Genomic DNA, 72,089 nt, shown 5'->3' with positions numbered 1-72,089 from the left:
AACAGAGATAAAACATATTTTTGATTGAGCAGTTATGAAACACTCTTTTTGTAGAAAATACAAGTGGAGATTTGGAGCGCTAAGAGATTAATAGTGGAAAAAGGAATGTCTCCAAATATAAACTACACAGAATCATTCTGTGAAACTTCTTTCTGATCTGTGCATTCAGCTAACAGAGTTAAACCATACTTTTGATTGAGCAGATCTGAACACACTTTCTGTAGAAAATGCAACAGGACATTTGGAGCGCTAAGAGATTAGTAGTGGAAAAAGGAATATATTCAAATATAAACTACACAGAAGCATTCTGTGAAACTTCTTTCTGATCTGAGCATTCAGCTAACAGAGTTAAACCATACTTTTGATTGAGCAGTTTTGAAACACTCTGTCTGTAGAAAATGCAACTGGACATTCGTAGCGCTAAGTGGGTAATAGTGGAAAAAAGAATATGTTCAAATATAAACTACACAGAAGCATTGTATGAAACTTCTTTCTGTTCTGTGCATTCAACTAACAGAGTTGAACCTTACTTTTGATTGAGCCTTTCTGAAACACTCTTTCTGTAGAAACTGCAATTGGACATTCTGAGCGCTAAGAGGCCTCTATTGGGAAAAATAAAATCTTCAAATAAAAACTACACAGAAGCATTGTGTGAAACTTATTTCTGATATGTTCATTAAGCTAACAGAGTTAAACCATACTTTTGATTGCGCAGTTCTGAACACTCTTCTGTAGAAAATGCAAGTGGACATTCGGAGCGCTAAGAGGGTAATAGTGGAAAAAGGAATATATTCAAATATAAACTACACAGTAGCATTCTGTGAAAATTCTTTCTGTTCTGTGCATTCAACTAACAGAGTTGAACCTTACTTTTGATTGAGCCGTTCTGAAACACTCTTTCTGTAGAAACTGCAATTGGACATGCTAAGCGCTAAGAGGCCTACATTGGGAAAAAGAATATCTTCAAATAAAAACTACACAGATGCATTCTGTGAAACTTATTTCTGATCTGTAAATTCAGTTAACAGAGATAAAACATGTTTTTGATTGAGCAGTTATGAAACACTCTTTTTGTAGAAAATGCAAGTGGAGATTCGGAGCGCTAAGAGGGTAATAGTGGAAAAAGGAATGTCTTCAAATATAAACTACACAGAATCATTCGGTGAAACTTCTTTCTGATCTGTGCATTCAGCTAACAGAGTTAAACCATACTTTTGATTGAGCAGATCTGAACACTCTTTCTGTAGAAAATGCAACTGGACATTTGGAGCGCTAAGAGCGTAGTAGTGGAAAAAGGAATATATTCAAATATAAACTACACAGAAGCATTCTGTGAAACTTCTTTCTGATCTGAGCATTCAGCTAACAGAGTTAAACCATACTTTTGATTGAGCAGTTTTGAAACACTCTGTCTGTAGGAAATGCAACTGGACATTCGTAGCGCTAAGTGGGTAATAGTGGAAAAAAGAATATGTTCAAATATAAACTACACAGAAGCATTGTATGAAACTTCTTTCTGTTCTGCGCATTCAACTAACAGAGTTGAACCTTAGTTTTGATTGAGCCTTTCTGAAACACTCTTTCTGTAGAAACTGCAATTGGACATTCTGAGCGCTAAGAGGCCTATATTGGGAAAAATAATATCTTCAAATAAAAACTACACAGAAGCATTGTGTGAAACTTATTTCTGATATGTTCATTAAGCTAACAGAGTTAAACCATACTTTTGATTGCGCAGTTCTGAACACTCTTTCTGTAGAAAATGCAAGTGGACATTCGGAGCGCTAAGAGGGTAATAGTGTAAAAAGGAATATATTCAAATATAAACTACACAGTAGCATTCTGTGAAAATTCTTTCTGTTCTGTGCATTCAACTAACAGAGTTGAACCTTACTTTTGATTGAGCCGTTCTGAAACACTCTTCCTGTAGAAACTGTAATTGGACATGCTAAGCGCTAAGAGGCCTACATTGGGAAAAAGAATATCTTCAAATAAAAACTACACAGATGCATTCTGTGAAACTTATTTCTGATCTGTAAATTCAGTTAAGAGAGATAAAACATATTTTTGATTGAACAGTTATGAAACACTCTTTTTGTAGAAAATGCAAGTGGAGATTCGGAGCGCTAAGAGGGTAATAGTGGAAAAAGGAATGTCTTCAAATATAAACTACACAGAATCATTCGGTGAAACTTCTTTCTGATCTGTGCATTCAGCTAACAGAGTTAAACCATACTTTTGATTGAGCAGATCTGAACACTCTTTCTGTAGAAAATGCAACAGGACATTTGGAGCGCTAAGAGAGTAGTAGTGGAAAAAGGAATATATTCAAATATAAACTACACAGAAGCATTCTGTGAAACTTCTTTCTGATCTGAGCATTCAGCTAACAGAGTTAAACCATACTTTTGATTGAGCAGTTTTGAAACACTCTGTCTGTAGAAAATGCAACTGGACCTTCGTAGCGCTAAGTGGGTAATAGTGGAAAAAAGAATATGTTCAAATATAAACTACACAGAAGCATTGTATGAAACTTCTTTCTGTTCTGTGCATTCAACTAACAGAGTTGAACCTTACTTTTGATTGAGCCTTTCTGAAACACTCTTTCTGTAGAAACTGCAATTGGACATTCTGAGCGCTAAGAGGCCTATATTGGGAAAAATAATATCTTCAAATAAAAACTACACAGAAGCATTGTGTGAAACTTATTTCTGATATGTTCATTAAGCTAACAGAGTTAAACCATACTTTTGATTGCGCAGTTCTGAACACTCAATCTGTAGAAAATGCAAGTGGACATTCGGAGCGCTAAGAGGGTAATAGTGGAAAAAGGAATATATTCAAATATAAACTACACAGTAGCATTCTGTGAAAATTCTTTCTGTTCTGTGCATTCAACTAACAGAGTTGAACCTTACTTTTGATTGAGCCGTTCTGAAACACTCTTTCTGTAGAAACTGCAATTGGACATGCTAAGCGCTAAGAGGCCTACATTGGAAAAAAGAATATCTTCAAATAAAAACTACACAGATGCATTCTGTGAAACTTATTTCTGATCTGTAAATTCAGTTAACAGAGATAAAACATATTTTTGATTGAGCAGTTATGAAACACTCTTTTTGTAGAAAATGCAAGTGGAGATTCGGAGCGCTAAGAGGGTAATAGTGGAAAAAGGAATGTCTTCAAATATAAACTACACAGAATCATTCGGTGAAACTTCTTTCTGATCTGTGCATTCAGCTAACAGAGTTAAACCATACTTTTGATTGAGCAGATCTGAACACTCTTTCTGTAGAAAATGCAACTGGACATTTGGAGCGCTAAGAGCGTAGTAGTGGAAAAAGGAATATATTCAAATATAAACTACACAGAAGCATTCTGTGAAACTTCTTTCTGATCTGAGCATTCAGCTAACAGAGTTAAACCATACTTTTGATTGAGCAGTTTTGAAACACTCTGTCTGTAGAAAATGCAACTGGACATTCGTAGCGCTAAGTGGGTAATAGTGGAAAAAAGAATATGTTCAAATATAAACTACACAGAAGCATTGTATGAAACTACTTTCTGTTCTGTGCATTCAACTAACAGAGTTGAACCTTACTTTTGATTGAGCCGTTCTGAAACACTCTTTCTGTAGAAACTGCAATTGGACATTCTGAGCGCTAAGAGGCCTATATTGGGAAAAATAATATCTTCAAATAAAAACTACACAGAAGCATTGTGTGAAACTTATTTCTGATATGTTCATTAAGCTAACCGAGTTAAACCATACTTTTGATTGCGCAGTTCTGGACACTCTTTCTGTAGAAAATGCAAGTGGACATTCGGAGCGCTAAGAGGGTAATAGTGGAAAAAGGAATATATTCAAATATAAACTACACAGTAGCATTCTGTGAAAATTCTTTCTGTTCTGTGCTTTCAACTAACAGAGTTGAACCTTACTTTTGATTGAGTCGTTCTGAAACACTCTTTCTGTAGAAACTGCAATTGGACATGCTAAGCGCTAAGAGGCCTACATTGGGAAAAAGAATATCTTCAAATAAAAACTACACAGATGCATTCTGTGAAACTTATTTCTGATCTGTAAATTCAGTTAACAGAGATAAAACATATTTTTGATTGAGCAGTTATGAAACACTCTTTTTGTATAAAATGCAAGTGGAGATTCGGAGCGCTAAGAGGTTAATAGTGGAAAAAGGAATGTCTTCAAATATAAACTACACAGAATCATTCGGTGAAACTTCTTTCTGATCTGTGCATTCAGCTAACAGAGTTAAACCATACTTTTGATTGAGCAGATCTGAACACTCTTTCTGTAGAAAATGCAACTGGACATTTGGAGCGCTAGGAGCGTAGTAGTGGAAAAAGGAATATATTCAAATATAAACTACACAGAAGCATTCTGTGAAACATCTTTCTGATCTGAGCATTCAGCTAACAGAGTTAAACCATACTTTTGATTGAGCAGTTTTGAAACACTCTGTCTGTAGGAAATGCAACTGGACGTTCGTAGCGCTAAGTGGGTAATAGTGGAAAAAAGAATATGTTCAAATATAAACTACACAGAAGCATTGTATGAAACTTCTTTCTGTTCTGTGCATTCAACTAACAGAGTTGAACCTTACTATTGATTGAGCCGTTCTGAAACACTCTTTTGTAGAAACTGCAATTGGACATTCTGAGCGCTAAGAGGCCTATATTGGGAAAAAGAATGTCTACAAATAAAAACTACACAGAAGAATTGTGTGAAACTTCTTTTTGTTCTGTTTGTTCAACTAAAAGAGTTGAACCTTAGTTTTGATTGAGCCGTTCTGAAACACTCTTTCTGTAGAAAATGCAAGTGGAGATTCGGAGCGCTAAGAGGGTAATAGTGGAAAAAGGAATGTCTCCAAATATAAACTACACAGAATCATTCTGTGAAACTTCTTTCTGATCTGTGCATTCAGCTAACAGAGTTAAACCATACTTTTGATTGAGCAGATCTGAACACTCTTTCTGTAGAAAATTCAACTGGACATTTGGAGCGCTAAGAGAGTAGTAGTGGAAAAAGGAATATATTCAAATATAAACCACACAGAAGCATTCTGTGAAACTTCTTTCTGATCTGAGCATTCAGCTAACAGAGTTAAACCATACTTTTGATTGAGCAGATTTGAAACACTCTGTCTGTAGAAAATGCAACTGGACATTCGTAGCGCTAAGTGGGTAATAGTGGAAAAAAGAATATGTTCAAATATAAACTACACAGAAGCATTGTATGAAACTTCTTTCTGTTCTGTGCATTCAACTAACAGAGTTGAACCTTACTTTTGATTGAGCCTTTCTGAAACACTCTTTCTGTAGAAACTGCAATTGGACATTCTGAGCGCTAAGAGGCCACTATTGGGAAAAATAAAATCTTCAAATAAAAACTACACAGAAGCATTGTGTGAAACTTATTTCTGATATGTTCACTAAGCTAACAGAGTTAAACCATACTTTTGATTGCGCAGTTCTGAAAACTCTTTCTGTAGAAAATGCAAGTGGACATTCGGAGCGCTAAGAGGGTAATAGTGGAGAAAGGAATATATTCAAATATAAACTACACAGTAGCATTCTGTGAAAATTCTTTCTGTTCTGTGCATTCAACTAACAGAGTTGAACCTTACTTTTGATTGAGCCGTTCTGAAACACTCTTTCTGTAGAATCTGCAATTGGACATGCTAAGCGCTAAGAGGCCTACATTGGGAAAAAGAATATCTTCAAATAAAAACTACACAGATGCATTCTGTGAAACTTATTTCTGATCTGTAAATTCAGTTAACAGAGATAAAACATATTTTTGATTGAGCAGTTATGAAACACTCTTTTTGTAGAAAATGCAAGTGGAGATTCGGAGCGCTAAGAGGGTAATTGTGGAAAAAGGAATGTCTTCAAATATAAACTACACAGAATCATTCGGTGAAACTTCTTTCTGATCTGTGCATTCAGCTAACAGAGTTAAACCATACTTTTGATTGAGCAGATCTGAACACTCTTTCTGTAGAAAATGCAACTGGACATTTGGAGCGCTAAGAGCGTAGTAGTGGAAAAAGGAATATATTCAAATATAAACTACACAGAAGCATTCTGTGAAACTTCTTTCTGATCTGAGCATTCAGCTAACAGAGTTAAACCATACTTTTGATTGAGCAGTTTTGAAACACTCTGTCTGTAGAAAATGCAACTGGACATTTGTAGCGCTAAGTGGGTAATAGTGGAAAAAAGAATATGTTCAAATATAAACTACACAGAAGCATTGTATGAAACTTCTTTCTGTTCTGTGCATTCAACTAACAGAGTTGAACCTTACTTTTGATTGAGCCGTTCTGAAACACTCTTTTGTAGAAACTGCAATTGGACATTCTGAGTGCTAAGAGGCCTATATTGGGAAAAAGAATGTCTACAAATAAAAACTACACAGAAGAATTGTGTGAAACTTCTTTTTGTTCTGTTTGTTCAACTAAAAGAGTTGAACCTTAGTTTTGATTGAGCCGTTCTGAAACACTCTTTCTGTAGAAACTGCAATTGGACATGCTAAGCTCTAAGAGGCCTACATTGGGAAAAAGAATATCTTCAAATAAAAACTACACAGATGCATTCTGTGAAACTTATTTCTGAACTGTAAATTCAGTTAACAGAGATAAAACATATTTTTGATTGAGCAGTTATGAAACACTCTTTTTGTAGAAAATGCAAGTGGAGATTCGGAGCGCTAAGAAGGTAATAGTGGAAAAACGAATGTCTTCAAATAAAAACTACACAGAATCATTCGGTGAAACTTCTTTCTGATCTGTGCATTCAGCTAACAGAATTAAACCATACTTTTGATTGAGCAGATCTGAACACTCTTTCTGTAGAAAATGCAACTGGACATTTGGAGCGCTAAGAGCGTAGTAGTGGAAAAAGGAATATATTCAAATATAAACTACACAGAAGCATTCTGTGAAACTTCTTTCTGATCTGAGCATTCAGCTAACAGAGTTAAACCATACTTTTGATTGAGCAGTTTTGAAACACTCTGTCTGTAGGAAATGCAACTGGACATTCGTAGCGCTAAGTGGGTAATAGTGGAAAAAGAATATGTTCAAATATAAACTACACAGAAGCATTGTATGAAACTTCTTTCTGTTCTGTGCATTCAACTAACAGAGTTGAACCTTACTTTTGATTGAGCCGTTCTGAAACACTCTTTTGTAGAAACTGCAATTGGACATTCTGAGCGCTAAGAGGCCTATATTGGGAAAAAGAATGTCTACAAATAAAAACTACACAGAAGAATTGTGTGAAACTTCTTTTTGTTCTGTTTGTTCAACTAAAAGAGTTGAACGTTAGTTTTGATTGAGCCGTTCTGAAACACTCTTTCTGTAGAAAATGCAAGTGGAGATTCGGAGCGCTAAGAGGGTAATAGTGGAAAAAGGAATGTCTCCAAATATAAACTACACAGAATCATTCTGTGAAACTTCTTTCTGATCTGTGCATTCAGCTAACAGAGTTAAACCATACTTTTGATTGAGCAGATCTGAACACTCTTTCTGTAGAAAATGCAACTGGACATTTGGAGCACTAAGAGAGTAGTAGTGGAAAAAGGAATATATTCAAATATAAACTACACAGAAGCATTCTGTGAAACTTCTTTCTGATCTGAGCATTCACCTAACAGAGTTAAACCATACTTTTGATTGAGCGGTTTTGAAACACTCTGTCTGTAGAAAATGCAACTGGACATTCGTAGCGCTAAGTGGGTAATAGTGGAAAAAAGAATATGTTCAAATATAAACTACACAGAAGCATTGTATGAAACTTCTTTCTGTTCTGTGCATTCAACTAACAGCGTTGAACCTTACTTTTGATTGAGCATTTCTGAAACACTCTTTCTGAAGAAACTGCAATTGTACATTCTGAGCGCTAAGAGGCCTATATTGCGAAAAATAAAATCTTCAAATAAAAACTACACAGAAGCATTGTGTGAAACTTATTTCTGAAATGTTCATTAAGCTAACAGAGTTAAACCATACTTTTGATTGCGCAGTTCTGAACACTCTTTCTGTAGAAAATGCAAGTGGACATTCGGAGCGCTAAGAGGGTAATAGTGGAAAAAGGAATATATTCAAATATAAACTACACAGTAGCATTCTGTGAAAATTCTTTCTGTTCTGTGCATTCAACTAACAGAGTTGAACCTTACTTTTGATTGAGCCGTTCTGAAACACTCTTTCTGTAGAAACTGCAATTGGACATGCTAAGCGCTAAGAGGCCTACATTGGGAAAAAGAATATCTTCAAATAAAAACAACACAGATGCATTCTGTGAAACTTATTTCTGATCTGTAAATTCAGTTAACAGAGATAAAACATATTTTTGATTGAGCAGTTATGAAACACTCTTTTTGTAGAAAATACAAGTGGAGATTTGGAGCGCTAAGAGGGTAATAGTGGAAAAAGGAATGTCTCCAAATATAAACTACACAGAATCATTCTGTGAAACTTCTTTCTGATCTGTGCATTCAGCTAACAGAGTTAAACCATACTTTTGATTGAGCAGATCTGAACACTCTTTCTGTAGAAAATGCAACAGGACATTTGGAGCGCTAAGAGATTAGTAGTGGAAAAAGGAATATATTCAAATATAAACTACACAGAAGCATTCTGTGAAACTTCTTTCTGATCTGAGCATTCAGCTAACAGAGTTAAACCATACTTTTGATTGAGCAGTTTTGAAACACTCTGTCTGTAGAAAATGCAACTGGACATTCGTAGCGCTAAGTGGGTAATAGTGGAATAAAGAATATGTTCAAATATAAACTACACAGAAGCATTGTATGAAACTTCTTTCTGTTCTGTGCATTCAACTAACAGAGTTGAACCTTACTTTTGATTGAGCCTTTCTGAAACACTCTTTCTGTAGAAACTGCAATTGGACATTCTGAGCGCTAAGAGGCCTCTATTGGGAAAAATAAAATCTTCAAATAAAAACTACACAGAAGCATTGTGTGAAACTTATTTCTGATATGTTCATTAAGCTAACAGAGTTAAACCATACTTTTGATTGCGCAGTTCTGAACACTCTTCTGTAGAAAATGCAAGTGGACATTCGGAGCGCTAAGAGGGTAATAGTGGAAAAAGGAATATATTCAAATATAAACTACACAGTAGCATTCTGTGAAAATTCTTTCTGTTCTGTGCATTCAACTAACAGAGTTGAACCTTACTTTTGATTGAGCCGTTCTGAAACACTCTTTCTGTAGAAACTGCAATTGGACATGCTAAGCGCTAAGAGGCCTACATTGGGAAAAAGAATATCTTCAAATAAAAACTACACAGATGCATTCTGTGAAACTTATTTCTGAACTGTAAATTCAGTTAACAGAGATAAAACATATTTTTGATTGAGCAGTTATGAAACACTCTTTTTGTAGAAAATGCAAGTGGAGATTCGGAGCGCTAAGAAGGTAATAGTGGAAAAAGGAATGTCTTCAAATAAAAACTACACAGAATCATTCGGTGAAACTTCTTTCTGATCTGTGCATTCAGCTAACAGAGTTAAACCATACTTTTGATTGAGCAGATCTGAACACTCTTTCTGTAGAAAATGCAACTGGACATTTGGAGCGCTAAGAGCGTATTAGTGGAAAAAGGAATATATTCAAATATAAACTACACAGAAGCATTCTGTGAAACTTCTTTCTGATCTGAGCATTCAGCTAACAGAGTTAAACCATACTTTTGATTGAGCAGTTTTGAAACACTCTGTCTGTAGGAAATGCAACTGGACATTCGTAGCGCTAAGTGGGTAATAGTGGAAAAAAGAATATGTTCAAATATAAACTACACAGAAGCATTGTATGAAAATTCTTTCTGTTCTGTGCATTCAACTAACAGAGTTGAACCTTACTTTTGATTGAGCCGTTCTGAAACACTCTTTTGTAGAAACTGCAATTGGACATTCTGAGCGCTAAGAGGCCTATATTGGGAAAAAGAATGTCTACAAATAAAAACTACACAGAAGAATTGTGTGAAACTTCTTTTTGTTCTGTTTGTTCAACTAAAAGAGTTGAACCTTACTTTTGATTGAGCCGTTCTGAAACACTCTTTCTGTAGAAACTGCAATTGGACATGCTAAGCTCTAAGAGGCCTACATTGGGAAAAAGAATATCTTCAAATAAAAACTACACAGATGCATTCTGTGAAACTTATTTCTGAACTGTAAATTCAGTTAACAGAGATAAAACATATTTTTGATTGAGCAGTTATGAAACACTCTTTTTGTAGAAAATGCAAGTGGAGATTCGGAGCGCTAAGAGGGTAATAGTGGAAAAAGGAATGTCTTCAAATAAAAACAACACAGAATCATTCGGTGAAACTTCTTTCTGATCTGTGCATTCAGCTAACAGAGTTAAACCATACTTTTGATTGAGCAGATCTGAACACTCTTTCTGTAGAAAATGCAACTGGACATTTGGAGCGCTAAGAGCGTAGTAGTGGAAAAAGGAATATATTCAAATATAAACTACACAGAAGCATTCTGTGAAACTTCTTTCTGATCTGAGCATTCAGCTAACAGAGTTAAACCATACTTTTGATTGAGCAGTTTTGAAACACTCTGTCTGTAGGAAATGCAACTGGACATTCGTAGCGCTAAGTGGGTAATAGTGGAAAAAGAATGTGTTCAAATATAAACTACACAGAAGCATTGTATGAAACTTCTTTCTGTTCTGTGCATTCAACTAACAGAGTTGAACCTTACTTTTGATTGAGCCGTTCTGAAACACTCTTTTGTAGAAACTGCAATTGGACATTCTGAGCGCTAAGAGGCCTATATTGGGAAAAAGAATGTCTACAAATAAAAACTACACAGAAGAATTGTGTGAAGCTTCTTTTTGTTCTGTTTGTTCAACTAAAAGAGTTGAACCTTAGTTTTGATTGAGCCGTTCTGAAACACTCTTTCTGTAGAAAATGCAAGTGGAGATTCGGAGCGCTAAGAGGGTAATAGTGGAAAAAGGAATGTCTCCAAATATAAACTACACAGAATCATTCTGTGAAACTTCTTTCTGATCTGTACATTCAGCTACCAGAGTTAAACCATACTTTTGATTGAGCAGATCTGAACACTCTTTCTGTAGAAAATGCAACTGGACATTTGGAGCGCTAAGAGAGTAGTAGTGGAAAAAGGAATATATTCAAATATAAACTACACAGAAGCATTCTGTGAAACTTCTTTCTGATCTGAGCATTCACCTAACAGAGTTAAACCATACTTTTGATTGAGCGGTTTTGAAACACTCTGTCTGTAGAAAATCCAACTGGACATTCGTAGCGCTAAGTGGGTAATAGTGGAAAAAAGAATATGTTCAAATATAAACTACACAGAAGCATTGTATGAAACATCTTTCTGTTCTGTGCATTCAACTAACAGCGTTGAACCTTACTTTTGATTGAGCATTTCTGAAACACTCTTTCTGAAGAAACTGCAATTGTACATTCTGAGCGCTAAGAGGCCTATATTGCGAAAAATAAAATCTTCAAATAAAAACTACACAGAAGCATTGTGTGAAACTTATTTCTGAAATGTTCATTAAGCTAACAGAGTTAAACCATACTTTTGATTGCGCAGTTCTGAACACTCTTTCTGTAGAAAATGCAAGTGGACATTCGGAGCGCTAAGAGGGTAATAGTGGAAAAAGGAATATATTCAAATATAAACTACACAGTAGCATTCTGTGAAAATTCTTTCTGTTCTGTGCATTCAACTAACAGAGTTGAACCTTACTTTTGATTGAGCCGTTCTGAAACACTCTTTCTGTAGAAACTGCAATTGGACATGCTAAGCGCTAAGAGGCCTACATTGGGAAAAAGAATATCTTCAAATAAAAACAACACAGATGCATTCTGTGAAACTTATTTCTGATCTGTAAATTCAGTTAACAGAGATAAAACATATTTTTGATTGAGCAGTTATGAAACACTCTTTTTGTAGAAAATACAAGTGGAGATTTGGAGCGCTAAGAGATTAATAGTGGAAAAAGGAATGTCTCCAAATATAAACTACACAGAATCATTCTGTGAAACTTCTTTCTGATCTGTGCATTCAGCTAACAGAGTTAAACCATACTTTTGATTGAGCAGATCTGAACACACTTTCTGTAGAAAATGCAACAGGACATTTGGAGCGCTAAGAGATTAGTAGTGGAAAAAGGAATATATTCAAATATAAACTACACAGAAGCATTCTGTGAAACTTCTTTCTGATCTGAGCATTCAGCTAACAGAGTTAAACCATACTTTTGATTGAGCAGTTTTGAAACACTCTGTCTGTAGAAAATGCAACTGGACATTCGTAGCGCTAAGTGGGTAATAGTGGAAAAAAGAATATGTTCAAATATAAACTACACAGAAGCATTGTATGAAACTTCTTTCTGTTCTGTGCATTCAACTAACAGAGTTGAACCTTACTTTTGATTGAGCCTTTCTGAAACACTCTTTCTGTAGAAACTGCAATTGGACATTCTGAGCGCTAAGAGGCCTCTATTGGGAAAAATAAAATCTTCAAATAAAAACTACACAGAAGCATTGTGTGAAACTTATTTCTGATATGTTCATTAAGCTAACAGAGTTAAACCATACTTTTGATTGCGCAGTTCTGAACACTCTTCTGTAGAAAATGCAAGTGGACATTCGGAGCGCTAAGAGGGTAATAGTGGAAAAAGGAATATATTCAAATATAAACTACACAGTAGCATTCTGTGAAAATTCTTTCTGTTCTGTGCATTCAACTAACAGAGTTGAACCTTACTTTTGATTGAGCCGTTCTGAAACACTCTTTCTGTAGAAACTGCAATTGGACATGCTAAGCGCTAAGAGGCCTACATTGGGAAAAAGAATATCTTCAAATAAAAACTACACAGATGCATTCTGTGAAACTTATTTCTGATCTGTAAATTCAGTTAACAGAGATAAAACATATTTTTGATTGAGCAGTTATGAAACACTCTTTTTGTAGAAAATGCAAGTGGAGATTCGGAGCGCTAAGAGGGTAATAGTGGAAAAAGGAATGTCTTCAAATATAAACTACACAGAATCATTCGGTGAAACTTCTTTCTGATCTGTGCATTCAGCTAACAGAGTTAAACCATACTTTTGATTGAGCAGATCTGAACACTCTTTCTGTAGAAAATGCAACTGGACATTTGGAGCGCTAAGAGCGTAGTAGTGGAAAAAGGAATATATTCAAATATAAACTACACAGAAGCATTCTGTGAAACTTCTTTCTGATCTGAGCATTCAGCTAACAGAGTTAAACCATACTTTTGATTGAGCAGTTTTGAAACACTCTGTCTGTAGGAAATGCAACTGGACATTCGTAGCGCTAAGTGGGTAATAGTGGAAAAAAGAATATGTTCAAATATAAACTACACAGAAGCATTGTATGAAACTTCTTTCTGTTCTGCGCATTCAACTAACAGAGTTGAACCTTAGTTTTGATTGAGCCTTTCTGAAACACTCTTTCTGTAGAAACTGCAATTGGACATTCTGAGCGCTAAGAGGCCTATATTGGGAAAAATAATATCTTCAAATAAAAACTACACAGAAGCATTGTGTGAAACTTATTTCTGATATGTTCATTAAGCTAACAGAGTTAAACCATACTTTTGATTGCGCAGTTCTGAACACTCTTTCTGTAGAAAATGCAAGTGGACATTCGGAGCGCTAAGAGGGTAATAGTGTAAAAAGGAATATATTCAAATATAAACTACACAGTAGCATTCTGTGAAAATTCTTTCTGTTCTGTGCATTCAACTAACAGAGTTGAACCTTACTTTTGATTGAGCCGTTCTGAAACACTCTTCCTGTAGAAACTGTAATTGGACATGCTAAGCGCTAAGAGGCCTACATTGGGAAAAAGAATATCTTCAAATAAAAACTACACAGATGCATTCTGTGAAACTTATTTCTGATCTGTAAATTCAGTTAAGAGAGATAAAACATATTTTTGATTGAACAGTTATGAAACACTCTTTTTGTAGAAAATGCAAGTGGAGATTCGGAGCGCTAAGAGGGTAATAGTGGAAAAAGGAATGTCTTCAAATATAAACTACACAGAATCATTCGGTGAAACTTCTTTCTGATCTGTGCATTCAGCTAACAGAGTTAAACCATACTTTTGATTGAGCAGATCTGAACACTCTTTCTGTAGAAAATGCAACAGGACATTTGGAGCGCTAAGAGAGTAGTAGTGGAAAAAGGAATATATTCAAATATAAACTACACAGAAGCATTCTGTGAAACTTCTTTCTGATCTGAGCATTCAGCTAACAGAGTTAAACCATACTTTTGATTGAGCAGTTTTGAAACACTCTGTCTGTAGAAAATGCAACTGGACATTCGTAGCGCTAAGTGGGTAATAGTGGAAAAAAGAATATGTTCAAATATAAACTACACAGAAGCATTGTATGAAACTTCTTTCTGTTCTGTGCATTCAACTAACAGAGTTGAACCTTACTTTTGATTGAGCCTTTCTGAAACACTCTTTCTGTAGAAACTGCAATTGGACATTCTGAGCGCTAAGAGGCCTATATTGGGAAAAATAATATCTTCAAATAAAAACTACACAGAAGCATTGTGTGAAACTTATTTCTGATATGTTCATTAAGCTAACAGAGTTAAACCATACTTTTGATTGCGCAGTTCTGAACACTCAATCTGTAGAAAATGCAAGTGGACATTCGGAGCGCTAAGAGGGTAATAGTGGAAAAAGGAATATATTCAAATATAAACTACACAGTAGCATTCTGTGAAAATTCTTTCTGTTCTGTGCATTCAACTAACAGAGTTGAACCTTACTTTTGATTGAGCCGTTCTGAAACACTCTTTCTGTAGAAACTGCAATTGGACATGCTAAGCGCTAAGAGGCCTACATTGGAAAAAAGAATATCTTCAAATAAAAACTACACAGATGCATTCTCTGAAACTTATTTCTGATCTGTAAATTCAGTTAACAGAGATAAAACATATTTTTGATTGAGCAGTTATGAAACACTCTTTTTGTAGAAAATGCAAGTGGAGATTCGGAGCGCTAAGAGGGTAATAGTGGAAAAAGGAATGTCTTCAAATATAAACTACACAGAATCATTCGGTGAAACTTCTTTCTGATCTGTGCATTCAGCTAACAGAGTTAAACCATACTTTTGATTGAGCAGATCTGAACACTCTTTCTGTAGAAAATGCAACTGGACATTTGGAGCGCTAAGAGCGTAGTAGTGGAAAAAGGAATATATTCAAATATAAACTACACAGAAGCATTCTGTGAAACTTCTTTCTGATCTGAGCATTCAGCTAACAGAGTTAAACCATACTTTTGATTGAGCAGTTTTGAAACACTCTGTCTGTAGAAAATGCAACTGGACATTCGTAGCGCTAAGTGGGTAATAGTGGAAAAAAGAATATGTTCAAATATAAACTACACAGAAGCATTGTATGAAACTACTTTCTGTTCTGTGCATTCAACTAACAGAGTTGAACCTTACTTTTGATTGAGCCGTTCTGAAACACTCTTTCTGTAGAAACTGCAATTGGACATTCTGAGCGCTAAGAGGCCTATATTGGGAAAAATAATATCTTCAAATAAAAACTACACAGAAGCATTGTGTGAAACTTATTTCTGATATGTTCATTAAGCTAACCGAGTTAAACCATACTTTTGATTGCGCAGTTCTGGACACTCTTTCTGTAGAAAATGCAAGTGGACATTCGGAGCGCTAAGAGGGTAATAGTGGAAAAAGGAATATATTCAAATATAAACTACACAGTAGCATTCTGTGAAAATTCTTTCTGTTCTGTGCATTCAACTAACAGAGTTGAACCTTACTTTTGATTGAGCCGTTCTGAAACACTCTTTCTGTAGAAACTGCAATTGGACATGCTAAGCGCTAAGAGGCCTACATTGGGAAAAAGAATATCTTCAAATAAAAACTACACAGATGCATTCTGTGAAACTTATTTCTGATCTGTAAATTCAGTTAACAGAGATAAAACATATTTTTGATTGAGCAGTTATGAAACACTCTTTTTGTAGAAAATGCAAGTGGAGATTTGGAGCGCTAAGAGGGTAATAGTGGAAAAAGGAATGTCTTCAAATATAAACTACACAGAATCATTCGGTGAAACTTCTTTCTGATCTGTGCATTCAGCTAACAGAGTTAAACCATACTTTTGATTGAGCAGATCTGAACACTCTTTCTGTAGAAAATGCAACTGGACATTTGGAGCGCTAAGAGCGTAGTAGTGGAAAAAGGAATATATTCAAATATAAACTACACAGAAGCATTCTGTGAAAGTTCTTTCTGATCTGAGCATTCAGCTAACAGAGTTAAACCATACTTTTGATTGAGCAGTTTTGAAACACTCTGTCTGTAGGAAATGCAACTGGACATTTGTAGCGCTAAGTGGGTAATAGTGGAAAAAAGAATATGTTAAAATATAAACTACACAGAAGCATTGTATGAAACTTCTTTCTGTTCTGTGCATTCAACTAACAGAGTTGAACCTTACTTTTGATTGAGCCGTTCTGAAACACTCTTTTGTAGAAACTGCAATTGGACATTCTGAGCGCTAAGAGGCCTATATTGGGAAAAAGAATGTCTACAAATAAAAACTACACAGAAGAATTGTGTGAAACTTCTTTTTGTTCTGTTTGTTCAACTAAAAGAGTTGAACCTTAGTTTTGATTGAGCCGTTCTGAAACACTCTTTCTGTAGAAAATGCAAGTGGAGATTCGGAGCGCTAAGAGGGTAATAGTGGAAAAAGGAATGTCTCCAAATATAAACTACACAGAATCATTCTGTGAAACTTCTTTCTGATCTGTGCATTCAGCTAACAGAGTTAAACGATACTTTTGATTGAGCAGATCTGAACACTCTTTCTGTAGAAAATGCAACTGGACATTTGGAGCGCTAAGAGAGTAGTAGTGGAAAAAGGAATATATTCAAATATAAACTACACAGAAGCATTCTGTGAAACTTCTTTCTGATCTGAGCATTCACCTAACAGAGTTAAACCATACTTTTGATTGAGCGGTTTTGAAACACTCTGTCTGTAGAAAATGCAACTGGACATTCGTAGCGCTAAGTGGGTAATAGTGGAAAAAAGAATATGTTCAAATATAAACTACACAGAAGCATTGTATGAAACTTCTTTCTGTTCTGTGCATTCAACTAACAGAGTTGAACCTTACTTTTGATTGAGCAATTCTGAAACACTCTTTCTGTAGAAACTGCAGTTGTACATTCTGAGCGCTAAGAGGCCTGTATTGGGAAAAATAAAATCTTCAAATAAAAACTACACAGAAGCATTGTGTGAAACTTATTTCTGATATGTTCATTAAGCTAACAGAGTTAAACTATACTTTTTATTGCGCAGTTCTGAAAACTCTTTCTGTAGAAAATGCAAGTGGACATTCGGAGCGCTAAGAGGGTAATAGTGGAAAAAGGAATATATTCAAATATAAACTACACAGAAGCATTCTGTGAAAATTCTTTCTGTTCTGTGCATTCATCTAACAGAGTTGAACCTTACTTTTGATTGAGCCGTTCTGAAACACTCTTTCTGTAGAATCTGCAATTGGACATGCTAAGGGCTAAGAGGCCTACATTGGGAAAAAGAATATCTTCAAATAAAAACTACACAGATGCATTCTGTGAAACTTATTTCTGATCTGTAAATTCAGTTAACAGAGATAAAACATATTTTTGATTGAGCAGTTATGAAACACTCTTTTTGTAGAAAATGCAAGTGGAGATTCGGAGCGCTAAGAGGGTAATAGTGGAAAAAGGAATGTCTCCAAATATAAACTACACAGAATCATTCTGTGAAACTTCTTTCTGATCTATGCATTCAGCTAACAGTGTTAAACCATACTTTTGATTGAGCAGATCTGAACACTCTTTCTGTAGAAAATGCAACTGGACATTTGGAGCGCTAAGAGAGTAGTAGTGGAAAAAGGAATATATTCAAATATAAACTACACAGAAGCATTCTGTGAAACTTCTTTCTGATCTGAGCATTCAGCTAACAGAGTTAAACCATACTTTTGATTGAGCAGTTTTGAAACACTCTGTCTGTAGAAAATGCAACTGGACATTCGTAGCGCTAAGTGGGTAATAGTGGAAAAAAGAATATGTTCAAATATAAACTACACAGAAGCATTGTATGAAACTTCTTTCTGTTCTGTGCATTCAACTAACAGAGTTGAACCTTACATTTGATTGAGCCTTTCTGAAACACTCTTTCTGTAGAAACTGCAATTGGACATTCTGAGCGCTAAGAGGCCTATATTGGGAAAAATAATATCTTCAAATAAAAACTACACAGAAGCATTGTGTGAAACTTATTTCTGATATGTTCATTAAGCTAACAGAGTTAAACCATACTTTTGATTGCGCAGTTCTGGACACTCTTTCTGTAGAAAATGCAAGTGGACATTCGCAGCGCTAAGAGGGTAATAGTGGAAAAAGGAATATATTCAAATATAAACTACACAGTAGCATTCTGTGAAAATTCTTTCTGTTCTGTGCATTCAACTAACAGAGTTGAACCTTACTTTTGATTGAGCCGTTCTGAAACACTCTTTCTGTAGAAACTGCAATTGGACATGCTAAGCGCTTAGAGTCCTACATTGGGAAAAAGAATAACTTCAAATAAAAACTACACAGATGCATTCTGTGAAACTTATTTCTGATCTGTAAATTCAGTTAACAGAGATAAAACATATTTTTGATTGAGCAGTTATGAAACACTCTTTTTGTAGAAAATGCAAGTGGAGATTTGGAGCGCTAAGAGGGTAATAGTGGAAAAAGGAATGTCTTCAAATATAAACTACACAGAATCATTCGGTGAAACTTCTTTCTGATCTGTGCATTCAGCTAACAGAGTTAAACCATACTTTTGATTGAGCAGATCTGAACACTCTTTCTGTAGAAAATGCAACTGGACATTTGGAGCGCTAAGAGCGTAGTAGTGGAAAAAGGAATATATTCAAATATAAACTACACAGAAGCATTCTGTGAAAGTTCTTTCTGATCTGAGCATTCAGCTAACAGAGTTAAACCATACTTTTGATTGAGCAGTTTTGAAACACTCTGTCTGTAGGAAATGCAACTGGACATTTGTAGCGCTAAGTGGGTAATAGTGGAAAAAAGAATATGTTAAAATATAAACTACACAGAAGCATTGTATGAAACTTCTTTCTGTTCTGTGCATTCAACTAACAGAGTTGAACCTTACTTTTGATTGAGCCGTTCTGAAACACTCTTTTGTAGAAACTGCAATTGGACATTCTGAGCGCTAAGAGGCCTATATTGGGAAAAAGAATGTCTACAAATAAAAACTACACAGAAGAATTGTGTGAAACTTCTTTTTGTTCTGTTTGTTCAACTAAAAGAGTTGAACCTTAGTTTTGATTGAGCCGTTCTGAAACACTCTTTCTGTAGAAAATGCAAGTGGAGATTCGGAGCGCTAAGAGGGTAATAGTGGAAAAAGGAATGTCTCCAAATATAAACTACACAGAATCATTCTGTGAAACTTCTTTCTGATCTGTGCATTCAGCTAACAGAGTTAAACGATACTTTTGATTGAGCAGATCTGAACACTCTTTCTGTAGAAAATGCAACTGGACATTTGGAGCGCTAAGAGAGTAGTAGTGGAAAAAGGAATATATTCAAATATAAACTACACAGAAGCATTCTGTGAAACTTCTTTCTGATCTGAGCATTCACCTAACAGAGTTAAACCATACTTTTGATTGAGCGGTTTTGAAACACTCTGTCTGTAGAAAATGCAACTGGACATTCGTAGCGCTAAGTGGGTAATAGTGGAAAAAAGAATATGTTCAAATATAAACTACACAGAAGCATTGTATGAAACTTCTTTCTGTTCTGTGCATTCAACTAACAGAGTTGAACCTTACTTTTGATTGAGCAATTCTGAAACACTCTTTCTGTAGAAACTGCAGTTGTACATTCTGAGCGCTAAGAGGCCTGTATTGGGAAAAATAAAATCTTCAAATAAAAACTACACAGAAGCATTGTGTGAAACTTATTTCTGATATGTTCATTAAGCTAACAGAGTTAAACTATACTTTTTATTGCGCAGTTCTGAAAACTCTTTCTGTAGAAAATGCAAGTGGACATTCGGAGCGCTAAGAGGGTAATAGTGGAAAAAGGAATATATTCAAATATAAACTACACAGAAGCATTCTGTGAAAATTCTTTCTGTTCTGTGCATTCATCTAACAGAGTTGAACCTTACTTTTGATTGAGCCGTTCTGAAACACTCTTTCTGTAGAATCTGCAATTGGACATGCTAAGGGCTAAGAGGCCTACATTGGGAAAAAGAATATCTTCAAATAAAAACTACACAGATGCATTCTGTGAAACTTATTTCTGATCTGTAAATTCAGTTAACAGAGATAAAACATATTTTTGATTGAGCAGTTATGAAACACTCTTTTTGTAGAAAATGCAAGTGGAGATTCGGAGCGCTAAGAGGGTAATAGTGGAAAAAGGAATGTCTCCAAATATAAACTACACAGAATCATTCTGTGAAACTTCTTTCTGATCTATGCATTCAGCTAACAGTGTTAAACCATACTTTTGATTGAGCAGATCTGAACACTCTTTCTGTAGAAAATGCAACTGGACATTTGGAGCGCTAAGAGAGTAGTAGTGGAAAAAGGAATATATTCAAATATAAACTACACAGAAGCATTCTGTGAAACTTCTTTCTGATCTGAGCATTCAGCTAACAGAGTTAAACCATACTTTTGATTGAGCAGTTTTGAAACACTCTGTCTGTAGAAAATGCAACTGGACATTCGTAGCGCTAAGTGGGTAATAGTGGAAAAAAGAATATGTTCAAATATAAACTACACAGAAGCATTGTATGAAACTTCTTTCTGTTCTGTGCATTCAACTAACAGAGTTGAACCTTACATTTGATTGAGCCTTTCTGAAACACTCTTTCTGTAGAAACTGCAATTGGACATTCTGAGCGCTAAGAGGCCTATATTGGGAAAAATAATATCTTCAAATAAAAACTACACAGAAGCATTGTGTGAAACTTATTTCTGATATGTTCATTAAGCTAACAGAGTTAAACCATACTTTTGATTGCGCAGTTCTGGACACTCTTTCTGTAGAAAATGCAAGTGGACATTCGCAGCGCTAAGAGGGTAATAGTGGAAAAAGGAATATATTCAAATATAAACTACACAGTAGCATTCTGTGAAAATTCTTTCTGTTCTGTGCATTCAACTAACAGAGTTGAACCTTACTTTTGATTGAGCCGTTCTGAAACACTCTTTCTGTAGAAACTGCAATTGGACATGCTAAGCGCTTAGAGTCCTACATTGGGAAAAAGAATATCTTCAAATAAAAACTACACAGATGCATTCTGTGAAACTTATTTCTGATCTGTAAATTCAGTTAACAGAGATAAAACATATTTTTGATTGAGCAGTTATGAAACACTCTTTTTGTAGAAAATGCAAGTGGAGATTTGGAGCGCTAAGAGGGTAATAGTGGAAAAAGGAATGTCTTCAAATATAAACTACACAGAATCATTCGGTGAAACTTCTTTCTGATCTGTGCATTCAGCTAACAGAGTTAAACCATACTTTTGATTGAGCAGATCTGAACACTCTTTCTGTAGAAAATGCAACTGGACATTTGGAGCGCTAAGAGCGTAGTAGTGGAAAAAGGAATATATTCAAATATAAACTACACAGAAGCATTCTGTGAAACTTCTTTCTGATCTGAGCATTCAGCTAACAGAGTTAAACCATACTTTTGATTGAGCAGTTTTGAAACACTCTGTCTGTAGGAAATGCAACTGGACATTCGTAGCGCTAAGTGGGTAATAGTGGAAAAAAGAATATGTTCAAATATAAACTACACAGAAGCATTGTATGAAACTTCTTTCTGTTCTGTGCATTCAACTAACAGAGTTGAAACTTACATTTGATTGAGCCGTTCTGAAACACTCTTTTGTAGAAACTGCAATTGGACATTCTGAGCGCTAAGAGGCCTATATTGGGAAAAAGAATGTCTACAAATAAAAACTACACAGAAGAATTGTGTGAAACTTCTTTTTGTTCTGTTTGTTCAACTAAAAGAGTTGAACCTTAGTTTTGATTGAGCCGTTCTGAAACACTCTTTCTGTAGAAAATGCAAGTGGAGATTCGGAGCGCTAAGAGGGTAATAGTGGAAAAAGGAATGTCTCCAAATATAAACTACACAGAATCATTCTGTGAAACTTCTTTCTGATCTGTGCATTCAGCTAACAGAGTTAAAACATACTTTTGATGGTGCAGATCTGAACTCTCTTTCTGTAGAAAATGCAACTGGACATTTGGAGCGCTAAGAGAGTAGTAGTGGAAAAAGGAATATATTCAAATATAAACTACACAGAAGCATTCTGTGAAACTTCTTTCTGATCTGAGCATTCAGCTAACAGAGTTAAACCATACTTTTGATTGAGCAGTTTTGAAACACTCTGTCTGTAGAAAATGCAACTGGACATTCGTAGCGCTAAGTGGGTAATAGTGGAAAAAAGAATATGTTCAAATATAAACTACACAGAAGCATTGTATGAAACTTCTTTCTGTTCTGTGCATTCAACTAACAGAGTTGAACCTTACTTTTGATTGAGCCGTTCTGAAACACTCTTTCTGTAGAAACTGCAATTGGACATTCTGAGCGCTAAGAGGCCTATATTGGGAAAAATAATATCTTCAAATAAAAACTACACAGAAGCATTGTGTGAAACTTATTTCTGATATGTTCATTAAGCTAACAGAGTTAAACCATACTTTTGATTGCGCAGTTCTGGACACTCTTTCTGTAGAAAATGCAAGTGGACATTCGGAGCGCTAAGAGGGTAATAGTGGAAAAGGGAATATATTCAAATATAAACTACACAGTAGCATTCTGTGAAAATTCTTTCTGTTCTGTGCATTCAACTAACAGAGTTGAACCTTACTTTTGATTGAGCCGTTCTGAAACACTCTTTCTGTAGAAACTGCAATTGGACATGCTAAGCGCTAAGAGGCCTACATTGGGAAAAAGAATATCTTCAAATAAAAACTACACAGATGCATTCTGTGAAACTTATTTCTGATCTGTAAATTCAGTTAACAGAGATAAAACATATTTTTGATTGAGCAGTTATGAAACACTCTTTTTGTAGAAAATGCAAGTGGAGATTTGGAGCGCTAAGAGGGTAATAGTGGAAAAAGGAATGTCTTCAAATATAAACTACACAGAATCATTCGGTGAAACTTCTTTCTGATCTGTGCATTCAGCTAACAGAGTTAAACCATACTTTTGATTGAGCAGATCTGAACACTCTTTCTGTAGAAAATGCAACTGGACATTTGGAGCGCTAAGAGCGTAGTAGTGGAAAAAGGAATATATTCAAATATAAACTACACAGAAGCATTCTGTGAAACTTCTTTCTGATCTGAGCATTCAGCTAACAGAGTTAAACCATACTTTTGATTGAGCAGTTTTGAAACACTCTGTCTGTAGGAAATGCAACTGGACATTTGTAGCGCTAAGTGGGTAATAGTGGAAAAAAGAATATGTTCAAATATAAACTACACAGAAGCATTGTATGAAACTTCTTTCTGTTCTGTGCATTCAACTAACAGAGTTGAACCTTACTTTTGATTGAGCCGTTCTGAAACACTCTTTTGTAGAAACTGCAATTGGACATTCTGAGCGCTAAGAGGCCTATATTGGGAAAAAGAATGTCTACAAATAAAAACTACACCGAAGAATTGTGTGAAACTTCTTTTTGTTCTGTTTGTTCAACTAAAAGAGTTGAACCTTAGTTTTGATTGAGCCGTTCTGAAACACTCTTTCTGTAGAAAATGCAAGTGGAGATTCGGAGCGCTAAGAGGGTAATAGTGGAAAAAGGAATGTCTCCAAATATAAACTACACAGAATCATTCTGTGAAACTTCTTTCTGATCTGTGCATTCAGCTAACAGAGTTAAACCATACTTTTGATTGAGCAGATCTGAACACTCTTTCTGTAGAAAATGCAACAGGACATTTGGAGCGCTAAGAGAGTAGTAGTGGAAAAAGGAATATATTCAAATATAAACTACACAGAAGCATTCTGTGAAACTTCTTTCTGATCTGAGCATTCAGCTAACAGAGTTAAACCATACTTTTGATTGAGCAGTTTTGAAACACTCTGTCTGTAGAAAATGCAACTGGACATTCGTAGCGCTAAGTGGGTAATAGTGGAAAAAAGAATATGTTCAAATATAAACTACACAGAAGCATTGTATTAAACTTCTTTCTGTTCTGTGCATTCAACTAACAGAGTTGAACCTTACATTTGATTGAGCATTTCTGAAACACTCTTTCTGTAGAAACTGCAATTGGACATTCTGAGCGCTAAGAGGCCTCTATTGGGAAAAATAATATCTTCAAATAAAAACTACACAGAAGCATTGTGTGAAACTTATTTCTGATATGTTCATTAAGCTAACAGAGTTAAACCATACTTTTGATTGCGCAGTTCTGAACACTCTTTCTGTAGAAAATGCAAGTGTATATTCGGAGCACTAAGAGGGTAATAGTGGAAAAAGGAATATATTCAAATATAAACTACACAGTAGCATTCTGTGAAAATTCTTTCTGTTCTGTGCATTCAACTAACAGAGTTGAACCTTACTTTTGATTGAGTCGTTCTGAAACACTCTTTCTGTAGAAACTGCAATTGGACATGCTAAGCGCTAAGAGGCCTACATTGGGAAAAAAATATCTTCAAATAAAAACTACACAGATGCATTCTGTGAAACTTATTTCTGATCTGTAAATTCAGTTAACCGAGATAAAACATATTTTTGATTGAGCAGTTATGAAACACTCTTTTTGTAGAAAATGCAAGTGGAGATTCGGAGCGCTAAGAGGGAAATAGTGGAAAAAGGAATGTCTTCAAATAAAAACTACACAGAATCATTCGGTGAAACTTCTTTCTGATCTGTGCATTCAGCTAACAGAGTTAAACCATACTTTTGATTGAGCAGATCTGAACACTCTTTCTGTAGAAAATGCAACTGGACATTTGGAGCGCTAAGAGCGTAGTAGTGGTAAAAGTAATATATTCAAATATAAACTACACAGAAGCATTCTGTGAAACTTCTTTCTGATCTGAGCATTCAGCTAACAGAGTTAAACCATACTTTTGATTGAGCAGTTTTGAAACACTCTGTCTGTAGGAAATGCAACTGGACATTCGTAGCGCTAAGTGGGTAATAGTGGAAAAAAGAATATGTTCAAATATAAACTACACAGAAGCATTGTATGAAACTTCTTTCTGTTCTGTGCATTCAACTAACAGAGTTGAACCTTACTTTTGATTGAGCCGTTCTGAAACACTCTTTTGTAGAAACTGCAATTGGACATTCTGAGCGCTAAGAGGCCTATATTGGGAAAAAGAATGTCTACAAATAAAAACTACACAGAAGAATTGTGTGAAACTTCTTTTTGTTCTGTTTGTTCAACTAAAAGAGTTGAACCTTAGTTTTGATTGAGCCGTTCTGAAACACTCTTTCTGTAGAAAATGCAAGTGGAGATTCGGAGCGCTAAGAGGGTAATAGTGGAAAAAGGAATGTCTCCAAATATAAACTACACAGAATCATTCTGTGAAACTTCTTTCTGATCTGTGCATTCAGCTAACAGAGTTAAACCATACTTTTGATTGAGCAGATCTGAACACTCTTTCTGTAGAAAATGCAACTGGACATTTGGAGCGCTAAGAGAGTAGTAGTGGAAAAAGGAATATATTCAAATATAAACTACACAGAAGCATTCTGTGAAACTTCTTTCTGATCTGAGCATTCACCTAACAGAGTTAAACCATACTTTTGATTGAGCGGTTTTGAAACACTCTGTCTGTAGAAAATGCAACTGGACATTCGTAGCGCTAAGTGGGTAATAGTGGAAAAAAGAATATGTTCAAATATAAACTACACAGAAGCATTGTATGAAACTTCTTTCTGTTCTGTGCATTCAACTAACAGAGTTGAACCTTACTTTTGATTGAGCAATTCTGAAACACTCTTTCTGTAGAAACTGCAGTTGTACATTCTGAGCGCTAAGAGGCCTGTATTGGGAAAAATAAAATCTTCAAATAAAAACTACACAGAAGCATTGTGTGAAACTTATTTCTGATATGTTCATTAAGCTAACAGAGTTAAACCATACTTTTTATTGCGCAGTTCTGAAAACTCTTTCTGTAGAAAATGCAAGTGGACATTCGGAGCGCTAAGAGGGTAATAGTGGAAAAAGGAATATATTCAAATATAAACTACACAGTAGCATTCTGTGAAAATTCTTTCTGTTCTGTGCATTCAACTAACAGAGTTGAACCTTACTTTTGATTGAGACGTTCTGAAACACTCTTTCTGTAGAAACTGCAATTGGACATGCTAAGCGCTAAGAGGCCTACATTGGGAAAAAGAATATCTTCAAATAAAAACTACACAGATGCATTCTGTGAAACTTATTTCTGATCTGTAAATTCAGTTAACAGAGATAAAACATATTTTTGATTGAGCAGTTATGAAACACTCTTTTTGTAGAAAATGCAAGTGGAGATTCGGAGCGCTAAGAGGGTAATAGTGGAAAAAGGATTGTCTCCAAATATAAACTACACAGAATCATTCTGTGAAACTTCTTTCTGATCTATGCATTCAGCTAACAGAGTTAAACCATACTTTTGATTGAGCAGATCTGAACACTCTTTCTGTAGAAAATGCAACTGGACATTTGGAGCGCTAAGAGAGTAGTAGTGGAAAAAGGAATATATTCAAATATAAACTACACAGAAGCATTCTGTGAAACTTCTTTCTGATCTGAGCATTCAGCTAACAGAGTTAAACCATACTTTTGATTGAGCAGTTTTGAAACACTCTGTCTGTAGAAAATGCAACTGGACATTCGTAGCGCTAAGTGGGTAATAGTGGAAAAAAGAATATGTTCAAATATAAACTACACAGAAGCATTGTATGAAACTTCTTTCTGTTCTGTGCATTCAACTAACAGAGTTGAACCTTACATTTGATTGAGCCTTTCTGAAACACTCTTTCTGTAGAAACTGCAATTGGACATTCTGAGCGATAAGAGGCCTATATTGGGAAAAATAATATCTTCAAATAAAAACTACACAGAAGAATTGTGTGAAACTTATTTCTGATATGTTCATTAAGCTAACAGAGTTAAACCATACTTTTGATTGCGCAGTTCTGGACACTCTTTCTGTAGAAAATGCAAGTGGACATTCGGAGCGCTAAGAGGGTAATAGTGGAAAAAGGAATATATTCAAATATAAACTACACAGTAGCATTCTGTGAAAATTCTTTCTGTTCTGTGCATTCAACTAACAGAGTTGAACCTTACTTTTGATTGAGCCGTTCTGAAACACTCTTTCTGTAGAAACTGCAATTGGACATGCTAAGCGCTAAGAGGCCTACATTGGGAAAAAGAATATCTTCAAATGAAAACTACACAGATGCATTCTGTGAAATTATTTCTGATCTGTAAATTCAGTTAACAGAGATAAAACATATTTTTGATTGAGCAGTTATGAAACACTCTTTTTGTAGAAAATGCAAGTGGAGATTCGGAGCGCTAAGAGGGTAATAGTGGAAAAAGGAATGTCTCCAAATATAAACTACACAGAATCATTCTGTGAAACTTCTTTCTGATCTATGCATTCAGCTAACAGTGTTAAACCATACTTTTGATTGAGCAGATCTGAACACTCTTTCTGTAGAAAATGCAACTGGACATTTGGAGCGCTAAGAGAGTAGTAGTGGAAAAAGGAATATATTCAAATATAAACTACACAGAAGCATTCTGTGAAACTTCTTTCTGATCTGAGCATTCAGCTAACAGAGTTAAACCATACTTTTGATTGAGCAGTTTTGAAACACTCTGTCTGTAGAAAATGCAACTGGACATTCGTAGCGCTAAGTGGGTAATAGTGGAAAAAAGAATATGTTCAAATATAAACTACACAGAAGCATTGTATGAAACTTCTTTCTGTTCTGTGCATTCAACTAACAGAGTTGAACCTTACATTTGATTGAGCCTTTCTGAAACACTCTTTCTGTAGAAACTGCAATTGGACATTCTGAGCGCTAAGAGGCCTATATTGGGAAAAATAATATCTTCAAATAAAAACTACACAGAAGCATTGTGTGAAACTTATTTCTGATATGTTCATTAAGCTAACAGAGTTAAACCATACTTTTGATTGCGCAGTTCTGGACACTCTTTCTGTAGAAAATGCAAGTGGACATTCGCAGCGCTAAGAGGGTAATAGTGGAAAAAGGAATATATTCAAATATAAACTACACAGTAGCATTCTGTGAAAATTCTTTCTGTTCTGTGCATTCAACTAACAGAGTTGAACCTTACTTTTGATTGAGCCGTTCTGAAACACTCTTTCTGTAGAAACTGCAATTGGACATGCTAAGCGCTTAGAGTCCTACATTGGGAAAAAGAATATCTTCAAATAAAAACTACACAGATGCATTCTGTGAAACTTATTTCTGATCTGTAAATTCAGTTAACAGAGATAAAACATATTTTTGATTGAGCAGTTATGAAACACTCTTTTTGTAGAAAATGCAAGTGGAGATTTGGAGCGCTAAGAGGGTAATAGTGGAAAAAGGAATGTCTTCAAATATAAACTACACAGAATCATTCGGTGAAACTTCTTTCTGATCTGTGCATTCAGCTAACAGAGTTAAACCATACTTTTGATTGAGCAGATCTGAACACTCTTTCTGTAGAAAATGCAACTGGACATTTGGAGCGCTAAGAGCGTAGTAGTGGAAAAAGGAATATATTCAAATATAAACTACACAGAAGCATTCTGTGAAACTTCTTTCTGATCTGAGCATTCAGCTAACAGAGTTAAACCATACTTTTGATTGAGCAGTTTTGAAACACTCTGTCTGTAGGAAATGCAACTGGACATTCGTAGCGCTAAGTGGGTAATAGTGGAAAAAAGAATATGTTCAAATATAAACTACACAGAAGCATTGTATGAAACTTCTTTCTGTTCTGTGCATTCAACTAACAGAGTTGAACCTTACATTTGATTGAGCCGTTCTGAAACACTCTTTTGTAGAAACTGCAATTGGACATTCTGAGCGCTAAGAGGCCTATATTGGGAAAAAGAATGTCTACAAATAAAAACTACACAGAAGAATTGTGTGAAACTTCTTTTTGTTCTGTTTGTTCAACTAAAAGAGTTGAACCTTAGTTTTGATTGAGCCGTTCTGAAACACTCTTTCTGTAGAAAATGCAAGTGGAGATTCGGAGCGCTAAGAGGGTAATAGTGGAAAAAGGAATGTCTCCAAATATAAACTACACAGAATCATTCTGTGAAACTTCTTTCTGATCTGTGCATTCAGCTAACAGAGTTAAAACATACTTTTGATGGTGCAGATCTGAACTCTCTTTCTGTAGAAAATGCAACTGGACATTTGGAGCGCTAAGAGAGTAGTAGTGGAAAAAGGAATATATTCAAATATAAACTACACAGAAGCATTCTGTGAAACTTCTTTCTGATCTGAGCATTCAGCTAACAGAGTTAAACCATACTTTTGATTGAGCAGTTTTGAAACACTCTGTCTGTAGAAAATGCAACTGGACATTCGTAGCGCTAAGTGGGTAATAGTGGAAAAAAGAATATGTTCAAATATAAACTACACAGAAGCATTGTATGAAACTTCTTTCTGTTCTGTGCATTCAACTAACAGAGTTGAACCTTACTTTTGATTGAGCCGTTCTGAAACACTCTTTCTGTAGAAACTGCAATTGGACATTCTGAGCGCTAAGAGGCCTATATTGGGAAAAATAATATCTTCAAATAAAAACTACACAGAAGCATTGTGTGAAACTTATTTCTGATATGTTCATTAAGCTAACAGAGTTAAACCATACTTTTGATTGCGCAGTTCTGGACACTCTTTCTGTAGAAAATGCAAGTGGACATTCGGAGCGCTAAGAGGGTAATAGTGGAAAAGGGAATATATTCAAATATAAGCTACACAGTAGCATTCTGTGAAAATTCTTTCTGTTCTGTGCATTCAACTAACAGAGTTGAACCTTACTTTTGATTGAGCCGTTCTGAAACACTCTTTCTGTAGAAACTGCAATTGGACATGCTAAGCGCTAAGAGGCCTACATTGGGAAAAAGAATATCTTCAAATAAAAACTACACAGATGCATTCTGTGAAACTTATTTCTGATCTGTAAATTCAGTTAACAGAGATAAAACATATTTTTGATTGAGCAGTTATGAAACACTCTTTTTGTAGAAAATGCAAGTGGAGATTTGGAGCGCTAAGAGGGTAATAGTGGAAAAAGGAATGTCTTCAAATATAAACTACACAGAATCATTCGGTGAAACTTCTTTCTGATCTGTGCATTCAGCTAACAGAGTTAAACCATACTTTTGATTGAGCAGATCTGAACACTCTTTCTGTAGAAAATGCAACTGGACATTTGGAGCGCTAAGAGCGTAGTAGTGGAAAAAGGAATATATTCAAATATAAACTACACAGAAGCATTCTGTGAAACTTCTTTCTGATCTGAGCATTCAGCTAACAGAGTTAAACCATACTTTTGATTGAGCAGTTTTGAAACACTCTGTCTGTAGGAAATGCAACTGGACATTTGTAGCGCTAAGTGGGTAATAGTGGAAAAAAGAATATGTTCAAATATAAACTACACAGAAGCATTGTATGAAACTTCTTTCTGTTCTGTGCATTCAACTAACAGAGTTGAACCTTACTTTTGATTGAGCCGTTCTGAAACACTCTTTTGTAGAAACTGCAATTGGACATTCTGAGCGCTAAGAGGCCTATATTGGGAAAAAGAATGTCTACAAATAAAAACTACACCGAAGAATTGTGTGAAACTTCTTTTTGTTCTGTTTGTTCAACTAAAAGAGTTGAACCTTAGTTTTGATTGAGCCGTTCTGAAACACTCTTTCTGTAGAAAATGCAAGTGGAGATTCGGAGCGCTAAGAGGGTAATAGTGGAAAAAGGAATGTCTCCAAATATAAACTACACAGAATCATTCTGTGAAACTTCTTTCTGATCTGTGCATTCAGCTAACAGAGTTAAACCATACTTTTGATTGAGCAGATCTGAACACTCTTTCTGTAGAAAATGCAACAGGACATTTGGAGCGCTAAGAGAGTAGTAGTGGAAAAAGGAATATATTCAAATATAAACTACACAGAAGCATTCTGTGAAACTTCTTTCTGATCTGAGCATTCAGCTAACAGAGTTAAACCATACTTTTGATTGAGCAGTTTTGAAACACTCTGTCTGTAGAAAATGCAACTGGACATTCGTAGCGCTAAGTGGGTAATAGTGGAAAAAAGAATATGTTCAAATATAAACTACACAGAAGCATTGTATTAAACTTCTTTCTGTTCTGTGCATTCAACTAACAGAGTTGAACCTTACATTTGATTGAGCATTTCTGAAACACTCTTTCTGTAGAAACTGCAATTGGACATTCTGAGCGCTAAGAGGCCTCTATTGGGAAAAATAATATCTTCAAATAAAAACTACACAGAAGCATTGTGTGAAACTTATTTCTGATATGTTCATTAAGCTAACAGAGTTAAACCATACTTTTGATTGCGCAGTTCTGAACACTCTTTCTGTAGAAAATGCAAGTGTATATTCGGAGCACTAAGAGGGTAATAGTGGAAAAAGGAATATATTCAAATATAAACTACACAGTAGCATTCTGTGAAAATTCTTTCTGTTCTGTGCATTCAACTAACAGAGTTGAACCTTACTTTTGATTGAGTCGTTCTGAAACACTCTTTCTGTAGAAACTGCAATTGGACATGCTAAGCGCTAAGAGGCCTACATTGGGAAAAAAATATCTTCAAATAAAAACTACACAGATGCATTCTGTGAAACTTATTTCTGATCTGTAAATTCAGTTAACCGAGATAAAACATATTTTTGATTGAGCAGTTATGAAACACTCTTTTTGTAGAAAATGCAAGTGGAGATTCGGAGCGCTAAGAGGGAAATAGTGGAAAAAGGAATGTCTTCAAATAAAAACTACACAGAATCATTCGGTGAAACTTCTTTCTGATCTGTGCATTCAGCTAACAGAGTTAAACCATACTTTTGATTGAGCAGATCTGAACACTCTTTCTGTAGAAAATGCAACTGGACATTTGGAGCGCTAAGAGCGTAGTAGTGGTAAAAGTAATATATTCAAATATAAACTACACAGAAGCATTCTGTGAAACTTCTTTCTGATCTGAGCATTCAGCTAACAGAGTTAAACCATACTTTTGATTGAGCAGTTTTGAAACACTCTGTCTGTAGGAAATGCAACTGGACATTCGTAGCGCTAAGTGGGTAATAGTGGAAAAAAGAATATGTTCAAATATAAACTACACAGAAGCATTGTATGAAACTTCTTTCTGTTCTGTGCATTCAACTAACAGAGTTGAACCTTACTTTTGATTGAGCCGTTCTGAAACACTCTTTTGTAGAAACTGCAATTGGACATTCTGAGCGCTAAGAGGCCTATATTGGGAAAAAGAATGTCTACAAATAAAAACTACACAGAAGAATTGTGTGAAACTTCTTTTTGTTCTGTTTGTTCAACTAAAAGAGTTGAACCTTAGTTTTGATTGAGCCGTTCTGAAACACTCTTTCTGTAGAAAATGCAAGTGGAGATTCGGAGCGCTAAGAGGGTAATAGTGGAAAAAGGAATGTCTCCAAATATAAACTACACAGAATCATTCTGTGAAACTTCTTTCTGATCTGTGCATTCAGCTAACAGAGTTAAACCATACTTTTGATTGAGCAGATCTGAACACTCTTTCTGTAGAAAATGCAACTGGACATTTGGAGCGCTAAGAGAGTAGTAGTGGAAAAAGGAATATATTCAAATATAAACTACACAGAAGCATTCTGTGAAACTTCTTTCTGATCTGAGCATTCACCTAACAGAGTTAAACCATACTTTTGATTGAGCGGTTTTGAAACACTCTGTCTGTAGAAAATGCAACTGGACATTCGTAGCGCTAAGTGGGTAATAGTGGAAAAAAGAATATGTTCAAATATAAACTACACAGAAGCATTGTATGAAACTTCTTTCTGTTCTGTGCATTCAACTAACAGAGTTGAACCTTACTTTTGATTGAGCAATTCTGAAACACTCTTTCTGTAGAAACTGCAGTTGTACATTCTGAGCGCTAAGAGGCCTGTATTGGGAAAAATAAAATCTTCAAATAAAAACTACACAGAAGCATTGTGTGAAACTTATTTCTGATATGTTCATTAAGCTAACAGAGTTAAACCATACTTTTTATTGCGCAGTTCTGAAAACTCTTTCTGTAGAAAATGCAAGTGGACATTCGGAGCGCTAAGAGGGTAATAGTGGAAAAAGGAATATATTCAAATATAAACTACACAGTAGCATTCTGTGAAAATTCTTTCTGTTCTGTGCATTCAACTAACAGAGTTGAACCTTACTTTTGATTGAGCCGTTCTGAAACACTCTTTCTGTAGAAACTGCAATTGGACATGCTAAGCGCTAAGAGGCCTACATTGGGAAAAAGAATATCTTCAAATAAAAACTACACAGATGCATTCTGTGAAACTTATTTCTGATCTGTAAATTCAGTTAACAGAGATAAAACATATTTTTGATTGAGCAGTTATGAAACACTCTTTTTGTAGAAAATGCAAGTGGAGATTCGGAGCGCTAAGAGGGTAATAGTGGAAAAAGGATTGTCTCCAAATATAAACTACACAGAATCATTCTGTGAAACTTCTTTCTGATCTATGCATTCAGCTAACAGAGTTAAACCATACTTTTGATTGAGCAGATCTGAACACTCTTTCTGTAGAAAATGCAACTGGACATTTGGAGCGCTAAGAGAGTAGTAGTGGAAAAAGGAATATATTCAAATATAAACTACACAGAAGCATTCTGTGAAACTTCTTTCTGATCTGAGCATTCAGCTAACAGAGTTAAACCATACTTTTGATTGAGCAGTTTTGAAACACTCTGTCTGTAGAAAATGCAACTGGACATTCGTAGCGCTAAGTGGGTAATAGTGGAAAAAAGAATATGTTCAAATATAAACTACACAGAAGCATTGTATGAAACTTCTTTCTGTTCTGTGCATTCAACTAACAGAGTTGAACCTTACATTTGATTGAGCCTTTCTGAAACACTCTTTCTGTAGAAACTGCAATTGGACATTCTGAGCGATAAGAGGCCTATATTGGGAAAAATAATATCTTCAAATAAAAACTACACAGAAGAATTGTGTGAAACTTATTTCTGATATGTTCATTAAGCTAACAGAGTTAAACCATACTTTTGATTGCGCAGTTCTGGACACTCTTTCTGTAGAAAATGCAAGTGGACATTCGGAGCGCTAAGAGGGTAATAGTGGAAAAAGGAATATATTCAAATATAAACTACACAGTAGCATTCTGTGAAAATTCTTTCTGTTCTGTGCATTCAACTAACAGAGTTGAACCTTACTTTTGATTGAGCCGTTCTGAAACACTCTTTCTGTAGAAACTGCAATTGGACATGCTAAGCGCTAAGAGGCCTACATTGGGAAAAAGAATATCTTCAAATGAAAACTACACAGATGCATTCTGTGAAATTATTTCTGATCTGTAAATTCAGTTAACAGAGATAAAACATATTTTTGATTGAGCAGTTATGAAACACTCTTTTTGTAGAAAATGCAAGTGGAGATTCGGAGCGCTAAGAGGGTAATAGTGGAAAAAGGAATGTCTCCAAATATAAACTACACAGAATCATTCTGTGAAACTTCTTTCTGATCTGTGCATTCAGCTAACAGAGTTAAACCATACTTTTGATTGAGCAGATCTGAACACTCTTTCTGTAGAAAATGCAACTGGACATTTGGAGCGCTAAGAGAGTAGTAGTGGAAAAAGGAATATATTCAAATATAAACTACACAGAAGCATTCTGTGAAACTTCTTTCTGATCTGAGCATTCAGCTAACAGAGTTAAACCATACTTTTGATTGAGCAGTTTTGAAACAATCTGTCTGTAGAAAATGCAACTGGACATTCGTAGCGCTAAGTGGGTAATAGTGGAAAAAAGAATATGTTCAAATACAAACTACACAGAAGCATTGTATGAAACTTCTTTCTGTTCTGTGCATTCAACTAACAGAGTTGAACCTTACTTTGATTGAGCCTTTCTGAAACACTCTTTCTGTAGAAACTGCAATTGGACATTCTGAGCGCTAAGAGGCTTATATTGGGAAAAATAATATCTTCAAATAAAAACAACACAGAAGCATTGTGTGAAACTTATTTCTGATATGTTCATTAAGCTAACAGAGTTAAACCATACTTTTGATTGCGCAGTTCTGGACACTCTTTCTGTAGAAAATGCAAGTGGACATTCGGAGCGCTAAGAGGGTAATAGTGGAAAAAGGAATTTATTCAAATATAAACTACACAGTAGCATTCTGTGAAAATTCTTTCTGTTCTGTGCATTCAACTAACAGAGTTGAACCTTACTTTTGATTGAGCCGTTCTGAAACACTCTTTCTGTAGAAACTGCAATTGGACATGCTAAGCGCTAAGAGGCCTACATTGTGAAAAAGAATATCTTCAAATAAAAACTACACAGATGCATTCTGTGAAACTTATTTCTGATCTGTAAATTCAGTTAACAGAGATAAAACATATTTTTGATTGAGCAGTTATGAAACACTCTTTTTGTAGAAAATGCAAGTGGAGATTTGGAGCGCTAAGAGGGTAATAGTGGAAAAAGGAATGTCTTCAAATATAAACTACACAGAATCATTCGGTGAAACTTCTTTCTGATCTGTGCATTCAGCTAACAGAGTTAAACCATACTTTTGATTGAGCAAATCTGAACACTCTTTCTGTAGAAAATGCAACTGGACATTTGGAGCGCTAAGAGCGTAGTAGTGGAAAAAGGAATATATTCAAATATAAACTACACAGAAGCATTCTGTGAAACTTCTTTCTGATCTGAGCATTCAGCTAACAGAGTTAAACCATTCTTTTGATTGAGCAGTTTTGAAACACTCTGTCTGTAGAAAATGCAACTGGACATTCGTAGCGCTAAGTGGGTAATAGTGGAAAAAAGAATATGTTCAAATACAAACTACACAGAAGCATTGTATGAAACTTCTTTCTGTTCTGTGCATTCAACTAACAGAGTTGAACCTTACTATTGATTGAGCCATTCTGAAACACTGTTTTGTAGAAACTGCAATTGGACATTCTGAGCGCTAAGAGGCCTATATTGGGAAAACGAATGTCTACAAATAAAAACTGCACAGAAGAACTGTGTGAAACTTCTTTTTGTTCTGTTTGTTCAACTAAAAGAGTTGAACCTTAGTTTTGATTGAGCCGTTCTGAAACACTCTTACTGTAGAAAATGCAAGTGGAGATTCGGAGCGCTAAGAGGGTAATAGTGGAAAAAGGAATGTCTCCAAATATAAACTACACAGAATCATTCTGTGAAACTTCTTTCTGATCTGTGCATTCAGCTAACAGAGTTAAACCATACTTTTGATTGAGCAGATCTGAACTCTCTTTCTGTAGAAAATGCAACTGGACATTTGGAGCGCTAAGAGAGTAGTAGTGGAAAAAGGAATATATTCAAATATAAACTACACAGAAGCATTCTGTGAAACTTCTTTCTGATCTGAGCATTCAGCTAACAGAGTTAAACCATACTTTTGATTGAGCAGTTTTGAAACACTCTGTCTGTAGAAAATGCAACTGGACATTCGTAGCGCTAAGTGGGTAATAGTGGAAAAAAGAATATGTTCAAATATAAACTACACAGAAGCATTGTATGAAACTTCTTTCTGTTCTGTGCATTCAACTAACAGAGTTGAACCTTACTTTTGATTGAGCCTTTCTGAAACACTCTTTCTGTAGAAACTGCAATTGGACATTCTGAGCGCTAAGAGGCCTATATTGGGAAAAATAATATCTTCAAATAAAAACTACACAGAAGCATTGTGTGAAACTCATTTCTGATATGTTCATTAAGCTAACAGAGTTAAACCATACTTTTGATTGCGCAGTTCTGAACACTCTTTCTGTAGAAAATGCAAGTGGACATTCGGAGCGCTAAGAGGGTAATAGTGGAAAAAGGAATATATTCAAATATAAACTACACAGTAGCATTCTGTGAAAATTCTTTCTGTTCTGTGCATTCAACTAACAGAGTTGAACCTTACTTTTGATTGAGTCGTTCTGAAACACTCTTTCTGTAGAAACTGCAATTGGACATGCTAAGCGCTAAGAGGCCTACATTGGGAAAAAGAATATCTTCAAATAAAAACTACACAGATGCATTCCGTGAAACATATTTCTGATCTGTAAATTCAGTTAACAGAGATAAAACATATTTTTGATTGAGCAGTTATGAAACACTCTTTTTGTAGAAAATGCAAGTGGAGATTCGGAGCGCTAAGAGGGTAATAGTGGAAAAAGGAATGTCTTCAAATATAAGCTACACAGAATCATTCGGTGAAACTTCTTTCTGATCTGTGCATTCAGCTAACAGAGTTAAACCATACTTTTGATTGAGCAGATCTGAACACTCTTTCTGTAGAAAATGCAACTGGACATTTGGAGCACTAAGAGCGTAGTAGTGGAAAAAGGAATATATTCAAATATAAACTACACAGAAGCATTCTGTGAAACTTCTTTCTGATCTGAACATTCAGCTAACAGAGTTAAACCATACTTTTGATTGAGCAGTTTTGAAACACTCTGTCTGTAGGAAATGCAACTGGACATTCGTGGCGCTAAGTGGGTAATAGTGGAAAAAAGAATATGTTCAAATATAAACTACACAGAAGCATTGTATGAAACTTCTTTCTGTTCTGTGCATTCAACTAACAGAGTTGAACCTTACATTTGATTGAGCCGTTCTGAAACACTCTTTTGTAGAAACTGCAATTGGACATTCTGAGCGCTAAGAGGCCTATATTGGGAAAGAGAATGTCTACAAATAAAAACTACACAGAAGAATTGTGTGAAACTTCTTTTTGTTCTGTTTGTTCAACTAAAAGAGTTGAACCTTAGTTTTGATTGAGCCGTTCTGAAACACTCTTTCTGTAGAAAATGCAAGTGGAGATTCGGAGCGCTAAGAGGGTAATAGTGGAAAAAGGAATGTCTCCAAATATAAACTACACAGAATCATTCTGTGAAACTTCTTTCTGATCTGTGCATTCAGCTAACAGAGTTAAACCATACTTTTGATTGAGCAGATCTGAACACTCTTTCTGTAGAAAATGCAACTGGACATTTGGAGCGCTAAGAGAGTAGTAGTGGAAAAAGGAATATATTCAAATATAAACTACACAGAAGCATTCTGTGAAACTTCTTTCTGATCTGAGCATTCAGCTAACAGAGTTAAACCATACTTTTGATTGAGCAGTTTTGAAACACTCTGTCTGTAGAAAATGCAACTGGACATTCGTAGCGCTAAGTGGGTAATAGTGGAAAAAAGAATATGTTCAAATATAAACTACACAGAAGCATTGTATGAAACTTCTTTCTGTTCTGTGCATTCAACTAACAGAGTTGAACCTTACTTTTGATTGAGCCGTTCTGAAACACTCTTTCTGTAGAAACTGCAATTGGACATTCTGAGCGCTAAGAGGCCTATATTGGGAAAAATAATATCTTCAAATAAAAACTACACAGAAGCATTGTGTGAAACTTATTTCTGATATGTTCATTAAGCTAACAGAGTTAAACCATACTTTTGATTGCGCAGTTCTGGACACTCTTTCTGTAGAAAATGCAAGTGGACATTCGGAGCGCTAAGAGGGTAATAGTGGAAAAAGGAATATATTCAAATATAAACTACACAGTAGCATTCTGTGAAAATTCTTTCTGTTCTGTGTATTCAACTAACAGAGTTGAACCTTACTTTTGATTGAGCCGTTCTGAAACACTCTTTCTGTAGAAACTGCAATTGGACATGCTAAGCGCTAAGAGGCCTACATTGGGAAAAAGAATATCTTCAAATAAAAACTACACAGATGCATTCTGTGAAACTTATTTCTGATCTGTAAATTCAGTTAACAGAGATAAAACATATTTTTGATTGAGCAGTTATGAAACACTCTTTTTGTAGAAAATGCAAGTGGAGATTTGGAGCGCTAAGAGGGTAATAGTGGAAAAAGGAATGTCTTCAAATATAAACTACACAGAATCATTCGGTGAAACTTCTTTCTGATCTGTGCATTCAGCTAACAGAGTTAAACCATACTTTTGATTGAGCAGATCTGAACACTCTTTCTGTAGAAAATGCAACTGGACATTTGGAGCGCTAAGAGCGTAGAAGTGGAAAAAGGAATATATTCAAATATAAACTACACAGAAGCATTCTGTGAAACTTCTTTCTGATCTGAGCATTCAGCTAACAGAGTTAAACCATACTTTTGATTGAGCAGTTTTGAAACACTCTGTCTGTAGGAAATGCAACTGGACATTTGTAGCGCTAAGTGGGTAATAGTGGAAAAAAGAATATGTTCAAATATAAACTACACAGAAGCATTGTATGAAACTTCTTTCTGTTCTGTGCATTCAACTAACAGAGTTGAACCTTACTTTTGATTGAGCCGTTCTGAAACACTCTTTTGTAGAAACTGCAATTGGACATTCTGAGCGCTAAGAGGCATATATTGGGAAAAAGAATGTCTACAAATAAAAACTACACAGAAGAATTGTGTGAAACTTCTTTTTGTTCTGTTTGTTCAACTAAAAGAGTTGAACCTTAGTTTGATTGAGCCGTTCTGAAACACTCTTTCTGTAGAAAATGCAAGTGGAGATTCGGAGCGCTAAGAGGGTAATAGTGGAAAAAGGAATGTCTCCAAATATAAACTACACAGAATCATTCTGTGAAACTTCTTTCTGATCTGTGCATTCAGCTAACAGAGTTAAACCATACTTTTGATTGAGCAGATCTGAACACTCTTTCTGTAGAAAATGCAACTGGACATTTGGAGCGCTAAGAGAGTAGTAGTGGAAAAAGGAATATATTCAAATATAAACTACACAGAAGCATTCTGTGAAACTTCTTTCTGATCTGAGCATTCAGCTAACAGAGTTAAACCATACTTTTGATTGAGCAGTTTTGAAACACTCTGTCTGTAGAAAATGCAACTGGACATTCGTAGCGCTAAGTGGGTAATAGTGGAAAAAAGAATATGTTCAAATATAAACTACACAGAAGCATTGTATGAAACTTCTTTCTGTTCTTTGCATTCAACTAACAGAGTTGAACCTTACTTTTGATTGAGCCGTTCTGAAACACTCTTTCTGTAGAAACTGCAATTGGACATTCTGAGCGCTAAGAGGCCTATATTGGGAAAAATAATATCTTCAAATAAAAACTACACAGAAGCATTGTGTGAAACTTATTTCTGATATGTTCATTAAGCTAACACAGTTAAACCATACTTTTGATTGCGCAGTTCTGGACACTCTTTCTGTAGAAAATGCAAGTGGACATTCGGAGCGCTAAGAGGGTAATAGTGGAAAAAGGAATATATTCAAATATAAACTACACAGTAGCATTCTGTGAAAATACTTTCTGTTCTGTGCATTCAACTAACAGAGTTGAACCTTACTTTAGATTGAGCCGTTCTGAAACACTCTTTCTGTAGAAACTGCAATTGGACATGCTAAGCGCTAAGAGGCCTACATTGGGAAAAAGAATATCTTCAAATAAAAACTACACAGATGCATTCTGTGAAACATATTTCTGATCTGTAAATTCAGTTAACAGAGATAAAACATATTTTTGATTGAGCAGTTATGAAACACTCTTTTTGTAGAAAATGCAAGTGGAGATTCGGAGCGCTAAGAGGGTAATAGTGGAAAAAGGAATGTCTTCAAATATAAGCTACACAGAATCATTCGGTGAAACTTCTTTCTGATCTGTGCATTCAGCTAACAGAGTTAAACCATACTTTTGATTGAGCAGATCTGAACACTCTTTCTGTAGAAAATGCAACTGGACATTTGGAGCGCTAAGAGCGTAGTAGTGGAAAAAGGAATATATTCAAATATAAACTACACAGAAGCATTCTGTGAAACTTCTTTCTGATCTGAGCATTCAGCTAACAGAGTTAAACCATACTTTTGATTGAGCAGTTTTGAAACACTCTGTCTGTAGGAAATGCAACTGGACATTCGTAGCGCTAAGTGGGTAATAGTGGAAAAAAGAATATGTTCAAATATAAACTACACAGAAGCATTGTATGAAACTTCTTTCTGTTCTGTGCATTCAACTAACAGAGTTGAACCTTACATTTGATTGAGCCGTTCTGAAACACTCTATTGTAGAAACTGCAATTGGACATTCTGAGCGCTAAGAGGCCTATATTGGGAAAAAGAATGTCTACAAATAAAAACTACACAGAAGAATTGTGTGAAACTTCTTTTTGTTCTGTTTGTTCAACTAAAAGAGTTGAACCTTAGTTTTGATTGAGCCGTTCTGAAACACTCTTTCTGTAGAAAATGCAAGTGGAGATTCGGAGCGCTAAGAGGGTAATAGTGGAAAAAGGAATGTCTCCAAATATAAACTACACAGAATCATTCTGTGAAACTTCTTTCTGATCTGTGCATTCAGCTAACAGAGTTAAACCATACTTTTGATTGAGCAGATCTGAACACTCTTTCTGTAGAAAATGCAACTGGACATTTGGAGCACTAAGAGCGTAGTAGTGGAAAAAGGAATATATTCAAATATAAACTACACAGAAGCATTCTGTGAAACTTCTTTCTGATCTGAGCATTCAGCTAACAGAGTTAAACCATACTTTTGATTGAGCAGTTTTGAAACACTCTGTCTGTAGGAAATGCAACTGGACATTCGTAGCGCTAAGTGGGTAATAGTGGAAAAAAGAATATGTTCAAATATAAACTACACAGAAGCATTGTATGAAACTTCTTTCTGTTCTGTGCATTCAACTAACAGAGTTGAACCTTACATTTGATTGAGCCGTTCTGAAACACTCTTTTGTAGAAACTGCAATTGGACATTCTGAGCGCTAAGAGGCCTATATTGGGAAAAAGAATGTCTACAAATAAAAACTACACAGAAGAATTGTGTGAAACTTCTTTTTGTTCTGTTTGTTCAACTAAAAGAGTTGAACCTTAGTTTTGATTGAGCCGTTCTGAAACACTCTTTCTGTAGAAAATGCAAGTGGAGATTCGGAGCGCTAAGAGGGTAATAGTGGAAAAAGGAATGTCTCCAAATATAAACTACACAGAATCATTCTGTGAAACTACTTTCTGATCTGTGCATTCAGCTAACAGAGTTAAACCATACTTTTGATTGAGCAGATCTGAACACTCTTTCTGTAGAAAATGCAACTGGACATTTGGAGCGCTAAGAGAGTAGTAGTGGAAAAAGGAATATATTCAAATATAAACTACACAGAAGCATTCTGTGAAACTTCTTTCTGATCTGAGCATTCAGCTAACAGAGTTAAACCATACTTTTGATTGAGCAGTTTTGAAACACTCTGTCTGTAGGAAATGCAACTGGACATTCGTAGCGCTAAGTGGGTAATAGTGGAAAAAAGAATATGTTCAAATATAAACTACACAGAAGCATTGTATGAAACTTCTTTCTGTTCTGTGCATTCAACTAACAGAGTTGAACCTTACATTTGATTGAGCCGTTCTGAAACACTCTTTTGTAGAAACTGCAATTGGACATTCTGTGCGCTAAGAGGCCTATATTGGGAAAAAGAATGTCTACAAATAAAAACTACACAGAAGAATTGTGTGAAACTTCTTTTTGTTCTGTTTGTTCAACTAAAAGAGTTGAACCTTAGTTTTGATTGAGCCGTTCTGAAACACTCTTTCTGTAGAAAATGCAAGTGGAGATTCGGAGCGCTAAGAGGGTAATAGTGGAAAAAGGAATGTCTCCAAATATAAACTACACAGAATCATTCTGTGAAACTTCTTTCTGATCTGTGCATTCAGCTAACAGAGTTAAACCATACTTTTGATTGAGCAGATCTGAACTCTCTTTCTGTAGAAAATGCAACTGGACATTTGGAGCGCTAAGAGAGTAGTAGTGGAAAAAGGAATATATTCAAATATAAACTACACAGAAGCATTCTGTGAAACTTCTTTCTGATCTGAGCATTCAGCTAACAGAGTTAAACCATACTTTTGATTGAGCAGTTTTGAAACACTCTGTCTGTAGAAAATGCAACTGGACATTCGTAGCGCTAAGTGGGTAATAGTGGAAAAAAGAATATGTTCAAATATAAACTACACAGAAGCATTGTATGAAACTTCTTTCTGTTCTGTGCATTCAACTTACAGAGTTGAACCTTACTTTTGATTGAGCCTTTCTGAAACACTCTTTCTGTAGAAACTGCAATTGGACATTCTGAGCGCTAAGAGGCCTATATTGGGAAAAATAATATCTTCAAATAAAAACTACACAGAAGCATTGTGTGAAACTTATTTCTGATATGTTCATTAAGCTAACAGAGTTAAACCATACTTTTGATTGCGCAGTTCTGAACACTCTTTCTGTAGAAAATGCAAGTGGACATTCGGAGCGCTAAGAGGGTAATAGTGGAAAAAGGAATATATTCAAATATAAACTACACAGTAGCATTCTGTGAAAATTCTTTCTGTTCTGTGCATTCAACTAACAGAGTTGAACCTTACTTTTGATTGAGTCGTTCTGAAACACTCTTTCTGTAGAAACTGCAATTGGACATGCTAAGCGCTAAGAGGCCTACATTGGGAAAAAGAATATCTTCAAATAAAAACTACACAGATGCATTCTGTGAAACTTATTTCTGATCTGTAAATTCAGTTAACAGAGATAAAACATATTTTTGATTGAGCAGTTATGAAACACTCTTTTTGTAGAAAATGCAAGTGGAGATTCGGAGCGCTAAGAGGGTAATAGTGGAAAAAGGAATGTCTTCAAATATAAACTACACAGAATCTTTCGGTGAAACTTCTTTCTGATCTGTGCATTCAGCTAACAGAGTTAAACCATACTTTTGATTGAGCAGATCTGAACACTCTTTCTGTAGAAAATGCAACTGGACATTTGGAGCACTAAGAGCGTAGTAGTGGAAAGAGGAATATATTCAAATATAAACTACACAGAAGCATTCTGTGAAACTTCTTTCTGATCTGAGCATTCAGCTAACAGAGTTAAACCATACTTTTGATTGAGCAGTTTTGAAACACTCTGTCTGTAGGAAATGCAACTGGACATTCGTAGCGCTAAGTGGGTAATAGTGGAAAAAAGAATATGTTCAAATATAAACTACACAGAAGCATTGTATGAAACTTCTTTCTGTTCTGTGCATTCAACTAACAGAGTTGAACCTTACATTTGATTGAGCCGTTCTGAAACACTCTTTTGTAGAAACTGCAATTGGACATTCTGAGCGCTAAGAGGCCTATATTGGGAAAAAGAATGTCTACAAATAAAAACTACACAGAAGAATTGTGTGAAACTTCTTTTTGTTCTGTTTGTTCAACTAAAAGAGTTGAACCTTAGTTTTGATTGAGCCGTTCTGAAACACTCTTTCTGTAGAAAATGCAAGTGGAGATTCGGAGCGCTAAGAGGGTAATAGTGGAAAAAGGAATGTCTCCAAATATAAACTACACAGAATCATTCTGTGAAACTTCTTTCTGATCTGTGCATTCAGCTAACAGAGTTAAACCATACTTTTGATTGAGCAGATCTGAACACTCTTTCTGTAGAAAATGCAACTGGACATTTGGAGCGCTAAGAGAGTAGTAGTGGAAAAAGGAATATATTCAAATATAAACTAAACAGAAGCATTCTGTGAAACTTCTTTCTGATCTGAGCATTCAGCTAACAGAGTTAAACCATACTTTTGATTGAGAAGTTTTGAAACACTCTGTCTGTAGAAAATGCAACTGGACATTCGTAGCGCTAAGTGGGTAATAGTGGAAAAAAAATATGTTCAAATATAAACTACACAGAAGCATTGTATTAAACTTCTTTCTGTTCTGTGCATTCAACTAACAGAGTTGAACCTTACTTTTGATTGAGCATTTCTGAAACACTCTTTCTGTAGAAACTGCAATTGGACATTCTGAGCGCTAAGAGGACTCTATTGGGAAAAATAATATCTTCAAATAAAAACTACACAGAAGCATTGTGTGAAACTTATTTCTGATATGTTCATTAAGCTAACAGAGTTAAACCATACTTTTGATTGCGCAGTTCTGAACACTCTTTCTGTAGAAAATGCAAGTGGACATTCGGAGCGCTAAGAGGGTAATAGTGGAAAAAGGAATATATTCAAATATAAACTACACAGTAGCATTCTGTGAAAATTCTTTCTGTTCTGTGCATTCAACTAACAGAGTTGAACCTTACTTTTGATTGAGTCGTTCTGAAACACTCTTTCTGTAGAAACTGCAATTGGACATGCTAAGCGCTAAGAGGCCTACATTGGGAAAAAGAATATCTTCAAATAAAAACTACACAGATGCATTCTGTGAAACTTATTTCTGATCTGTAAATTCAGTTAACAGAGATAAAACATATTTTTGATTGAGCAGTTATGAAACACTCTTTTTGTAGAAAATGCAAGTGGAGATTCGGAGCGCTAAGAGGGTAATAGTGGAAAAGGAATGTCTTCAAATATAAACTACACAGAATCATTCGGTGAAACTTCTTTCTGATCTGTGCATTCAGCTAACAGAGTTAAACCATACTTTTGATTGAGCAGATCTGAACACTCTTTCTGTAGAAAATGCAACTGGACATTTGGAGCGCTAAGAGCGTATTAGTGGAAAAAGGAATATATTCAAATATAAACTACACAGAAGCATTCTGTGAAACTACTTTCTGATCTGAGCATTCAGCTAACAGAGTTAAACCATACTTTTGATTGAGCAGTTTTGAAACACTCTGTCTGTAGGAAATGCAACTGGACATTCGTAGCGCTAAGTGGGTAATAGTGGAAAAAAGAATATGTTCAAATACAAACTACACAGAAGCATTGTATGAAACTTCTTTCTGTTCTGTGCATTCAACTAACAGAGTTGAACCTTACTTTTGATTGAGCCGTTCTGAAACACTCTTTTGTAGAAACTGCAATTGGACATTCTGAGCGCTAAGAGGCCTATAATGGGAAAAAGAATGTCTACAAATAAAAACTACACAGAAGAATTGTGTGAAACTTCTTTTTGTTCTGTTTGTTCAACTAAAAGAGTTGAACCTTAGTTTTGATTGAGCCGTTCTGAAACACTCTTTCTGTAGAAAATGCAAGTGGAGATTCGGAGCGCTAAGAGGGTAATAGTGGAAAAAGGAATGTCTCCAAATATAAACTACACAGAATCATTCTGTGAAACTTCTTTCTGATCTGTGCATTCAGCTAACAGAGTTAAACCATACTTTTGATTGAGCAGATCTGAACACTCTTTCTGTAGAAAATGCAACTGGACATTTGGAGCGCTAAGAGAGTAGTAGTGGAAAAAGGAATATATTCAAATATAAACTACACAGAAGCATTCTGTGAAACTTCTTTCTGATCTGAGCATTCAGCTAACAGAGTTAAACCATACTTTTGATTGAGCAGTTTTGAAACACTCTGTCTGTAGAAAATGCAACTGGACATTCGTAGCGCTAAGTGGGTAATAGTGGAAAAAAGAATATGTTCAAATATAAACTACACAGAAGCATTGTATGAAACTTCTTTCTGTTCTGTGCATTCAACTAACAGAGTTGAACCTTACTTTTGATTGAGCCTTTCTGAAACACTCTTTCTGTAGAAACTGCAATTGGACATTCTGAGCGCTAAGAGGCCTCTATTGGGAAAAATAAAATCTTCAAATAAAAACTACACAGAAGCATTGTGTGAAACTTATTTCTCATATGTTCACTAAGCTAACAGAGTTAAACCATACTTTTGATTGCGCAGTTCTGAAAACTCTTTCTGTAGAAAATGCAAGTGGACATTCGGAGCGCTAAGAGGGTAATAGTGGAAAAAGGAATATATTCAAATATAAACTACACAGTAGCATTCTGTGAAAATTCTTTCTGTTCTGTGCATTCAACTAACAGAGTTGAACCTTACTTTTGATTGAGCCGTTCTGAAACACTCTTTCTGTAGAATCTGCAATTGGAAATGCTAAGCGCTAAGAGGCCTACATTGGGAAAAAGAATATCTTCAAATAAAAACAACACAGATGCATTCTGTGAAACTTATTTCTGATCTGTAAATTCAGTTAACAGAGATAAAACATATTTTTGATTGAGCAGTTATGAAACACTCTTTTTGTAGAAAATGCAAGTGGAGATTCGGAGCGCTAAGAGGGTAATAGTGGAAAAAGGAATGTCTCCAAATATAAACTACACAGAATCATTCTGTGAAACTTCTTTCTGATCTGTGCATTCAGCTAACAGAGTTAAACCATACTTTTGATTGAGCAGATCTGAACACTCTTTCTGTAGAAAATGCAACTGGACATTTGGAGCGCTAAGAGAGTAGTAGTGGAAAAAGGAATATATTCAAATATAAACTACACAGAAGCATTCTGTGAAACTTCTTTCTGATCTGAGCATTCAGCTAACAGAGTTAAACCATACTTTTGATTGAGCAGTTTTGAAACACTCTGTCTGTAGAAAATGCAACTGGACATTCGTAGCGCTAAGTGGGTAATAGTGGAAAAAAGAATATGTTCAAATATAAACTACACAGAAGCATTGTATGAAACTTCTTTCTGTTCTGTGCATTCAACTAACAGAGTTGAACCTTACTTTTGATTGAGCCTTTCTGAAACACTCTTTCTGTAGAAACTGCAATTGGACATTCTGAGCGCTAAGAGGCCTATATTGGGAAAAATAATATCTTCAAATAAAAACTACACAGAAGCATTGTGTGAAACTTATTTCTGATATGTTCATTAAGCTAACAGAGTTAAACCATACTTTTGATTGCGCAGTTCTGGACACTCTTTCTGTAGAAAATGCAAGTGGACATTCGGAGCGCTAAGAGGGTAATAGTGGAAAAAGGAATATATTCAAATATAAACTACACAGTAGCATTCTGTGAAAATTCTTTCTGTTCTGTGCATTCAACTAACAGAGTTGAACCTTACTTTTGATTGAGCCGTTCTGAAACACTCTTTCTGTAGAAACTGCAATTGGACATGCTAAGCGCTAAGAGGCCTACATTGGGAAAAAGAATATCTTCAAATAAAAACTACACAGATGCATTCTGTGAAACTTATTTCTGAACTGTAAATTCAGTTAACAGAGATAAAACATATTTTTGATTGAGCAGTTATGAAACACTCTTTTTGTAGAAAATGCAAGTGGAGATTCGGAGCGCTAAGAGGGTAATAGTGGAAAAAGGAATGTCTTCAAATAAAAACTACACAGAATCATTCGGTGAAACTTCTTTCTGATCTGTGCATTCAGCTAACAGAGTTAAACCATACTTTTGATTGAGCAGATCTGAACACTCTTTCTGTAGAAAATGCAACTGGACATTTGGAGCGCTAAGAGCGTAGTAGTGGTAAAAGGAATATATTCAAATATAAACTACACAGAAGCATTCTGTGAAACTTCTTTCTGATCTGAGCATTCAGCTAACAGAGTTAAACCATACTTTTGATTGAGCAGTTTTGAAACACTCTGTCTGTAGGAAATGCAACTGGACATTCGTAGCGCTAAGTGGGTAATAGTGGAAAAAAGAATATGTTCAAATATAAACTACACAGAAGCATTGTATGAAACTTCTTTCTGTTCTGTGCATTCAACTAACAGAGTTGAACCTTACTTTTGATTGAGCCGTTCTGAAACACTCTTTTGTAGAAACTGCAATTGGACATTCTGAGCGCTAAGAGGCCTATATTGGGAAAAAGAATGTCTACAAATAAAAACTACACAGAAGAATTGTGTGAAACTTCTTTTTGTTCTGTTTGTTCAACTAAAAGAGTTGAACGTTAGTTTTGATTGAGCCGTTCTGAAACACTATTACTGTAGAAAATGCAAGTGGAGATTCGGAGCGCTAAGAGGGTAATAGTGGAAAAAGGAATGTCTCCAAATATAAACTACACAGAATCATTCTGTGAAACTTCTTTCTGATCTGTGCATTCAGCTAACAGAGTTAAACCATACTTTTGATTGAGCAGATCTGAACACTCTTTCTGTAGAAAATGCAACTGGACATTTGGAGCGCTAAGAGAGTAGTAGTGGAAAAAGGAATATATTCAAATATAAACTACACAGAAGCATTCTGTGAAACTTCTTTCTGATCTGAGCATTCACCTAACAGAGTTAAACCATACTTTTGATTGTGCGGTTTTGAAACACTCTGTCTGTAGAAAATGCAACTGGACATTCGTAGCGCTAAGTGGGTAATAGTGGAAAAAAGAATATGTTCAAATATAAACTACACAGAAGCATTGTATGAAACTTCTTTCTGTTCTGTGCATTCAACTAACAGAGTTGAACCTTACTTTTGATTGAGCATTTCTGAAACACTCTTTCTGTAGAAACTGCAGTTGTACATTCTGAGCGCTAAGAGGCCTGTATTGGGAAAAATAAAATCTTCAAATAAAAACTACACAGAAGCATTGTGTGAAACTTATTTCTGATATGTTCATTAAGCTAACAGAGTTAAACCATACTTTTTATTGCGCAGTTCTGAAAACTCTTTCTGTAGAAAATGCAAGTGGACATTCGGAGCGCTAAGAGGGTAATAGTGGAAAAAGGAATATATTCAAATATAAACTACACAGAAGCATTCTGTGAAAATTCTTTCTGTTCTGTGCATTCAACTAACAGAGTTGAACCTTACTTTTGATTGAGCCGTTCTGAAACACTCTATCTGTAGAATCTGCAATTGGACATGCTAAGCGCTAAGAGGCCTACATTGGGAAAAAGAATATCTTCAAATAAAAACTACACAGATGCATTCTGTGAAACTTATTTCTGATCTGTAAATTCAGTTAACAGAGATAAAACATATTTTTGATTGAGCAGTTATGAAACACTCTTTTTGTAGAAAATGCAAGTGGAGATTCGGAGCGCTAAGAGGGTAATAGTGGAAAAAGGAATGTCTCCAAATATAAACTACACAGAATCATTCTGTGAAACTTCTTTCTGATCTATGCATTCAGCTAACAGAGTTAAACAATACTTTTGATTGAGCAGATCTGAACACTCTTTCTGTAGAAAATGCAACTGGACATTTGGAGCGCTAAGAGATTAGTAGTGGAAAAAGGAATATATTCAAATATAAACTACACAGAAGCGTTCTGTGAAACTTCTTTCTGATCTGAGCATTCAGCTAACAGAGTTAAACCATACTTTTGATTGAGCAGTTTTGAAACACTCTGTCTGTAGAAAATGCAACTGGACATTCGTAGCGCTAAGTGGGTAATAGTGGAAAAAAGAATATGTTCAAATATAAACTACACAGAAGCATTGTATGAAACTTCTTTCTGTTCTGTGCATTCAACTAACAGAGTTGAACCTTACTTTTGATTGAGCCTTTCTGAAACACTCTTTCTGTAGAAACTGCAATTGGACATTCTGAGCGCTAAGAGGCCTATATTGGGAAAAATAATATCTTCAAATAAAAACTACACAGAAGCATTGTGTGAAACTTATTTCTGATATGTTCATTAAGCTAACAGAGTTAAACCATACTTTTGATTGCGCAGTTCTGGACACTCTTTCTGTAGAAAATGCAAGTGGACATTCGGAGCGCTAAGAGGGTAATAGTGGAAAAAGGAATATATTCAAATATAAACAACACAGTAGCATTCTGTGAAAATTCTTTCTGTTCTGTGCATTCAACTAACAGAGTTGAACCTTACTTTTGATTGAGCCGTTCTGAAACACTCTTTCTGTAGAAACTGCAATTGGACATGCTAAGCGCTAAGAGGCCTACATTGGGAAAAAGAATATCTTCAAATAAAAACTACACAGATGCATTCTGTGAAATTATTTCTGAACTGTAAATTCAGTTAACAGAGATAAAACATATTTTTGATTGAGCAGTTATGAAACACTCTTTTTGTAGAAAATGCAAGTGGAGATTCGGAGCGCTAAGAGGGTAATAGTGGAAAAAGGAATGTCTTCAAATAAAAACTACACAGAATCATTCGGTGAAACTTCTTTCTGATCTGTGCATTCAGCTAACAGAGTTAAACCATACTTTTGATTGAGCAGATCTGAACACTCTTTCTGTAGAAAATGCAACTGGACATTTGGAGCGCTAAGAGCGTAGTAGTGGTAAAAGGAATATATTCAAATATAAACTACACAGAAGCATTCTGTGAAACTTCTTTCTGATCTGAGCATTCAGCTAACAGAGTTAAACCATACTTTTGATTGAGCAGTTTTGAAACACTCTGTCTGTAGGAAATGCAACTGGACATTCGTAGCGCTAAGTGGGTAATAGTGGAAAAAAGAATATGTTCAAATATAAACTACACAGAAGCATTGTATGAAACTTCTTTCTGTTCTGTGCATTCAACTAACAGAGTTGAAACTTACATTTGATTGAGCCGTTCTGAAACACTCTTTTGTAGAAACTGCAATTGGACATTCTGTGCGCTAAGAGGCCTATATTGGGAAAAAGAATGTCTACAAATAAAAACTACACAGAAGAATTGTGTGAAACTGCTTTTTGTTCTGTTTGTTCAACCAAAAGAGTTGAACCTTAGTTTTGATTGAGCCGTTCTGAAACACTCTTTCTGTAGAAAATGCAAGTGGAGTTTCGGAGCGCTAAGAGGGTAATAGTGGAAAAAGGAATTTCTCCAAATATAAACTACACAGAATCATTCTGTGAAACTTCTTTCTGATCTGTGCATTCAGCTAACAGAGTTAAACCATACTTTTGATTGAGCAGATCTGAACACTCTTTCTGTAGAAAATGCAACTGGACATTTGGAGCGCTAAGAGAGTAGTAGTGGAAAAAGGAATATATTCAAATATAAACTACACAGAAGCATTCTGTGAAACTTCTTTCTGATCTGAGCATTCACCTAACAGAGTTAAACCATACTTTTGATTGAGCGGTTTTGAAACACTCTGTCTGTAGAAAATGCAACTGGACATTCGTAGCGCTAAGTGGGTAATAGTGGAAAAAAGAATATGTTCAAATATAAACTACACAGAAGCATTGTATGAAACTTCTTTCTGTTCTGTGCATTAAACTAACAGAGTTGAACCTTACTTTTGATTGAGCATTTCTGAAACACTCTTTCTGTAGAAACTGCAGTTGTACATTCTGAGCGCTAAGAGGCCTGTATTGGGAAAAATAAAATCTTCAAATAAAAACTACACAGAAGCATTGTGTGAAACTTATTTCTGATATGTTCATTAAGCTAACAGAGTTAAACCATACTTTTTATTGCGCAGTTCTGAAAAATCTTTCTGTAGAAAATGCAAGTGGACATTCGGAGCGATAAGAGGGTAATAGTGGAAAAAGGAATATATTCAAATATAAACTACACAGCAGCATTCTGTGAAAATTCTTTCTGTTCTGTGCATTCAACTAACAGAGTTGAACCTTACTTTTGATTGAGCCGTTCTGAAACACTCTTTCTGTAGAAACTGCAATTGGACATGCTAAGCGCTAAGAGGCCTACATTGGGAAAAAGAATATCTTCAAATAAAAACTACACAGATGCATTCTGTGAAAATTATTTCTGATCTGTAAATTCAGTTAACAGAGATAAAACATATTTTTGATTGAGCAGTTATGAAACACTCTTTTTGTAGAAAATGCAAGTGGAGATTCGGAGCGCTAAGAGGGTAATAGTGGAAAAAGGAATGTCTCCAAATATAAACTACACAGAATCATTCTGTGAAACTTCTTTCTGATCTGTGCATTCAGCTAACAGAGTTAAACCATACTTTTGATTGAGCAGATCTGAACACTCTTTCTGTAGAAAATGCAACAGGACATTTGGAGCGCTAAGAGATTAGTAGTGGAAAAAGGAATATATTCAAATATAAACTACACAGAAGCATTCTGTGAAACTTCTTTCTGATCTGAGCATTCAGCTAACAGAGTTAAACCATAGTTTTGATTGAGCAGTTTTGAAACACTCTGTCTGTAGAAAATGCAACTGGACATTCGTAGCGCTAAGTGGGTAATAGTGGAAAAAAGAATATGTTCAAATATAAACTACACAGAAGCATTGTATGAAACTTCTTTCTGTTCTGTGCATTCAACTAACAGAGTTGAACCTTACTTTTGATTGAGCCTTTCTGAAACACTCTTTCTGTAGAAACTGCAATTGGGCATTCTGAGCGCTAAGAGGCCTCTATTGGGAAAAATAAAATCTTCAAATAAAAACTACACAGAAGCATTGTGTGAAACTTATTTCTGATATGTTCATTAAGCTAACAGAGTTAAACCATACTTTTGATTGCGCAGTTCTGAAGACTCTTTCTGTAGAAAATGCAAGTGGACATTCGGAGCGCTAAGAGGGTAATAGTGGAAAAAGGAATATTTTCAAATATAAACTACACAGTAGCATTCTGTGAAAATTCTTTCTGTTCTGTGCATTCAACTAACAGAGTTGAACCTTACTTTGGATTGAGCCGTTCTGAAACACTCTTTCTGTAGAAACTGCAATTGGACATGCTAAGCGCTAAGAGGCCTACATTGGGAAAAAGAATATCTTCAAATAAAAACTACACAGATGCATTCTGTGAAACTTCTTTCTGATCTGTAAATTCAGTTAACAGAGATAAAACATATTTTTGATTGAGCAGTTATGAAACACTCTTTTTGTAGAAAATGCAAGTGGAGATTCGGAGCGCTAAGAGGGTAATAGTGCAAAAAGGAATGTCTTCAAATATAAACTACACAGAATCATTCTGTGAAACTTCTTTCTGATCTGTGCATTCAGCTAACAGAGTTAAACCATACTTTTGATTGAGCAGATCTGAACACTCTTTCTGTAGAAAATGCAACTGGACATTTTGAGCGCTAAGAGCGTAGTAGTGGAAAAAGGAATATATTCAAATATAAACTACACAGAAGCATTCTGTGAAACTTCTTTCTGATCTGAGCATTCAGCTAACAGAGTTAAACCATACTTTTGATTGAGCAGTTTTGAAACACTCTGTCTGTAGAAAATGCAACTGGACATTCGTAGCGCTAAGTGGGTAATAGTGGAAAAAAGAATATGTTCAAATATAAACTACACAGAAGCATTGTATGAAACTTCTTTCTGTTCTGTGCATTCAACTAACAGAGTTGAACCTTAGTTTTGATTGAGCCTTTCTGAAACACTCTTTCTGTAGAAACTGCAATTGGACATTCTGAGCGCTAAGAGGCCTATATTGGGAAAAATAATATCTTCAATTAAAAACTACACAGAAGTATTGTGTGAAACTTATTTCTGATATGTTCATTAAGCTAACAGAGTTAAACCATACTTTTGATTGCGCAGTTCTGAACACTCTTTCTGTAGAAAATGCAAGTGGACATTCGGAGCGCTAAGAGGGTAATAGTGTAAAAAGGAATATATTCAAATATAAACTACACAGTAGCATTCTGTGAAAATTCTTTCTGTTCTGTGCATTCAACTAACAGAGTTGAACCTTACTTTTGATTGAGCCGTTCTGAAACACTCTTTCTGTAGAAACTGTAATTGGACATGCTAAGCGCTAAGAGGCCTAAATTGGGAAAAAGAATATCTTCAAATAAAAACTACACAGATGCATTCTGTGAAACTTATTTCTGATCTGTAAATTCAGTTAACAGAGATAAAACATATTTTTGATTGAGCAGTTATGAAACACTCTTTTTGTAGAAAATGCAAGTGGAGATTCGGAGCGCTAAGAGGGTAATAGTGGAAAAAGGAATGTCTTCAAATATAAACTACACAGAATCATTCGGTGAAACTTCTTTCTGATCTGTGCATTCAGCTAACAGAGTTAAACCATACTTTTGATTGAGCAGATCTGAATACTCTTTCTGTAGAACATGCAACTGGACATTTGGAGCGCTAAGAGCGTAGTAGTGGAAAAAGGAATATATTCAAATATAAACTACACAGAAGCATTCTGTGAAACTTCTTTCTGATCTGAGCATTCAGCTAACAGAGTTAAACCATACTTTTGATTGAGCAGTTTTGAAACACTCTGTCTGTAGAAAATGCAACTGGACATTCGTAGCGCTAAGTGGGTAATAGTGGAAAAAAGAATATGTTCAAATATAAACTACACAGAAGCATTGTATGAAACTTCTTTCTGTTCTGTGCATTCAACTAACAGAGTTGAACCTTACTTTTGATTGAGAAGTTCTGAAACACTCTTTTGTAGAAGCTGCAATTGGACATTCTGAGCGCTAAGAGGCCTATATTGGGAAAAAGAATGTCTACAAATAAAAACTACACAGAAGAATTGTGTGAAACTTCTTTTTGTTCTGTTTGTTCAACTAAAAGAGTTGAACCTTAGTTTTGATTGAGCCGTTCTGAAACACTCTTTCTGTAGAAAATGCAAGTGGAGATTCGGAGCGCTAAGAGGGTAATAGTGGAAAAAGGAATGTCTCGAAATATAAACTACACAGAATCATTCTGTGAAACTTCTTTCTGATCTGTGCATTCAGCTAACAGAGTTAAACCATAATTTTGATTGAGCAGATCTGAACTCTCTTTCTGTAGAAAATGCAATTGGACATTTGGAGCGCTAAGAGAGTAGTAGTGGAAAAAGGAATATATTCAAATATAAACTACACAGAAGCATTCTGTGAAACTTCTTTCTGATCTGAGCATTCACCTAACAGAGTTAAACCATACTTTTGATTGAGCAGTTTTGAAACACTCTGTCTGTAGAAAATGCAACTGGACATTCGTAGCGCTAAGTGGGTAATAGTGGAAAAAGAATATGTTCAAATATAAACTACACAGAAGCATTGTATGAAACTTCTTTCTGTTCTGTGCATTCAACTAACAGAGTTGAACCTTACTTTTGATTGAGCCTTTCTGAAACACTCTTTCAGTAGAAACTGCAATTGGACATTCTGAGCGCTAAGAGGCCTATATTGGGAAAAATAATATCTTCAAATAAAAACTACACAGAAGCATTGTGTGAAACTTATTTCTGAAATGTTCATTAAGCTAACAGAGTTAAACCATACTTTTGATTGCGCAGTTCTGAACACTCTTTCTGTAGAAAATGCAAGTGGACATTCGGAGCGCTAAGAGGGTAATAGTGGAAAAAGGAATATATTCAAATATAAACTACACAGTAGCATTCTGTGAAAATTCTTTCTGTTCTGTGCATTCAACTAACAGAGTTGAACCTTACTTTTGATTGAGCCGTTCTGAAACACTCTTTCTGTAGAAACTGCAATTGGACATGCTAAGCGCTAAGAGGCCTACATTGGGAAAAAGAATATCTTCAAATAAAAACTACACAGATGCATTCTGTGAAACTTATTTCTGATCTGTAAATTCAGTTAACAGAGATAAAACATATTTTTGATTGAGCAGTTATGAAACACTCTTTCTGTAGAAAATGCAAGTGGAGATTCGGAGCGCTAAGAGGGTAATAGTGGAAAAAGTAATGTCTTCAAATATAAACTACACAGAATCATTCGGTGAAACTTTTTTCTGATCTGTGCATTCAGCTAACACAGTTAAAGCATACTTTTGATTGAGCAGATCTGAACACTCTTTCTGTAGAGAAAGCAACTGGACATTTGGAGCGCTAAGAGCGTAGTAGTGGAAAAAGGAATATACTCAAATATAAACTACACAGAAGCATTCTGTGAAACTTCTTTTTGATCTGAGCATTCAGCTAACAGAGTTAAACCATACTTTTGATTGAGCAGTTTTGAAACACTCTGTCTGTAGAAAATGCAACTGGACATTCGTAGCGCTAAGTGGGTAATAGTGGAAAAAAGAATATGTTCAAATATAAACTACACAGAAGCATTGTATGAAACTTCTTTCTGTTCTGTGCATTCAACTAACAGAGTTGAACCTTACTTTTGATTGAGCCGTTCTGAAACACTCTTTCTCTAGAAACTGCAATTGGACATTCTGAGCGCTAAGAGGCCTATATTGGGAAAAAGAATGTCTACAAATAAAAACTACACAGAAGAATTGTGTGAAACTTCTTTCTGTTCTGTTTGTTCAACTAAAAGAGTTGAACCTTAGTTTCGATTGAGCCGTTCTGAAACACTCTTTCTGTAGAAAATGCAAGTGGAGATTCGGAGCGCTAAGAGGGTAATAGTGGAAAAAGGAATGTCTCCAAATATAAACTACACAGAATCATTCGGTGAAACTTCTTTCTGATCTGTGCATTCAGCTAACAGAGTTAAACCATACTTTTGATTGAGCAGATCTGAACTCTCTTTCTGTAGAAAATGCAACTGGACATTTGGAGCGCTAAGAGAGTAGTAGTGGAAAAAGGAATATATTCAAATATAAACTACACAGAAGCATTCTGTGAAACTTCTTTCTGATCTGAGCATTCAGCTAAAAGAGTTAAACCATACTTTTGATTGAGCAGTTTTGAAACACTCTGTCTGTAGAAAATGCAACTGGACATTCGTAGCGCTAAGTGGGTAATAGTGGAAAAAAGAATATGTTCAAATATAAACTACACAGAAGCATTGTATGAAACTTCTTTCTGTTCTGTGCATTCAACTAACAGAGTTGAACCTTACTTTTGATTGAGCCGTTCTGAAACACTCTTTCTCTAGAAACTGCAATTGGACATTCTGAGCGCTAAGAGGCCTATATTGGGAAAAAGAATGTCTACAAATAAAAACTACACAGAAGAATTGTGTGAAACTTCTTTCTGTTCTGTTTGTTCAACTAAAAGAGTTGAACCTTAGTTTTGATTGAGCCGTTCTGAAACACTCTTTCTGTAGAAAATGCAAGTGGAGATTCGGAGCGCTAAGAGGGTAATAGTGGAAAAAGGAATGTCTCCAAATATAAACTACACAGAATCATTCGGTGAAACTTCTTTCTGATCTGTGCATTCAGCTAACAGAGTTAAACCATACTTTTGATTGAGCAGATCTGAACTCTCTTTCTGTAGAAAATGCAACTGGACATTTGGAGCGCTAAGAGAGTAGTAGTGGAAAAAGGAATATATTCAAATATAAACTACACAGAAGCATTCTGTGAAACTTCTTTCTGATCTGAGCATTCAGCTAAAAGAGTTAAACCATACTTTTGATTGAGCAGTTTTGAAACACTCTGTCTGTAGAAAATGCAACTGGACATTCGTAGCGCTAAGTGGGTAATAGTGGAAAAAAGAATATGTTCAAATATAAACTACACAGAAGCATTGTATGAAACTTCTTTCTGTTCTGTGCATTCAACTAACAGAGTTGAACCTTACATTTGATTGCGCCTTTCTGAAACACTCTTTCTGTAGAAACTGCAATTGGACATTCTGAGCGCTAAGAGGCCTATATTGGGAAAAATAATATCTTCAAATAAAAACTACACAGAAGCATTGTGTGAAACTTATTTCTGATATGTTCATTAAGCTAACAGAGTTAAACCATACTTTTGATTGCGCAGTTCTGAACACTCTTTCTGTAGAAAATGCAAGTGGACATTCGGAGCGCTAAGAGGGTAATAGTGGAAAAAGGAATATATTCAAATATAAACTACACAGTAGCATTCTGTGAAAATTCTTTCTGTTCTGTGCATTCAACTAACAGAGTTGAACCTTACTTTTGATTGAGCCGTTCTGAAACACTCTTTCTGTAGAAACTGCAATTGGACATGCTAAGCGCTAAGAGGCCTACATTGTGAAGAAGAATATCTACAAATAAAAACTACACAGATGCATTCTGTGAAACTTATTTCTGATCTGTAAATTCAGTTAACAGAGATAAAACATATTTTTGATTGAGCAGTTATGAAACACTCTTTTTGTAGAAAATGCAAGTGGAGATTCGGAGCGCTAAGAGGGTAATAGTGGAAAAAGGAATGTCTTCAAATATAAACTACACAGAATCATTCGGTGAAACTTCTTTCAGATCTGTGCATTCAGCTAACAGAGTTAAACCATACTTTTGATTGAGCAGATCTGAACACTCTTTCTGTAGAAAATGCAACTGGACATTTCGAGCGCTAAGAGCGTAGTAGTGGAAAAAGGAATATATTCAAATATAAACTACACAGAAGCATTCTGTGAAACTTCTTTCTGATCTGAGCATTCAGCTAACAGAGTTAAACCATACTTTTGATTGAGCAGTTTTGAAACACTCTGTCTGTAGAAAATGCAACTGGACATTCGTAGCGCTAAGTGGGTAATAGTGGAAAAAAGAATATGTTCAAATATAAACTACACAGAAGCATTGTATGAAACTTCTTTCTGTTCTGTGCATTCAACTAACAGAGTTGAACCTTACTTTTTATTGAGCCGTTCTGAAACACTCTTTCTGTAGAAACTGCAATTGGACATTCTGAGCGCTAAGAGGCCTATATTGGGAAAAAGAATATCTACAAATAAAAACTACACAGAAGAATTGTGTGAAACTTCTTTCTGTTCTGTTTGTTCAACTAAAAGAGTTGAACCTTAGTATTGATTGAGCCGTTCTGAAACACTCTTTCTGTAGAAAATGCAAGCCGAGATTCGGAGCGCTAAGGGGGTAATAGTGGAAAAAGGAATGTCTCCATATATAAACTACACAGAATCATTCTGTGAAACTTCTTTCTGATCTGTGCATTCAGCTAACAGAATTAAACCATACTTTTGATTGAGCAGATCTGAACTCTCTTTCTGTAGAAAATGCAATTGGACATTTGGAGCGCTAAGAGAGTAGTAGTGGAAAAAGGAATATATTCAAATATAAACTACACAGAAGCATTCTGTGAAACTTCTTTCTGATCTGAGCATTCACCTAACAGAGTTAAACCATACTTTTGATTGAGCAGTTTTGAAACACTCTGTCTGTAGAAAATGCAACTGGACATTCGTAGCGCTAAGTGGGTAATAGTGGAAAAAAGAATATGTTCAAATATAAACTACACAGAAGCATTGTATGAAACTTCTTTCTGTTCTGTGCATTCAACTAACAGAGTTGAACCTTACTTTTTATTGAGCCGTTCTGAAACACTCTTTCTGTAGAAACTGCAATTGGACATTCTGAGCGCTAAGAGGCCTATATTGGGAAAAAGAATATCTACAAATAAAAACTACACAGAAGAATTGTGTGAAACTTCTTTCTGTTCTGTTTGTTCAACTAAAAGAGTTGAACCTTAGTATTGATTGAGCCGTTCTGAAACACTCTTTCTGTAGAAAATGCAAGCCGAGATTCGGAGCGCTAAGGGGGTAATAGTGGAAAAAGGAATGTCTCCATATATAAACTACACAGAATCATTCTGTGAAACTTCTTTCTGATCTGTGCATTCAGCTAACAGAATTAAACCATACTTTTGATTGAGCAGATCTGAACTCTCTTTCTGTAGAAAATGCAATTGGACATTTGGAGCGCTAAGAGAGTAGTAGTGGAAAAAGGAATATATTCAAATATAAACTACACAGAAGCATTCTGTGAAACTTCTTTCTGATCTGAGCATTCACCTAACAGAGTTAAACCATACTTTTGATTGAGCAGTTTTGAAACACTCTGTCTGTAGAAAATGCAACTGGACATTCGTAGCGCTAAGTGGGTAATAGTGGAAAAAGAATATGTTCAAATATAAACTACACAGAAGCATTGTATGAAACTTCTTTCTGTTCTGTGCATTCAACTAACAGAGTTGAACCTTACTTTTGATTGAGCCTTTCTGAAACACTCTTTCAGTAGAAACAGCAATTGGACATTCTGAGCGCTAAGAGGCCTCTATTGGGAAAAATAATATCTTCAAATAAAAACTACACAGAAGCATTGTGTGAAACTTATTTCTGAAATGTTCATTAAGCTAACAGAGTTAAACCATACTTTTGATTGCGCAGTTCTGAACACTCTTTCTGTAGAAAATGCAAGTGGACATTCGGAGCGCTAAGAGGGAAATAGTGGAAAAAGGAATATATTAAAATATAAACTACACAGTAGCATTCTGTGAAAATTCTTTCTGTTCTGTGCATTCAACTAACAGAGTTGAACCTTACTTTTGATTGAGCCGTTCTGAAACACTCTTTCTGTAGAAACTGCAATTGGACATGCTAAGCGCTAAGAGGCCTACATTGGGAAGAAGAATATCTACAAATAAAAACTACACAGATGCATTCTGTGAAACTTATTTCTGATCTGTAAATTCAGTTAACAGAGATAAAACATATTTTTGATTGAGCAGTTATGAAACACTCTTTTTGTAGAAAATGCAAGTGGAGATTCGGAGCGCTAAGAGGGTAATAGTGGAAAAAGGAATGTCTTCAAATATAAACTACACAGAATCATTCGGTGAAACTTCTTTCTGATCTGTGCATTCAGCTAACAGAGTTAAACCATACTTTTGATTGAGCAGATTTGAACACTCTTTCTGTAGAAAATGCAACTGGACATTTGGAGCGCTAAGAGCGTAGTAGTGGAAAAAGGAATATATTCAAATATAAACTACACAGAAGCATTCTGTGAAACTTCTTTCTGATCTGAGCATTCAGCTAACAGAGTTAAACCATACTTTTGATTGAGCAGTTTTGAAACACTCTGTCTGTAGGAAATGCAACTGGACATTCGTAGCGCTAAGTGGGTAATAGTGGAAAAAAGAATATGTTCAAATATAAACTACACAGAAGCATTGTATGAAACTTCTTTCTGTTCTGTGCATTCAACTAACAGAGTTGAACCTTACTTTTGATTGAGCCGTTCTGAAACACTCTTTTGTAGAAACTGCAATTGGACATTCTGAGCGCTAAGAGGCCTATATTGGGAAAAAGAATGTCTACAAATAAAAACTACACAGAAGAATTGTGTGAAACTTCTTTTTGTTCTGTTTGTTCAACTAAAAGAGTTGAACCTTAGTTTTGATTGAGCCGTTCTGAAACACTCTTTCTGTAGAAAATGCAAGTGGAGATTCGGAGCGCTAAGAGGGTAATAGTGGAAAAAGGAATGTCTCCAAATATAAACTAAACAGAATCATTCTGTGAAACTTCTTTCTGATCTGTGCATTCAGCTAACAGAGTTAAACCTTACTTTTGATTGAGCAGATCTGAACACTCTTTCTGTAGAAAATGCAACTGGACATTTCGAGCGCTAAGAGCGTAGTAGTGGAAAAAGGAATATATTCAAATATAAACTACACAGAAGCATTCTGTGAAACTTCTTTCTGATCTGAGCATTCAGCTAACAGAGTTAAACCATACTTTTGATTGAGCAGTTTTGAAACACTCTGTCTGTAGAAAATGCAAGTGGAAATTCGTAGCGCTAAGTGGGTAATAGTGGAAAAAAGAATATGTTCAAATATAAACTACACAGAAGCATTGTATGAAACTTTTTTCTGTTCTGTGCATTCAACTAACATAGTTGAACCTTACTTTTGATTGAGCCGTTCTGAAACACTCTTTCTGTAGAAACTGCAATTGGACATTCTGAGCGCTAAGAGGCCTATATTGGGAAAAAGAATGTCTACAAATAAAAACTACACAGAAGAATTGTGTGAAACTTCTTTCTGTTCTGTTTGTTCAACTAAAAGAGTTGAACCTTAGTATTGATTGAGCCGTTCTGAAACACTCTTTCTGTAGAAAATGCAAGCCGAGATTCGGAGCGCTAAGAGGGTAATAGTGGAAAAAGGAATGTCTCCAAATATAAACTACACAGAATCATTCTGTGAAACTTCTTTCTGATCTGTGCATTCAGCTAACAGATTTAAACCATACTTTTGATTGAGCAGATCTGAACACTCTTTCTGTAGAAAATGCAACTGGACATTTGGAGCGCTAAGAGAGTAGTAGTGGAAAAAGGAATATATTCAAATATAAACTACACAGAAGCATTCTGTGAAACTTCTTTCTGATCTGAGCATTCAGCTAACAGAGTTAAACCATACTTTTGATTGAGCAGTTTTGAAACACTCTGTCTGTAGAAAATGCAACTGGACATTCGTAGCGCTAAGTGGGTAATAGTGGAAAAAAGAATATGTTCAAATATAAACTACACAGAAGCATTGTATGAAACTTCTTTCTGTTCTGTGCATTCAACTAACAGAGTTGAACCTTACATTTGATTGAGCCGTTCTGAAACACTCTTTCTGTAGAAACTGCAATTGGACATTCTGAGCGCTAAGAGGCCTATATTGGGAAAAAGAATGTCTACAAATAAAAACTACACAGAAGAATTGTGTGAAACTTCTTTCTGTTCTGTTTGTTCAACTAAAAGAGTTGAACCTTAGTTTTGATTGAGCCGTTCTGAAACACTCTTTCTGTAGAAAATGCAAGTGGAGATTCAGAGCGCTAAGAGGGTAATAGTGGAAAAAGGAATGTCTCCAAATATAAACTACACAGAATCATTCTGTGAAACTTCTTTCTGATCTGTGCATTCAGCTAACAGAGTTAAACCATACTTTTGATTGAGCAGATCTGAACTTACTTTCTGTAGAAAATGCAACTGGACATTTGGAGCGCTAAGAGAGTAGCAGTGGAAAAAGGAATATATTCAAATATAAACTACACAGAAGCATTCTGTGAAACTTCTTTCTGATCTGAGCATTCAGCTAACAGAGTTAAACCATACTTTTGATTGAGCAGTTTTGAAACACTCTGTCTGTAGAAAATGCAACTGGACATTCGTAGCGCTAAGTGCGTAATAGTGGAAAAAAGAATATGTTCAAATATAAACTACACAGAAGCATTGTATGAAACTTCTTTCTGTTCTGTGCATTCAACTAACAGAGTTGAACCTTACTTTTGATTGAGCCGTTCTGAAACACTCTTTTGTAGAAACTGCAATTGGACATTCTGAGCGCTAAGAGGCCTATATTGGGAAAAAGAATGTCTACAAATAAAAACTACACAGAAGAATTGTGTGAAACTTCTTTTTGTTCTGTTTGTTCAACTAAAAGAGTTGAACCTTAGTTTTGATTGAGCCGTTCTGAAACACTCTTTCTGTAGAAAATGCAAGTGGAGATTCGGAGCGCTAAGAGGGTAATAGTGGAAAAAGGAATGTCTCCAAATATAAACTACACAGAATCATTCTGTGAAACTTCTTTCTGATCTGTGCATTCAGCTAACAGAGTTAAACCATACTTTTGATTGAGCAGATCTGAACACTCTTTCTGTAGAAAATGCAACTGGACATTTCGAGCGCTAAGAGCGTAGTAGTGGAAAAAGGAATATATTCAAATATAAACTACACAGAAGCATTCTGTGAAACTTCTTTCTGATCTGAGCATTCAGCTAACAGAGTTAAACCATACTTTTGATTGAGCAGTTTTGAAACACTCTGTCTGTAGAAAATGCAACTGGAAATTCGTAGCGCTAAGTGGGTAATAGTGGAAAAAAGAATATGTTCCAATATAAACTACACAGAAGCATTGTATGAAACTTTTTTCTGTTCTGTGCATTCAACTAACATAGTTGAACCTTACTTTTGATTGAGCCGTTCTGAAACACTCTTTCTGTAGAAACTGCAATTGGACATTCTGAGCGCTAAGAGGCCTATATTGGGAAAAAGAATGTCTACAAATAAAAACTACACAGAAGAATTGTGTGAAACTTCTTTCTGTTCTGTTTGTTCAACTAAAAGAGTTGAACCTTAGTATTGATTGAGCCGTTCTGAAACACTCTTTCTGTAGAAAATGCAAGCCGAGATTCGGAGCGCTAAGAGGGTCATAGTGGAAAAAGGAATGTCTCCAAATATAAACTACACAGAATCATTCTGTGAAACTTCTTTCTGATCTGTGCATTCAGCTAACAGATTTAAACCATACTTTTGATTGAGCAGATCTGAACACTCTTTCTGTAGAAAATGCAACTGGACATTTGGAGCGCTAAGAGAGTAGTAGTGGAAAAAGGAATATATTCAAATATAAACTACACAGAAGCATTCTGTGAATCTTCTTTCTGATCTGAGCATTCAGCTAACAGAGTTAAACCATACTTTTGATTGAGCAGTTTTGAAACACTCTGTCTGTAGAAAATGCAACTGGACATTCGTAGCGCTAAGTGGGTAATAGTGGAAAAAAGAATATGTTCAAATATAAACTACACAGAAGCATTGTATGAAACTTCTTTCTGTTCTGTGCATTCAACTAACAGAGTTGAACCTTACTTTTGATTGAGCCGTTCTGAAACACTCTTTCTGTAGAAACTGCAATTGGACATTCTGAGCGCTAAGAGGCCTATATTGGGAAAAAGAATGTCTACAAATAAAAACTACACAGAAGAATTGTGTGAAACTCCTTTCTGTTCTGTTTGTTCAACTAAAAGAGTTGAACCTTAGTTTTGATTGAGCCGTTCTGAAACACTCTTTCTGTAGAAAATGCAAGTGGAGATTCAGAGCGCTAAGAGGGTAATAGTGGAAAAAGGAATGTCTCCAAATATAAACTACACAGAATCATTCTGTGAAACTTCTTTCTGATCTGTGCATTCAGCTAACAGAGTTAAACCATACTTTTGATTGAGCAGATCTGAACTTACTTTCTGTAGAAAATGCAACTGGACATTTGGAGCGCTAAGAGAGTAGCAGTGGAAAAAGGAATATATTCAAATATAAACTACACAGAAGCATTCTGTGAAACTTCTTTCTGATCTGAGCATTCAGCTAACAGAGTTAAACCATACTTTTGATTGAGCCGTTTTGAAACACTCTGTCTGTAGAAAATGCAACTGGACATTCGTAGCGCTAAGTGGGTAATAGTGGAAAAAAGAATATGTTCAAATATAAACTACACAGAAGCATTGTATGAAACTTCTTTCTGTTCTGTGCATTCAACTAACAGAGTTGAACCTTACTTTTGATTGAGCCTTTCTGAAACACTCTTTCTGTAGAAACTGCAATTGGACATTCTGAGCGCTAAGAGGCCTCTATTGGGAAAAATAAAATCTTCAAATAAAAACTACACAGAAGCATTGTGTGAAACTTATTTCTGATATGTTCACTAAGCTAATAGAGTTAAACCATACTTTTGATTGCGCAGTTCTGAAAACTCTTTCTGTAGAAAATGCAAGTGGACATTCGGAGCGCTAAGAGGGTAATAGTGGAAAAAGGAATATATTCAAATATAAACTACACAGTAGCATTCTGTGAAAATTCTTTCTGTTCTGTGCATTCAACTAACAGAGTTGAACCTTACTTTTGATTGAGCCGTTCTGAAACACTCTTTCTGTAGAAACTGCAATTGGACATGCTAAGCGCTAAGAGGCCTACATTGGGAAAAAGAATATCTTCAAATAAAAACTACACAGATGCATTCTGTGAAACTTATTTCTGATCTGTAAATTCAGTTAACAGAGATAAAACATATTTTTGATTGAGCAGTTATGAAACACTCTTTTTGTAGAAAATGCAAGTGGAGATTCGGAGCGCTAAGAGGGTAATAGTGGAAAAAGGAATGTCTTCAAATATAAACTACACAGAATAATTCGGTGAAACTTCTTTCTGATCTGTGCATTCAGCTAACAGAGTTAAATCATACTTTTGATTGAGCAGATCTGAACACTCTTTCTGTAGAAAATGCAACTGGACATTTGGAGCGCTAAGAGCGTAGTAGTGGAAAAAGGAATATATTCAAATATAAACTACACAGAAGCATTCTGTGAAACTTCTTTCTGATCTGAGCATTCAGCTAACAGAGTAAAACCATACTTTTGATTGAGCAGTTTTGAAACACTCTGTCTGTAGGAAATGCAACTGGACATTCGTAGCGCTAAGTGGGTAATAGTGGAAAAAAGAATATGTTCAAATATAAACTACACAGAAGCATTGTATGAAACTTCTTTCTGTTCTGTGCATTCAACTAACAGAGTTGAACCTTACTTTTGATTGAGCCGTTCTGAAACACTCTTTCTGTAGAAACTGCAATTGGACATTCTGAGCGCTAAGAGGCCTATATTGGGAAAAAGAATATCTACAAATAAAAACTACACAGAAGAATTGTGTGAAACTTCTTTCTGTTCTGTTTGTTCAACTAAAAGAGTTGAACCTTAGTATTGATTGAGCCGTTCTGAAACACTCTTTCTGTAGAAAATGCAAGCAGAGATTCGGAGCGCTAAGAGGGTAATAGTGGAAAAAGGAATGTCTCCAAATATAAACTACACAGAATCATTCTGTGAAACTTCTTTCTGATCTGTGCATTCAGCTAACAGAGTTAAAACATACTTTTGATTGAGCAGATCTGAACACTCTTTCTGTAGAAAATGCAACTGGACATTTCGAGCGCTAAGAGAGTAGTAGTGGAAAAAGGAATATATTCAAATATAAACTACACAGAAGCATTCTGTGAAACTTCTTTCTGATCTGAGCATTCAGCTAACAGAGTTAAACCATACTTTTGATTGAGCAGTTTTGAAACACTCTGTCTGTAGAAAATGCAACTGGACATTCGTAGCGCTAAGTGGGTAATAGTGGAAAAAAGAATATGTTCAAATATAAACTACACAGAAGCATTGTATGAAACTTCTTTCTGTTCTGTGCATTCAACTAACAGAGTTGAACCTTACTTTTGATTGAGCCGTTCTGAAACACTCTTTCTGTAGAAACTGCAATTGGACATTCTGAGCGCTAAGAGGCCTATATTGGGAAAAAGAATGTCTACAAATAAAAACTACACAGAAGAATTGTGTGAAACTTCTTTCTGTTCTGTTTGTTCAACTAAAAGAGTTGAACCTTAGTTTTGATTGAGCCGTTCTGAAACACTCTTTCTGTAGAAAATGCAAGTGGAGATTCGGAGCGCTAAGAGGGTAATAGTGGAAAAAGGAATGTCTCCAAATATAAACTACACAGAATCATTCTGTGAAACTTCTTTCTGATCTGTGCATTCAGCTAACAGAGTTAAACCATACTTTTGATTGAGCAGATCTGAACTCACTTTCTGTAGAAAATGCAACTGGACATTTGGAGCGCTAAGAGAGTAGTAGTGGAAAAAGGAATATATTCAAATATAAACTACACAGAAGCATTCAGTGAAACTTCTTTCTGATCTGAGCATTCAGCTAACAGAGTTAAACCATACTTTTGATTGAGCAGTTTTGAAACACTCTGTCTGTAGAAAATGCAACTGGACATTAGTAGCGCTAAGTGGGTAATAGTGGAAAAAAGAATATGTTCAAATATAAACTACACAGAAGCATTGTATGAAACTTCTTTCTGTTCTGTGCATTCAACTAACAGAGTTGAACCTTACTTTTGATTGAGCCTTTCTGAAACACTCTTTCTGTAGAAACTGCAATTGGACATTCTGAGCGCTAAGAGGCCTATATTGGGAAAAATAATATCTTCAAATAAAAACTACACAGAAGCATTGTGTGAAACTTATTTCTGATATGTTCATTAAGCTAACAGAGTTAAACCATACTTTTGATTGCGCAGTTCTGAAAACTCTTTCTGTAGAAAATGCAAGTGGACACTCGGAGCGCTAAGAGGGTAATAGTGGAAAAAGGAATATATTCAAATATAAACTACACAGAAGCATTCTGTGAAAATTCTTTCTGTTCTGTGCATTCAACTAACAGAGTTGAACCTTACTTTTGATTGAGCCGTTCTGAAACACTCTTTCTGTAGAATCTGCAATTGGACATGCTAAGCGCTAAGAGGCCTACATTGGGAAAAAGAATATCTTCAAATAAAAACTACACAGATGCATTCTGTGAAACTTATTTCTGATCTGTAAATTCAGTTAACAGAGATAAAACATATTTTTGATTGAGCAGTTATGAAACACTCTTTTTGTAGAAAATGCAAGTGGAGATTCGGAGCGCTAAGAGGGTAATAGTGGAAAAAGGAATGTCTCCAAATATAAACTACACAGAATCATTCTGTGAAACTTCTTTCTGATCTATGCATTCAGCTAACAGAGTTAAACCATACTTTTGATTGAGCAGATCTGAACACTCTTTCTGTAGAAAATGCAACTGGACATTTGGAGCGCTAAGAGAGTAGTAGTGGAAAAAGGAATATATTCAAATATAAACGACACAGAAGCATTCTGTGAAACTTCTTTCTGATCTGAGCATTCAGCTAACAGAGTTAAACCATACTTTTGATTGAGCAGTTTTGAAACACTCTGTCTGTAGAAAATGCAACTGGACATTCGTAGCGCTAAGTGGGTAATAGTGGAAAAAAGAATATGTTCAAATATAAACTACACAGAAGCATTGTATGAAACTTCTTTCTGTTCTGTGCATTCAACTAACAGAGTTGAACCTTACTTTTGATTGAGCCTTTCTGAAACACTCTTTCTGTAGAAACTGCAATTGGACATTCTGATCGCTAAGAGGCCTATATTGGGAAAAATAATATCTTCAAATAAAAACTACACAGAAGCATTGTGTGAAACTTATTTCTGATATGTTCATTAAGCTAACAGAGTTAAACCATACTTTTGATTGCGCAGTTCTGGACACTCTTTCTGTAGAAAATGCAAGTGGACATTCGGAGCGCTAAGAGGGTAATAGTGGAAAAAGGAATATATTCAAAAATAAACTACACAGTAGCATTCTGTGAAAATTCTTTCTGTTCTGTGCATTCAACTAACAGAGTTGAACCTTACTTTTGATTGAGCCGTTCTGAAACACTCTTTCTGTAGAAACTGCAATTGGACATGCTAAGCGCTAAGAGGCCTACATTGGGAAAAAGAATATCTTCAAATAAAAACTACACAGATGCATTCTGTGAAATTATTTCTGAACTGTAAATTCAGTTAACAGAGATAAAACATATTTTTGATTGAGCAGTTATGAAACACTCTTTTTGTAGAAAATGCAAGTGGAGATTCGGAGCGCTAAGAGGGTAATAGTGGAAAAAGGAATGTCTTCAAATAAAAACTACACAGAATCATTCGGTGAAACTTCTTTCTGATCTGTGCATTCAGCTAACAGAGTTAAACCATACTTTTGATTGTGCAGATCTGAACACTCTTTCTGTAGAAAATGCAACTGGACATTTGGAGCGCTAAGAGCGTAGTAGTGGTAAAAGGAATATATTCAAATATAAACTACACAGAAGCATTCTTTGAAACTTCTTTCTGATCTGAGCATTCAGCTAACAGAGTTAAACCATACTTTTGATTGAGCAGTTTTGAAACACTCTGTCTGTAGGAAATGCAACTGGACATTCGTAGCGCTAAGTGGGTAATAGTGGAAAAAAGAATATGTTCAAATATAAACTACACAGAAGCATTGTATGAAACTTCTTTCTATTCTCTGCATTCAACTAACAGAGTTGAACCTTACTTTTGATTGAGCCGTTCTGAAACACTCTTTTGTAGAAACTGCAATTGGACATTCTGAGCGCTAAGAGGCCTATATTGGGAAAAATAATGTCTACAAATAAAAACTACACAGAAGAATTGTGTGAAACTGCTTTTTGTTCTGTTTGTTCAACCAAAAGAGTTGAACCTTAGTTAAGATTGATCCGTTCTGAAACACTCTTTCTGTAGAAAATGCAAGTGGAGTTTCGGAGCGCTAAGAGGGTAATAGTGGAAAAAGGAATTTCTCCAAATATAAACTACACAGAATCATTCTGTGAAACTTCTTTCAGATCTGTGCATTCAGCTAACAGTGTTAAACCATACTTTTGATTGAGCAGATCTGAACACTCTTTCTGTAGAAAATGCAACTGGACATTTGGAGCGCTAAGAGAGTAGTAGTGGAAAAAGGAATATATTCAAATATAAACTACACAGAAGCATTCTGTGAAACTTCTTTCTGATCTGAGCATTCACCTAACAGAGTTAAACCATACTTTTGATTGAGCGGTTTTGAAACACTCTGTCTGTAGAAAATGCAACTGGACATTCGTAGCGCTAAGTGGGTAATAGTGGAAAAAAGAATATGTTCAAATATAAACTACACAGAAGCATTGTATGAAACTTCTTTCTGTTCTGTGCATTCAACTAACAGAGTTGACCCTTACTTTTGATTGAGCCTTTCTGAAACACTCTTTCTGTAGAAACTGCAGTTGTACATTCTGAGCGCTAAGAGGCCTATATTGGGAAAAATAAAATCTTCAAATAAAAACTACACAGAAGCATTGTGTGAAACTTATTTCTGATATGTTCATTAAGCTAACAGAGTTAAACCATACTTTTTATTGCGCAGTTCTGAAAACTCTTTCTGTAGAAAATGCAAGTGGACATTCGGAGCGATAAGAGGGTAATAGTGGAAAAAGGAATATATTCAAATATAAACTACACAGCAGCATTCTGTGAAAATTCTTTCTGTTCTGTGCATTCAACTAACAGAGATGAACCTTACTTTTGATTGAGCCGTTCTGAAACACTCTTTCTGTAGAAACTGCAATTGGACATGCTAAGCGCTAAGAGGCCTACATTTTGAAAAAGAATATCTTCAAATAAAAACTACACAGATGCATTCTGTGAAACTTATTTCTGATCTGTAAATTCAGTTAACAGAGATAAAACATATTTTTGATTGAGCAGTTATGAAACACTCTTTTTGTAGAAAATGCAAGTGGAGATTCGGAGCGCTAAGAGGGTAATAGTGGAAAAAGGAATGTCTCCAAATATAAACTACACAGAATCATTCGGTGAAACTTCTTTCTGATCTGTGCATTCAGCTAACAGATTTAAACCATACTTTTGATTGAGCAGATCTGAACACTCTTTCTGTAGAAAATGCAACTGGACATTTGGAGCGCTAAGAGCGTAGTAGTGGAAAAAGGAATATATTCAAATATAAACTACACAGAAGCATTCTGTGAAACTTCTTTCTGATCTGAGCATTCAGCTAACAGAGTTAAACCATACTTTTGATTGAGCAGTTTTGAAACACTCTGTCTGTAGAAAATGCAACTGGACATTCGTAGCGCTAAGTGGGTAATAGTGGAA

The sequence above is a fragment of the Symphalangus syndactylus genome, chromosome 11 (genome assembly GCF_028878055.3).
Source record: "Symphalangus syndactylus isolate Jambi chromosome 11, NHGRI_mSymSyn1-v2.1_pri, whole genome shotgun sequence".
NCBI lineage: Eukaryota > Metazoa > Chordata > Mammalia > Primates > Hylobatidae > Symphalangus > Symphalangus syndactylus.
This window is presented reverse-complemented; position numbering follows the sequence as displayed.